We start from the raw sequence: 72,089 nt of genomic DNA on the forward strand, positions 1-72,089 counted from the left end.
CAGCAGCAGAACCAGTGGGCAAAACAAATCACACCTGATGTTTCCCATGGCAAAGCACCAGATTCTATGCCACTGCTACACCCCAAGGCAGCAGCCTGAAGACTGTTGAAGGTGTCCAAAAGTGTCTTCAGCTGTTTGTGAATTGCACCAGATCATCCTGCGTCCACCTCAGGGCATGCACACCTCCTACCCATTCTAGTATTACTAACTTAAGAATTATCTATAAAAGCAGACAGAGACAGCTAAATATTTAACTTGCTAGTCTCCTGGTTTGTCACGTGTGGCAGCTGGAGCCTGACTGAATTGTGAGCTACAGATGCTGGCCATCGAAAACAAACAAATTACAACTATGCTACATACTGTGCGAAGTTACACTTTTCTGTGTTACCTTCATTTTCAGCCACATGACCTGGGAGAAGACTTTTAGTGATTAAATTTTACTTTTATTTTTTTAGACATATTTTAGGAACTGTATTGGAAATGAAGAAGAAGTAAGTCAACAAAGGCTTCCGTAGATCTGCCACTAGTTTTGTAAACTCTGTTACTTAAAAAACACAGCCTTAAAGCATAAAATAAACGTGTACGTGTGTGTGTGTGTGTGTGTGTGTGTGTGTGTGTGTGTGTGTGTGTGTGTGTGTGTGTGTGAGAGAGAGAGAGAGAGAGAGAGAGAGAGAGAGAAATTGGAGAACAATGTAGGAGAGATACCAGTATCGCAGAAGAATGCTGAGGTTAGATGGGTTCATCATATAAATAATGAAGAGATACTGACTGAAACTAGGGAAAGGTAATTTATGCCGTAACGTGACTAAAAGAAGACACTGGTTGGTATCACACATCTTAAGCATCAATTTTGTAACGGAGGGAAGTGTCGGGGACAAAAATTGTAGATGGGAACCAAGGATTGAATATAGTAAGCAGGTTCGAATGATGTAGGTTGCAGCAATTATTCAGATATGAAGACAGACTAGACTAGTGGAGACCTGTGTAAAACCAGTCTTTGAGCTGAAGACCACAAGTACATCAGTTTCATGTGAAAAATGTAATGTGGTATTGTGCATTGAGCCGTGCTTCAAAATGTGGCACATGAAACACCTAATTACTGTCAGCACAGCATTATCAATACCAGACATTGGAAAATATGAAGATATTTCTATGCAAAACAGAACATCATTTGGAAGTCACAAAAATTGAACATAGGGATAAAATTTAGTATAACATTACTGAAGACATAATATGAGGAAAGGAGTAGCGGTTATATACACAAAAAGTGCACTGAAGGCCCAGGCCTTGACTGTCTATAGCCCTGCTTCCTGCCCAAAGGGGAAAGTTTTAAACATCATGAAGCAGTTAGAGGGGTGGAGGCACCCTTACAAGACTTAGCAGAAATAACTATGAGGAGATTGTACCTGGAGATTTCATCTCTGAGTTCTGATTAAGGGAACCTAAAGTTACTTATGTTCACCTTTGCCAAGACTTTACCCCTTCCCTCAGTAATATTCCCAACACCAATAGGACTTAGTGCAATATCAATTCATAATCTATTTCTAAATTAAATTGCCATTAATGAAATAAATGGTTTTTCTGACCATGATAGTCAAATGGCAACAATAAAGCATGTCCATTGGTCAGGTTTAACTTAGAAAGGAAAAGGAAAATTTCACAGAATTGTAAATACTGGCTCACAAATAATTATACTATTCAGAGGTAATTTATCAGACAAGAAATGCGAAGAAATTTACTAAGGACATAAAGTAGATGACAAATTTAACTCTCTACTAAAAGTATTCGCACACGATTATGAATACAGTTTTCCTCTGCAACAGGTCAAGCAATTCCCAGTGGAAGCAGAAAAAAAGAGGGTGATAAAAATTGGATAGTTGAAAATATACTAGGAAAAAAAGAGGGAGCTTTATTTAATGCAAAAGTACTAACTCTAATCACGATTTTAAAATGTGCTACAAACAGAATTGTAGAATACTCCAGCATGTCATCAAAATGCAAAAATCATGTACTATGCACACAAAAATTTCAAGAACAAGGCAAAGACAGGAGCATTATTAGGAATGAAACAATTGAAATCGGCTAGGCAAATTATATCGAACTCAGTGATGACATCAGCAGTGAGACAGATGTGAAATTCAAATCATAAGCAACCAAATTGAAAACATTCCTACTCACAGCAGCAGAAAACACGGTGACAAAAAGATGGTCAGCTGAAAGCAAATACAATAAACAAACAGGCAATGAATACTCCATCACCAGGTATCAGTTCTACCACATAAGCTGTTGGAGAAGCCACAAAAATTGTTAGGTCACTAAAAGTAACTCCTGTGGCCATGGATTGTGGTGTTTCAGACAAAGTACTAAACTGCTGTGCTGAATTGGTAGCACCGCCCTTGAGTTATCTTTGTAACCAATCGAGGTGTATTTCCCAATGGGCTGAAGTACGTGGCAGTAAGACCACTATACAGAAGTGGAGATAAGCAACTGATCTCTGATTAGAGACTGATATCCTTCCTTCCCATGTTCTCAAAAATATTTGAGAGTCATTTGCAACAATACTGAACCATCAATCTGAGATTAACTAACCTCTTAACAGTGATTTGTCCAGTTTCCACGAAGTCTACTCTACTGAAAAGGCAATACATATGAGGTAGTCAATTGAAAATCAGAAGATGGAGAAAAAGTTAGTAAACTGTATATTATTTCAAAAGTAATCACAAATATTACTGTATTTATCCCCTGTATGACAAGGTCGTCAATGCCTCTATGGAAAAATGTTTGCATTTGCCTACAGAACCATGATTGTGACTAGGTGTCAACCTCTTTGTCTGAAGCAAATCAGTGGCCACAAATGACACTATTCAGGGCTCCAAAAAAATATGGAAACTACACTGGGAGAGATTGGGACTATATGAGAATGTGTAAAGGCTTCCCAGTGAAACTTCTGCAGCGTACGTTAAACAACATTGCCAACATGTGGGTGGGCATTTTGTTGGAAGGTTGTTTTGACTATGCTGCAGAAAGTTTACTGGGAAGCTCTCACACATCCTCAATAGTCATGATCTCTCCCAGCATGATTTGTATATGTTTTGAGACCCAAAGAAAGACATTCATGGCCATCGATTTGCTTCAGACAATGAGCTGCACACATGGGTACAATCGTGATTCCATAGGCACCTGGAAGACGTGGACCATCTTGTGTCCCAGTGGTATAAATGTATTTCCAGTTATGGTGATTTTTTTAAATAACAAACTGTTTACTTTTTTGCATCTATCTCATTTTCATTTGATTGTCCCTTATATGATCTCTCATACGAGCATAACAGAACTAAACGATAAAAATTACACAGTTGACATCTTCTGTGATCTTGCCAAATATTAAATATGTACTCACATCTTAAAAATAAAAAACAAATGGTCGCATTACAAATGGTATGACAAAAATAAGATTAAATTTGCAATGGGAAGCAAATATGGTGTGGCGCAAGATTAAGTGCCTTGCTCAACCTTGTTTCTTGTCTACATAAGTCAATCCTTTCCAGCTCGAGCACCATGGGCAGGGTTCGGCTAACAGCTGACATGCGGGTAGTCAGGCATCCGAGCAGTAGAGCATGCAATTGCACTTCCCTAGCAGAGTGCACAAGGGGGTGGGGGTGGCCAAGTGGCACACATGCAGGACTGTCTGGGAGCTGACCCAGTCCAACTGCAGCTGTCCATGAAGTATGGGACAGCCTGAAGTAGTTTATTTGTTTCAGACATTGAAAGGATTTTCAGAACTCAAATGTTTACTGGTGACAAGTATATTGATAAAAGGCCCAAACACACCCATAGCAGGCACAGCTAGGAGAATAATGGAACAAGTTTACAACTGATCCACAGCCAAGAGTTTAATCCTTAATGTCATAAAAACCCATACTGTGCAATTCTGAAAATAACTGACTCACAGGCACAAGAAGTATAGATCAACAGGCATACACTGAACATGACATAATGAGTGAAGTTCCTAGGCAGCTAAATGGATAATAAAATGAGATAGCAACTGTCTGAGGACAAGTTAGCCAAAAAACTCAGTTCTGCATGCTTTGCACTCAGAAATGTGTGTGTGTTGATCTGCACATAGGACTGCTTGCGTTCTTTGACTCATTGCTGACATACGGCATCAACTTCTTCCTTTCTACTACCTATTTAGGCTATGAATATGCTGGTGCACTGACGTGAATGACATCCAATAGAATAGCTTTTGTGGATTTTTGATACAAGTATTGCTACTTGTATAGCCAGATTCCATCTTCAAGAGCACACTAAAATATAATGACTCTGAACTTTATATGTGAAAAATATTAAAGCTATCCAAATAAAACAAATGTTACTAACATTTTACATCTTTCTTCATGTCTACATATTTGCAATCTTCTGCCACTCGAGGGATCTGAATTTAAGCACCTTACATACCTATGCCATTGTGTGAGAAACGGCGTGCTGTAATCCAGTTTTGAATTCGAAGAGTTCATCTCCACGAATGGAGCACCCTCTTCTTCAGTTCAACATTGACAGACCACACAGTGCTGCAATATCTGCAACAATCCAACACCTAGGGTTCACTATGATTGGACATACTCCATACAGCCTTGACTTAGTTGTGATAGTGATGAAGGGGTGCCAGCAGAGGCGACATTATGGCTTGTAATACCATGACCCCTTGGGACCCTATACCCTATTCCAATCTCATCTCCACTCTCCTGAAGAGGGCATATATATAATACTAGTAATTTATAAATATAATAGAGGGAAACATTCCACATGGGAAAAATATATCTAAAAACAAATATGATGTAACTTACCAAACGAAAGCGTTGGTATGTTGATAAGACACACAAACAAACACACAAAATTCAAGCTTTCGCAACCAACGGTTGCTTCATCAGGAAAGACGAAATTTGGGCAAATTCTTTGCCTTTACACATGTCTGCTTGTGTCTGTATATATCTGTGTGTGTGTGTGTGTGTGTGTGTGTGTGTGTGTGTGTGGCACTGGTGCCCACTGGTAGAAGCACTGATGCTGCTTGCAGCACCTGAGCCTAATTACGGAATGTATGTAAGTTATGTTGGTGGAAGGACTATAATGAAAAACAGCATTTTATATAATCAATATATTTACGACACCATGCCACACTGCAATATAGTTCACACTTAACCTGTGAAAAGTGTTTTTATAACCATTTATGTCTGAAAAAACTTTGGTATCTACTATAAAGTGGAGTAAAAACAAAAAAACTGATATCAGTAGCTTTAGCAACACAAATACAATTTGGGTTCTTGCAATTCACATAAATTACTGGACAGGACACATTTTTTATTAATGTCCTGATGTCTGGAACATCTTCAGAGTATGGTAAACATATGTACATGAGTTATCTACAACAGAGACAAGGAACAATAAAGTCTGGCAAGAAGTGGGAACTAGGGCAGCTTCTTGATGTTACTGAAAATGAACCAGTCCAGAGATCTTCCAAAGAAACCTGTCCTTTCACTATGGTGTATGATAGTGAGCAAAAGTACATTACATCTTGTTGCAATCATATTTTAATTTTAAATGCATGAACTAAAGACAATGATCAAGTTTTGGAAATGATTTGTCTTAATTTTTTACACATGGAAAAATTTCACATTTGTTATTTAGAACATAACTATCAGCCTTATTATCAAACTTCATCTCAAAAACATCTTACATAAAAATGAAAACAAATGTTTATTTTTTTTAAATTTATAACAAAAGCCAGAAATCACATTTATTCTGAAGATGATATTTAATAAAATAATCCACATTCATTCTATTTCTTTACATATCAAGTACACAGATGAAATGACTTCCGTCCCAATCTCAAACTGACATCATGCACACATGAATGAACTTAAACACTAAAACACTTCAGAGGAAGTAGTCAGCTTGTGGTTTCTTTGATGGTATTCCTCTACTTTCCTGTGGTGCAGCCTCAAAAATTGTGAAGTCTCTTTGTAGATGCTCACTGAGTTCCAAAATTGCTGCAACATTCCCACATCTGAAAAAGCAATAATAATGTGAGACCTCTGCAAGTAAGGGAACACTTCTCCAAACAGTGACACAATCAGCAGCACAAGCCATGTTGCTGGTATTGACAAGAACTTTCTGACAGATACGATATAGGAAAAAACTGTTATGCTAACACCTACTGTTAATGTTAAGCAGTAATGTAATTGTATGGAAAAGTTATGTCAAATTAACTACAGTAGAACGAAAATAAATATTTTCTATGCATAAATTAAAAGGGAAAGTATAAAGGCATCCCAGTGCCAACTAGGCCACAACACATGACGAATGGGCCTAATTATGAAGAGAGTTTTGTGTTGTAACACAGTGTTTATAACTTCACAATGCAAGAACATTACCTTCACACAATATGCGTACCAACTGTGGGATATCTGATATACAAACATGAGAGGGAGGGGGGGAGAGAGAGAGAGAGGTGGGGGGGGGGGGGGGGGGGGAGAGAGGGAGAGAGAGAGAGAGAGAGAGAGAGAGAGAGAGAGAGAGAGAGTGAGTGTGTGTGTGTGTATCTCCGCACATCCGTTCGTCCATTCTGCTTGTTATGTTAATGATTACTGGAGTAAGCATGTGTTCAGAAAAGCGCATTTTCTGTATAAATTTCAACCATTCTGTCAGAAATGTGACCTATTCATTAATGAAGACAAATGCGTTTTGTCACAGTTACTCTCTTATTAGACATTGGTACTGTACTTATAGCTGCCATTTGTGTCAAGGTTTGCTCAGTGACTAAATAGAGAACGGTCAGGCTACAAATCAAAAGGTTTGGTTTTCTATTCCCTGTCCTAATATTTTTTTCCGTCACTTATCGTTTCTTTCACTTCTGACAACAATTTGCTAATATGAAAAATGCTGAGTTGTACCGCCATTTGGAGTCCCAAGCTAAAATCTAGGTTGCCCCCAGTGACTGGATGGGGAAGTTAACTGAAAGATCAGAATGAAATGGCATACCACCTACAACAAGAGTATGCTGAGTGTAGCACTACGCCGTTTAGTAACTCAAACAAATTTTAAAACACTTAATGCTTGTATGTGCACGCCAATGTGAGTGTCTTATGCCTTACTCTGCTATTTTCTTGTGGAGTAATTATTATTGCTATATACTGGGTGTCTCTCCTGAGAGTTGTCAGACATTTCTTTCTGGTGTTTTCACGAATACCTGCAATTTCGTTTTTGCAATGTATAGCTGGTGTCAGCCCAAACAAATACTGCTCATTGGATGTGCCCATACTGCTCATTGGATGTGCCCAGCACTAACAGAATACATCAGTCTGTTTCTCATTACACACACACACACACACACACACACACACACACACACACAAAGTTTTAAATTGGAATTTTGTGTGTCCATTTGATAAGAGCACTACCAGATTACTCTAGTGTGATATTCTTTTACTGATATATACTATCAGGAACAGCAAAACAAGAGAAATATCTGGTGCTTCAGCAGCAAATGAGCAGCAGGCTCCCGCATGGTGATGGAGTCCGCGCGGGCCAGGGCAGTGCTGTCACTGCTGGAGTACTCGTTATTCTTAGCGTACTACTGCCCCTATTAATACACACTGGTAAAATGAATATTGTACTAGACTGATTTGTGACTGCACTCTCGAATGAGCATGTAAAATTCCGGTTTAAAAGTAATTTTACTTCTAACAGGAAGCACACTGACACTTTCCATCAATGCTGGGTGTCGCATCCATGACATGATGGCCAGCATTTGTTTGTGCTGACTCCAGCTGCATGCCATAAATACAAAATTGCAAATATCTGTCAATACACCAGAGAATTTGCGCCTTATGACTCTGATGAGAGAGACTCCATATGAGATGCAGTCATGGAAAAAAAAGTAAGTACATTTTTTAAAAGCACACAAGCAACCAATGCTAATTAAGTACATTGTTTGTTATTTCAAAAGTAATTGCCACAACTGGTAATGCGTTTGTCCCACTGTGAGCCAAGATTGTTAAGCCTGCATGGAAAAATGTTTGCAGTTTCCTGCTGAACCACGATTGTACCCAGGCAGGCACCTATTTGTCCAAAACAAAGCAAATCAAATCAACGGCCACAAATGTCTTTCTTCAGGGCTCCAAAAATATGGAAATCACATGGGTAAAGATTGGGATTGTATGGAGGATTTGTAAGGGCTTTCCAGTGAAACTTTGGCAACAGAGTTTAAACAACCTTGGCAACATGGGGGCCTGCCCACATTTTTCCATGAAGGCACTGACCATCTTGCCTCACAGTGGGACAAGAGTATTAACATTTATGGTGATTACTTCTGAAATAATGGTGATTACTTCTGAAATAATGAACAGTTTATCTACTTCCCCCCCCCCCCCCTTATCTAATTTGACTGCCCCTTGTATTTGGGCATCACCAACCCCAGCCAGCAATGTGCTCCACTAGTGTAACTGTATTGAAACATGTAATTAGTTAAATACTCACTGCTTGTGAATTGAACATTCAGGTTCTTTTGTTTAATGGCAAAAAGTTTCTATTTCCTCAAGTGAATTCGACCTGTCATGTTGACACAACGTGTAAAATCCTAAGTTCATTTTGGGTGTCTCCTGCTACATCTTTTTGGTACCCACATCAACTCTGGAAGCACTCTCATTCACCATATATGAATATTCCTTACACCAGGTAACATAGATTCATTCAGTTTGACAAACTGAGTGTGAATTGCAATTGTGACACTGTATCTTATATATCCTGAATCCAAGAACATATTTTTAATAAAACTAAGTTGCCAATGTAGCTGAAACCCAATTTTGTGAGAATGTACACAGATTACGTCACTTCCAGGCAGCAAAGAAACACCGACAGATTGAATGGTGACAATTTTTGGTGCCAGGTACCTCACACTAAAGTACCTCTGAAAGCAATCGATATGAATTTATGACTTGTTACTGTGGTGCCAGTTTTTAGAATAGTGCTGAACATTGATGTGCAGTAGTTTGAGGAGCTCTGATGAACACTCGCCAGTCGATTGGCAGCAAGGGAAGTCAGATGGCACTGAGTGAAGACACGTGGGATGTCAAAATTTTATCAGTCGACTATTGAAGTATTTGTAATAAAGTTCCCGAATTTATTGCCCTCAGGGAAAGTTCTCACACTAAAATTATTCTTGGGACCGTGAGCTGGCTGACACCCAAAGTGGAAAGTTCTGAGATATTTAGCGTGTCGTGGTGGAATGCGTATCAGAAAGACAGATTAGAGGCCATATGGGGCGGGGGGGGGGGGGGGGGGGGGGGTGTTCATTGCAGTTCACAAAAATAGTCTCTCTATTGAGGTCAAAGTTGAGAGGGGCAGTGAAGTTACCTGGTTACATATAACAGGGGTAGGTGAATCCAAGTTAATTGTTGGATGTTTTTACTGGCCATACGATTCCCCTGCAATCGTTCTAGAGTCATTTGAAGAAAGAATATGGTCAATAGTGTGTAAACACCCAGATCAGCAATACTGGTGGGAGGAAAGTAACATACCGAGCATAGACTGCGATGTCTATGGATTCATTGTTGGGGAATACAGACAGACAGTCATGTGAAATACTTCTGACCACATTTTCTGAAAACTGTCTATAGCAGCTAGCTTGAATCCCACAAGCCATGTAAATATCTTAGACCTTTTAGCTATAAATAGGCTGGACCTTATTGAAAATGTCAGTATAAAGCAAAGACTAGTGATCATTATGTCATTATAGCCACAATGGTTATTTAGACAGTGAACTGACATCACTTAGTTTTAGTAAGATGGATGTAGAGGAATTATGGACAAAGTTCAAGTAGATTGTAAATCGTAGTCTAGAGTTATGTGCTTAGTACGTGTATAAAGGATGGAAAAGGGTCATCATGGTTTAGTTATGAAATTCGAGAGATGTTGAGGAAGCAGAAGCTGCTGAACTCTCGGTTCAAATGATAATGCACAAACAACAACAAGAAGCAAAGGTTAGTAGAGATTTATGCATCTGCAAAAAGATGTATGTGAGAAGCATACAACAGCTACCACCGTCACACCTTAGTAAAAGATCTGGCACAGTGCCCGAGAAAATTCTGGGCCTATGTAAAATTGCTATGTAGATATAAGTCTTCCACTGATTCCCTTGTTGATCAGTCTGGTGTGACACAAAGATAGCAAAACAAAGGCCAAAGTTTTAAATTTCATGTTCAAAAAGCCGTTCACACAGGAGAAATGTACAAACATACCATCAATTTACAATCAGATGGACTCCCATATGGGCAACATAATAATAAGCATCCATGGCATAGTGAACCAACTGAAAGATTTGAAAGCAACCAAATCTTCAGTCTGGGTGGAATCCCAATTTGATTTTACAATGAGTACTCTATGGCATTAGCTCCTTACCTAGCCTGACTATCATGAATATCTCGCCGAGCACAAGCGCAGGTGAGTATGTAAGAAGGGTGTAAGAACGGATCCACAAAATTACAGACCAATGTCCCCCAACTTTGGTTTGCTGCAGAATTCTTGAACATATTCTCAGTTCAAATATAATAAAGCTTCTTGAGACTAAGAAGCTTATGTCCAAGAATCGGCATGGTTTTAGAAATCACCGCTCATGCGAAACTCAACTTGTCCTTTTCTCATGATATGCTGTGAACTATGAATTAAGGGCAACAGACAGACACATATTTCTAGATTTCTGGAAGGCATTTGACACACAAGCTGCCAACAAAGGTATGAGCATATGGAATAAGTTCACGGATATGTGAGTGATTCGAAGACTTGTTAAGTAGCAGAACCCAGTATGTTTTCCTTGATACTGAGTGTTTGTCACAGACAAGGGTATCGTCAGGAGTGTCTCAGGGAAACGTGATAGGACCAATGTAGTACTCTATATACATACATGATTTGGCAGACAGGGTTGGCAACAATCTGCAGTTGCTTGCTGATGAAGCTATGATGTATGGTAAGGTGTCTAACTTGAGTCACTGTATGAGGATACAAGACAACTTAGACACAGTTTCTAGTTGGTGTGAGAAATGGCAGCTAGTTATAACTGTGGAAAAATTTAAGTTAATAAGGCTGAGTTGGAAGAACAAATTTGTAATGCTTGGATACATTATTACTGGTGTCCTGCTTGAGACAGTCAAGTTGCTTAAATATCTGAGTATAACGCTGCAAAGCAATATAAACTGGAACAAGCATGCGAGACCTATGGTAGGGAAGCTGAGCAGTCGACTCTGGTTTATTGACAGAATTTTAGGAAAGAGTGGTTCACATGTAAAGGAGACTGCATAAAGGACACTGGTGCAACCTATTCTTGAGTACCGCTCAAGTGTTTGGGATCCGTACCACGTCAGTCAGACCGGAGGAAGATATTAAAGAAATTCGCAGATGGGCTCCTAGATTTGCTACCGGTAGGTTCGAACAACACGTATTATGTAGATGCTTCAGCAACTCAAATGGGGAACCCCTGGAGGTGGTGCAGGGTACCCTCCACAACACACCATGTGACGGCCTGCGGAGTACCTGTGTGGATGGGTGTGAATGCATGTGGATTGCCACATGTGTAAGGGCCTATTCTAATATGATGAGGGGCTTGGGTTTGGTCCTGACCCTATTTATTTGTGTTTCTTCTCTCTTTTTGTGTAGTCTTATTCTACTTTTAATTTTGAGAATAGACAATAACTGTCATTATTACATTACTAACAAAATACATGACAAAGAGTTAAAATACAACTCTTATGATTTTTATGAGTGATACCCATCATAGAAACACTGGTAACAATGTTAACTGATATTTTCCGTCATCTGCAACACACTGTGTACTATCAGATCACATGGAATGAATAAATAAATAAATAAATAAATAAAACCATGAACAGTGTAAGGCTGACATCTTGTCACAGTGACAGGTTCCAGTATAACCAAATTCAGTGGTTTTCTCCCTTACTTTCCATCATATATGTCAACATAATTTGATACTCAACAAAAATTTAAAGAAATGAAATTATCGTATGACTTACACTGACCCCAAGTGTGCCAATCTAGCATCATACCCGCTCGGCTGTCTCAGCACCATGAAAACTGGTGCCATTTTAGTGGGTGGTAAGTAAATTCACCTCGTCCGATTTTTGAAGATATCTCCTGTATGATGACCCATTGTGGTTCCACACTTTAGTGTGAGGTAGGTGGTATGTCAACCTACATCACTATTCAGTATGGTCTCCAGTCCCGATTCCCAAACCTGTGCCTCCCCTTGTGAGAAAAAGTGTTCTGTCTTGAAATTTGTTAATAAGAGGTGCCAAAATAAAGGAGTTATCCTGAACAAACAAGACAGCAGATAAAGAAGGAAAGGAAATATTAGATTTTCATGAAAAAAAAGAAACATAAAAAAGTACCTAATGGTTTATTTAAACAAAATGTGGATTCATAAATATTGCATGGTGAATAAAAGCTAGGGAAGTTGTAGTGGCCGAGGAGTACTGTCAAACAAAAGCGCCTACACCTCTAACTTCTGTGCTATGCAGGGCACTGGCATACAGATGTGTAGCCTGTGATGGTGCTCCACTTGTAAAAGTACTGGAGTGTAGGCTATTACTACCTCCTCCTTTCTCGAGTGTAAACATGACAGTACTGCCAGCCTGACTGAAGTTCACTTGGCCTGTTTCTACTTGCATATAACAGTAGTGTACCATCTATCTACAACAGGTAACACCACTGTCTCCTCTAAGCCACACATTATTATCAAAAATTACACTCATAACCTTGCACAGGATTCTGCACTGATACTCAACAACATCTGTCCCTTCCCATTAATATTTTTCATCCATGAACAACTGAATCTTTCAGCACTGCACTCTATGAAAATTTACTGCATTTACAAAGATCTCTTTTCAAAGGCAACATTAGCAGTTTTGGGAAGTACTGTGTGTTCCTTTTTCTCACGGTAGTTAAACATATTAAAACAAATGGAGCCTTCCTGGAAATCATCCAAGGCTGTTACTTGCTTCGGTACTTTTTTCCAGGTGCCTACAGTTCTGTTGTGCCCCTCTCATCATAATCTACAGTGTATTGTTCTCTCCCATCACTACAACAGTATTTTTGCATAAGCATTGCACTCCTCTTTACAAACCAAGCAACAGGAAATTAAGAGCTCTCCCCCCCCCCCCCCCCCCCCCTCTCTATCTCTCTCTCTCTCTCTCTCTCTCTCTCTCTCTCTCTCTCTCTCTCTCTCTCTCTCACACACACACACACACACACACACACACACACACACAGCACTCCCCCACTCAAAAGACAAATTAGTACGCTTGGCTGATGTAAAACATTTTTTCCCTCTCCAATTCGCTTTGCATGTTGGGCTTGTCCCATCATCATGCTAGACATAGTTTGAGATTAAACACGAGACAAACACTACAAACATAAAAAATAAAAGTTACTATGAAGCACATTTCAAATTTACCAAAGCCGAATGAAAGACATATCTACAATCCGAAGGCCGCAAAACGGTGTGTGGCAGGGACTACTCCATGTACGACTGCCACTTCATCCATTTCCTGTACCAGTCACGAATGGTTTGTGGGAAGAACAATTGTTGATAAGCTTCCATATGAGCCTGAATCTCTCTTTTTTCACAGTCTGTTCACAACATAAGCAGTAGGAAGCAATATATTGGTTGCCTCTTCTGGAAACTTAGACTCTCAGAATTTTAACAGCAAACCTCACTGTGATGCAGAATGAATCTCCTAGTATCTGCCACTGGAGTTGGCTGAGCATTGCCATGATGCTTTTGTGCTTACTAAATGAACCTTTAATGAAACATGCTGATACTCTTCGGATCTCCACTATTTGCTTTATCAATTTATCTGGTACAGATCCCAGAGTGGCAAGCAATATTGAAGTATTGGTCGAGCAAGAGTTTTGTAAGCTACTTTCTTTCTGGGTGGACTATACTTCCTAAGGTTTCTTCCAGTGAATCTCTCTGGTATCTGCCTTACCCGCGATTAGATTTATGTGGTCGTTCCACTTCAAACCACGTATCTGCATACTCCTAGATATTTTATGGATGTGACTGTTTCCAGTGATTGTTCTGCAATTGTATAACCAATCCATAATGGGTCTTTTGCTGTATAATATATTACATTTGTGTATGTTGAGGGTCAACTGCAAATCCCTGTACCAAGCATTGATCCTCTGATGGTATGTCTACTTTTTGGTACAATTTTCTACTACTGCGACTTGCTTCTATAAAAATAATTTAACTATTCACACATTGTTATTCACAACTAAGGTAGGTTACAAAACGAAAAATAGGCAGATTACTCAAAAGGAAGCTATATTGCAATTACATTGAAGTTTTCCAGTAAAAGGTGTGCTTGCATCTGATGAGCAGTGCCTCTCTGATTCCATTTGGGGTAGTTTTAATCTCTTCCACCAATATACAATTAATGTTTCCAATTACTATTGGCTCACAGGTAATATATTTGGCTTCTAACTGTCAACTTAGAATTTAATTTTAAAATTTGAGTTGAAAAGTGTATCAGCATATGCAATGACACCATTTGCTTGCAATTTAATAAACCCTCAAGATATCCTTGTGATGCTTCACCAAGTAATGCTAGTGACAAACATACGGAGTAGAATTACTATCACTATTAAGTACCACTTACCTATAACAGTAGTTTGGAGCTGACCACACAGTCAGAACTGTCTCATTGAAATGCCACTTATACCCTTCCATGACAAGTTGATGCGCTCGACATATCATGTCAATGTTATTAGACGCATTGAACTGTGACACTACATCAGATCCAAACAGATATCCTGCACCTCGTGGGCTTACTCCCCATCCCTGCGTATCTGAAACAAATTGACTCATTTTTAAAATAGCAGTATTTCAGAATATTACAATGCCAGCTTTGCCAACTACATCAGCATAAAAATTACGGTAGTAAGCCAGAAGCAATTTCAGGTACTAATCACAGTAACACACTGTATCTAAGTGAAGTGCAGCAGGTGCACTGAGTTAATGTAACATTTTGACAACAGCTAATAAAAGGAGGATTGCTATGGCCACATTAATGAATTCAACTAACTGTAGATTCTTAATCTTGATTCTAGTCCTTTTTCCTTTGCTAACTGAACAATGTTCTGAAATACAAGAGTATGGAGCCCAGGGAGATACACTTTTCTGGAAGGAACTTCCTTGTTTATGTTCTGTGCAGATGACAACTCCCATGTGCTGGACTGCTTTATGTAAGTGTCCTTCCTTTATACACTACCTTCTCATCGCTGGAATCCAAATTGTCGTCACCAGCTGTTTAAGACAAGTTCAAGAATCACGAAAGACTGTTGTACAAGTGAAAAGAGCCTGGAGACACTCGACTGTTTCAAACGGATAATATAATTTTGAGGCAGAGATTTCAAAACCAGATATTAAACTTCAAAACACAATAATTTATTAGTTATGAATGGCAGATTTAATCTGAAAAAATCAGAGAAAGGTAGGAAAATGAAGAGGATGGGACGTGATAAATTCAAAGAACAAGAAATTGATAACAGTTCAAACAGAAGCATTGGGCAACTATCGACTATTTGGGAAAGAAATGTAACAGAAGACAAATGAGTAGCTTTGAGAAATGAAACACTGAAGCAGCAGAGTATCAAAATGCAAGAAGGCAACATCCAGTACAAATCCTTGGATAACATATGATAAATTAAATTTAGCTGATGAAAGGATAAAATATAAAAATGGGGTACAATAAAACATATAAAAGATAAAAAAAATCTACACAATGAGACTGACAGAATGTGCAAATTGCAAAGCACAAATGATTAGAGAACAAATTCGAGGTTGCAGATGGATCTATGACTATGGGAGAGAGCTATTACAACTCAGAAAACTAAAAAGACCTTTGGAGAAAAGAGAAATATCCACATGAATATCAAGAGCTCAGATGGAAAGGCAGTAGAAAGCAAAGAATGGAAAACTCAATATGGAACGAATATATTTAAAAAAATAAATACATAAAAATTAAAATGTAGAAAGGCTGCACAGTGGGAAATGAACTTTAAGATAATACTATAGAGGGAAGAAAAAATAAATGAACAAGAATCTGGCAGAGCACTGAAAGGTCTAAAGCACGGTTCCCACTGATGCGATACGATACTTGCAATACAACACGGAAGCGACCGTCATCAGTGGAGTGCTTAGAAACACAGTGCAATTGATTTAACTGGTTCACACTGGGACAACAACGATACAACACTGATACATATCTCTGTCATATTGCCCAGCGCATCACAAAGTGCTGACTGCTCGACGCAACTTCTGTTTTTCAATATACAAGGCAACAAATTTCAAATCATCAAATGTACCTAAAAAAATGTTTCATGTCGATGTAGCAAACCTATACCCATCCCTGTAATTAGTTTCTTATAAAAAACATTTATTTTTTGAGCAAAACATTACAAACTACTGTTTTGGGATTCACACATTTTCACTATGCAGTCTTTGACATTCGATTTCAAAGAAACTATTTGTTAACAAAGTAGATTTTTCTGCATTTTATACTCTGACATGACAATTTGATAATGAACTGGTTTTAATTTTGCTACTACCCACAGTCACTGTGATACTTCAAGATAAAGTAAAATGTTGCACATATTTTGAAAAGTTTGAAAAATGTGGTTGCTGGTCAGTTTATGTTTGGCGCATTTTAGAGCATACACTGCTGAGTACAAAGTATAGCTAACATTCTGAAATTGTTTTTAATGCTGGAAGGAGAGCCGTGACCCTCTCCAGGCTTGAGGAAGTATGCAATACATAGTGTACATTTTCCATGACATGCCAAATGTGAAGGTATTGCTGTTTGCTATGGCAGAGCTCTCTCATGTTTCTTTTTTGTATGTTGACAATACATACAGAAATAATTTCTTGTATACATGCTTTCAAGCTCGAAAGATGTCTTGACCTGTGCACTTCCTTCTGTGGATTGGTCAAAGGTGGTCATTTTTGTCCAGCTTGTTGAGAAAAAGACCTTATATACAGAATTACACAGTGAAATCCTATTCAAGGGCAGATGTGACCAGCTTAGCATGGACGAAGATAGCAATAGAAATGAAGGAAACAGGTAAGAAACTGCTGTGCAATCTGCACAATTGTTTTTAACTCCCTATTTTTGTTGTTGCACTTCCTTGTTCAGATAACAAATCTATGTTTTTGGTCTGTGACTGTGAAATGTTAATTGTATTCTAAAATTACTTCATTTGTAACTAATTGGTGAAGTCCACTTAAGGTTCTGGAAACATTAATTGTTGGTATACAAACTGAACAAGCCCCAGTTTCAGTACATTCAAACATGCAGCTTGCCTGTGGTTGATTCAATGAACAGTTGACGACACAGTTCAAGAGTAATTGTTGTATGCAATGATGGCATAAAAAAACAGAAAATTCTTTTCTCATCATTCAACATGCTTTTTGGAAACGTTCAGATTAGGTACTGAATTAAAGTGAAAGCAGTACAGGAACAGCTCATCATCTGAATCTCCTGGCACACAAGAAGGATCTGGGACATTCATTTTGCATACTTTTGACTGTCTATGAATAAAGAGTAGCAAAATACCATTCCACTGGCGTTCCCTCCAGGATCACCAACTCAATTGGTGTAAATCTGCCATTTGCATCAGCAACAGCCATCAGCACAGTTGAAAAATAACCTTTGTAATTTGTGTTTCAATTACCCACATGTATTTGCTGTCAATGACACAGACACAATTTGGCAGATTCCACAGCTCAGCTTATCAATGTGCAATAACTTCCTAAATATTTTTATCTGGGACAGGCATAAATAGGGGTTGCAGATGAGTCCAAGAAGCTTCACATGTTGGTCGAACGACGTTACTAATGGTACCTTTTCATTTACGTAACTGTAGGTCTAAGTACTGAAAGTTTCTCCCTGCAAGAATAGTTGATGGGACATTTCTAATGCAGCATTAGAAATTAAATATTTCAATAAAAAATACTGAAAAATGGTACATAATACCTACATCTTACATACAAATAAGTTATCATTTGTCTATAAAACTGTCAGGTGGTTTCGAAGCATAGAAACATAGTTTTAAACATATTGCTACTTCGTATATACTTTATCTTGCCTTCATTTTCACAACACATTTGCTGTGATCACTGGAAAGCATCTGCACTAGTTTTGAAAGATTTCTGAAACCTTCAAAATCAGGATTCGTAAAAGTCAACGAAACATGAAACATCATTTGCGCCCCCCCCCCCTCATTTCTTCGCCAATACATGAAGAGGTCTCCCTTTCTGGGAATGTCTCTCCACTCCGGGAAGAAAATGGGGACGGCACGGTAGCTTTAAGTGCAACACAGTCTATCACAGGCCTTCAGAATGTGGAGAGTTGTCAAATGTCAGGAGAAACACATGATATGATTGAATGTGACGTGGTACTACAACTGCCTTCCTCACACAGAAAAGCTGAAGCCAGCAAGTGTGATGCCAAAAAAGCATTTACCAACTGACTGGAAATGAACTTTTTAATGAAATGGAAAAAAAGTCAGGAGTCATCAGCTGATGATGCTGAATGTTTTTTTCCCCCGGTCTTTCAGTCCATGCTTCCAGAGTCCGAGAAATTTAGTAACAGGAATAGAAGAACTCTAAAAGGCAAAATTCCTGTTGCTTCTGAATGAACAGCAGGATGAAACGGAGGAGGAGATGGAATTTTCCTGATCATCACGAGCTTCTTACATTTCAAACCTTTTCGAACTCCACACAGCTACAACATCGATGGTGTCTCATATAACTTCAAATCCCTCAACATTTCTTGTGACTACCTCTGAAGCTGAATCATTAAGATACTACATTAAAATACTAATCAGCTCTACCTTTTAACTTTTAACTATTAACTGTATATGTACTTCACTGAATGAAGTATCACATTAGGTTGCTGTACTAAAACTTAATGATTCATGGCGGTATTCTAACACTTTCACAAACTTACCTTATTGTAAAGAGTAGTTTCTCATCAGGAGAAACAACAAGTCCTGCTTTGTCAGAGTAGCTGATACTAGATGCTCCAAAAAGCTAAAACTGTCTGGGTCAGGTGCAGCTCATGGTTTCCATACTGGGAAAGGCTGCAACATTATCGAAACTAACCTACACATCAGGCTGCGCTACAGATCAGTCTGTCACCACAACCAGGGTTTCAGGAGGGGGGAAATATCTCACTCTAGTCAATCATTTACATACTGTATCTTCTTTCCGCTTCATAATCAACTACTTAATAACATCAAAAGCTAACTCCAAGATAAAATCTATAAGTAGCTTATTTAACCCCCAATGTCGCATTTCCTGACAGTTTACCACAACAAATTATTGTAAAAGATGTGTGTTGGAGGGATCTTTATGTGGTGTATGTTACCTTCATTGCATGCTTATAGTTTTTGGTACTTTAGCTTCTAAACTTTAGACAATTAATGTTTTGTGCAATCAAACTGCAGTTTTTGAGTTCACATGATGAAACAGTGATGTTTCCATGATGTCCTGGATCTTGTGCTGTAATTAGCTGACATAAGTAACATGAGCAACCATCATGGAAGTGTACAGACCATATTTGTCATATTTTGACTTGTGTATTATACAAAAATATGCATTTTAAGTGATATAGGGCACACAACCCCTCAGCTGCACTGTACATCCAGGGTGCCACAAGTTTCCTCAAGTGAAATTCTCTGATATTTCCAGACAAGTTTTAGCATTTTTCCCTGACATATTTTGAGATCTCAAGGGTAAGTGAAGACATAAGTTGACAAAAAAAATTTAAGGACTTCTGTATTTCTAAATGTGTGAGTGCAACTCTAATACTAACATCAACATCTTTTGTAATGAACTCTTTAGATGGAGAAAGCAAGCCAAATGGTATACATGTTTCATTGAGACTAATGATGTATTTTTATTTCAATAAAATGAAATACATTATAATGGAAGGAAACATTCCACGTGGGAAAATTTATATATATACAGACACCTGTATGTGTGGATGGATATGTGCGTGTGTGCGAGTGTATACCTGTCCTTTTTTCCCCCTAAGGTAAGTCTTTCCGCTCCCGGGATTGGAATGAATCCTTACCCTCTCCCTTAAAACCCACTTCCTTTCGTCTTCCCCTCTCCTTCCCTCTTTCCTGATGAGGCAACAGTTTGTTGCGAAAGCTTGAATTTTGTGTGTATGTTTGTGTTTGTTTGTGTGTCTATCGACCTGCCAGCGCTTTTGTTCGGTAAGTCACCTCATCTTTGTTTTTATATATAAATGAAATACATTTGTTGACAAAAATATGCAATTCATTGGAGTCATAAGACAGATTTAAAATACCTTCACTGCTTTTAGAAATAACCTTACAAGAAAGTAGGCCTCATGAAAGAAGTGTATAAGGTGGGGAAGAGTTTAACACTATAGGTGACTGACAATAAAATGTTGGTTCTACTATGTTCGTTATTGTTGGTTATTACCCACTGTGTTACGTCTATTTTTTTTTTTACAGGTATTGTGTGATTTTTCTTTCAAGAAATACATGAGTACAAACTGCCACAATTTTCTTCTTATTGTCCATACTTTCTAATATATAAACTACTTTTGAAGTGCCAAAATGTACTGGAATAAATGTCTATAAAATGCCGCATTGTACAAAGCACTTTTGATGTGAGAGTTGCAATTCCTGAAATCCATAGCCCATGGTCTCTGACCTGCCGAGGAGCACCGCAGTCCTGGGTCCATGGATAAACCAAGAAAATCCGCCACATTACGCCACACACAAACATATCTGGCCTGCAGGCAGATCAGTGAGACTAGACCCGATGGGCAGGGCATGCACGTTAGTGGGACACGATGGGCTTCAGATTGGCAGGCTCTATCCGTTAGAGATACCTACAGAAATGGCCTGTGGTTTTGGCCTTTCATGGAAGTGGGTGGTTTTGGCTTGTCATGGAAGCCCACTCATTTGGCCAGTGATTCATGTGTAACAGACACCATGTTGATGAAATGAGACCATGGTGGATCAATCTATCCAACAGATAACTTGCATGAATACTCAGAATCAATACTAATGAGGATAGGTAGCAACTCACTGTAAAGACGATTGATGAGCCACAGGCAGGTAGGAAAGACAATCACACTCTCACAACTAAATTTTTGGCCATAGCATTTGTGACCAAACGAGAGTACACGCACATTCACACAATCACTCAGACACAACTCGTACATACGAGACCACTGTCTCCGGTCACTGTGTCAACATTCCCTGAGAATCAGATACAAACAAACTACTCCCCATGCCTCCCTGCCTCTCATTGGCAGCTGCTAGGCTAGAGGCAAAAAGAGATGGCAGCACTGACTGCAAGCTGAGGGGAGTGGTAGAAATAGGAGAAGCAGTAAGAATGAGGGAGTAGGGAAGTGGCGCACGTGCTCAGCTGTGACCAGTCAGTGATGATGCATGAAATCCCAGTAAACAAACCATTTCACCTACTGAGACAAACAAGATTTTTCCAGGATTCTTTTCAAATTTCCCTGACACATTTGAAATTCCCCGCTATTCCCCCATTTCCAGAACTTGTGACAACCCTGATATTGCTCTGTTACAATTGTCTGTATACCCTTACCTGGATTTACACTGTTTTTGTTCTTAATACATGTTTACACTGAATCTTAGTGCACCAGCTTACTTCATTTTCATCCTAACTGCAAGTTCCAAAATTTTACCTGATAAATTGCACAATGAATTCATATTGAGTTGTTCTTGAACTACTCATATGCTGCTGTTATTTGCAAGGAAGTAAAACTCACTAAACTCATGCATAATGAAGTCACAAAAAGAAACTTGCTAAAAACAAACATTACCCACAGTCAGCAAGCAAAGACAGTGGGACATATTTCTTGTAAGGGGTATATTTCATGCACTTTTTATTCTAATCCTCCATGAAACACTTGCTACGTGGTGACACTTATGTTACTGTACTCTAGTGCACTCTGGCTAGACATTTGCAAACTCATTCTAGTGGTGGGTCAAACAGCCAATGGCAGAAACAAGGAAAGTGTCTCTAACACTATCAAAACAATATAATAAACAATGATATGGTTATAATAGAGGGAAACATTCCACATAGGAAAAATATATCTAAAAACAAAGATGATGTGACTTACCAAATGAAAGTGCTGGCAGGTCGACAGACACACAAACAAACACGAACATACACACAAAATTCAAGCTTTCGCAACAAACTGTTGCCTCATCAGGGAAGAGGGAAGGAGAGGGAAAGATGAAAGGATGTGGGTTTTAAGGGAGAGGGTAAGGAGTCATTCCAATCCCGGGAGCGGAAGGACTTACCTTAGGGGGAAAAAAGGACGGGTATACACACGCACGCGCGCGCGCGCACACACGCACACACACACACACACACACACACACACACACACACACACACACACACACACACACACACATCCATCCACACATATAAAGACACAAGCAGACATATTAAAAGACAAAGAGTGGCGGCAACATGAAATTAGCGGAGATTGAGGCCTGGTGGATAACGGGAAGAGAGGATATATTGAAGTGCAAGTTCCCATCTCCAGAGTTCGGATAGGTTGGTGTTGGTGGAAAGTATCCAGATAACCCGGACGGTGTAACACTGTGCCAAGATGTGCTGGCCGTGCACCGAAGCATGTTTAGCCACAGGGTGATCCTCATTACCAACAAACACTGTCTGCCTGTGTCCATTCATGCGAATGGACAGTTTGTTACTGGTCATTCCCACATAGAATGCGTCACAGTGTAGGCAGGTCAGTTGGTAAATCACGTGGGTGCTTTCACACGTGGCTCTGCCTTTGATCGTGTACACCTTCCGGGTTACAGAACTGGTGTAGGTGGTGGTGGGAGGGTGCATGGGACAGGTTTTACACCGGGGGCGGTTACAAGGGTAGGAGCCAGAGGGTAGGGAAGGTGGTTTGGGGATTTCATAGGGATGAACTAAGAGGTTACGAAGGTTAGGTGGACGGCGGAAAGACCCCCTTGGTGGAGTGGGGAGGATTTCATGAAGGATGGATCTCATTTCAGGGCAGGATTTGAGGAAGTCGTATCCCTGCTGGAGAGCCACATTCAGAGTCTGGTCCAGTCCCAGAAAGTATCCTGTCACAAGTGGGGCACTTTTGTGGTTCTTCTGTGGGAGGTTCTGGGTTTGAGAGGATGAGGAAGTGGCTCTGGTTATTTGCTTCTGTACCAGGTCGGGAGGGTAGTTGCGGGATGCGAAAGCTGTTGTCAGGTTGTTGGTGTAATGCTTCAGGGATTCCGGACTGGAGCAGATTCGTTTGCCACGAAGACCTAGGCTGTAGGGAAGGGACCGTTTGATGTGGAATGGGTGGCAGCTGTCGTAATGGAGGTACTGTTGCTTGTTGGTGGGTTTGATGTGGACGGACGTGTGAAGCTGGCCATTGGACAGGTGGAGGTCAATATCAAGGAAAGTGGCATGGGATTTGGAGTAGGACCAGGTGAATCTGATGGAACCAAAGGAGTTGAGGTTGGAGAGGAAATTCTGGAGTTCTTCTTCACTGTGAGTCCAGATCATGAAGATGTCATCAATAAATCTGTACCAAACTTTGGGTTGGCAGGCCTGGGTAACCAAGAAGGCTTCCTCTAAGCGACCCATAAATAGGTTGGCGTACGAAGGGGCCATCCTGGTACCCATGGCTGTTCCCTTTAATTGTTGGTATGTCTGGTCTTCAAAAGTGAAGAAGTTGTGGATCAGGATGAAGCTGGCTAAGGTAATGAGGAAAGAGGTTTTAGGTAGGATGGCAGGTGATCGGCGTGAAAGGAAGTGCTCCATCGCAGCGAGGCCCTGGACGTGCGGGATATTTGTGTATAAGGAAGTGGCATCAATGGTTACAAGGATGGTTTCTGGGGGTAACGGATTGGGTAAGGATTCCAGGCGTTCGAGAAAGTGGTTGGTGTCTTTGATTAAGGATGGGAGACTACATGTAATGGGTTGAAGGTGTTGATCTACGTAGGCAGAGATACGTTCTGTGGGGGCTTGGTAACCAGCTACAATGGGGCGGCCGGGATGATTGGGGTTTGTGAATTTTAGGAAGAAGGTAGAAGGTAGGGGTGCGGGGTGTCGGTGGGGTCAGGAGGTTGATGGAGTCAGGTGAAAAGTTTTGTAGGGGGCCTAAGGTTCTGAGGATTCCTTGAAGCTCCGCCTGGACATCAGGAATGGGATTACCTTGCCAAACTTTGTATGTGGTGTTGTCTGAAAGCTGACGCAGTCCCTCAGCCACATACTCCCAACGATCAAGTACCACGGTCGTGGAACCCTTGTCCGCCGGAAGAATGACGATGGACCGGTCAGCCTTCAGATCACGGATAGCCTGGGCTTCAGCACTGGTGATGTTGAGAGTAGGATTAAGGTTTTTTAAGAAGGATTGAGAGGCAAGGCTGGAAGTAAGAAATTCCTGGAAGGTTTGGAGAGGGTGATTTTGAGGAAGAGGAGGTGGGTCCGGCTGTGACGGAGGACGGAACTGTTCCAGGCAGCGTTCAATTTGGATAGTGTCTTGGGGAGTTGGATCATTAGGGGTAGGATTAGGATCACTTTTCTTCGTGGCAAAGTGATACTTCCAGCAGAGAGTACGAGTGTAGGACAGTAAATCTTTGACGAGGGCTGTTTGGTTGAATCTGGGAGTGGGGCTGAAGGTGAGGCCTTTGGATAGGACAGAGGTTTCGGATTGGGAGAGAGATTTGGAGGAAAGGTTAACTACTGAATTAGGGTGTTGTGGTACCAGATTGTGTTGATTGGAATTTTGAGGTTTTGGAGGGAGTGGAGCTGGAAGTGGAAGATTGAGTAGATGGGAGAGACTGGGTTTGTGTGCAATGAGAGGAGGTTGAGGTTTGCTGGAAAGGTTGTGAAGGGTGAGTGAGTTGCCTTTCCGGAGGTGGGAAACCAGGAGATTGGATAGTTTTTTGAGGTGAAGGGTGGCATGCTGTTCTAATTTGCGGTTGGCCTGTAGGAGGATGCTTTGAATAGCCGGTGTGGATGTGGAAGAGGAAAGATTGAGGACTTTTATTAAGGATAGGAGTTGACGGGTGTGTTCATTGGCTAAGTTGATGTGTAGGTGAAGGATTAGGTGGGTGAGGGCAATGGATTGTTCAGTTTGCAACTGGTATAGGGACTGATGGAAAGAAGGGTTGCAGCCAGAGATGGGAACTTTAAGTGTGAGGCCTTTGGGGGTAATGCCAAATGTCAGACAAGCCTGAGAAAATAAAATATGCGAGCGTAATCTGGCTAGGGTGAAGGCATGTTTGCGGAGGGAATGGAAATAAAACTTAATGGGGTTCCGTAATACGTTACTGAGAAATTTATTTTAATATATATTTTAGGTTGGCTCTGCCTCAAAGCCTTTAATTATATGCTGTGCCTCGTTTGGACTCATACGGCGGAATTCGCGTTCATCCTGAGATGCACCACAGGAAACTACACCCATACATTGTTTGACATTAACAGCACTGTATAGGTGCACCCAATATTTCCTTTACTTTTTTTCAGTTTTTTGAGCTTTACATAATGATAAGTAAAAATAACAATAACAATAATAATGTCCTCTTCAGAACAGCTCATGATTGGACGTGAGGCAAAAAAGTGATTTATTTTGTCTTGTTGCTTGTCATATATTGAATCGCATCGTGTATCATATTGCATAATGTATCACCCCACCGGAAACACGATTGTCGAACAGATAAGTATCACACAGCATGACCTTTATTGCACTGTGTCTTATGGCATATTATACTGCCTCAGTGAGAACTGTACTGAGTTGAAACAAGGCCTCTGGAGTAGATGACGTTCATTTAGAATTACTGAGATTCCTGGGAGAGCTGGTCATGACAAAACTGCTCCACCTGACGGAGAAGTTGTCTGAAACTGGTGAAATACTAGCAAACTAAGACTGTGATAATTTCAATTCCAAAACAGGCAGGTGCTGACAGGTGTGAATAATATAAAACCACCAATTTAACAGCACTTGCTTGCCAAGTACCATCACAAACTCTTCACAGAAGATTGGAGACACTGTTAGACGTCAACCTTGGGGGAAAACGAGTTCTTGGGATTTTTAGGAAAATGTAATGCAATACTGACCTTACGACTTATTGTAGAAGACAGGTTAAAAAAGGACAAAGCTAAGTTTATAGTATTTGTAGATTTATGGAAACTTCTTGACAATTTTGAAACAAATTCTGAAGGCAGAATCGGTAAAATATAGGGAGTAAAATGTTATTTGCCACTTGTTCAGCAACCAGGTGTTATAATTCTAAGGTGAAGTTCTCCTTGTCCGAAAGAGTTCCAGTTCTACAACTAGTCTTTCCCACTGAATTTTTTTGTGACAGATGGTGATGGCTTGAGGCCTGGAGGTGGAGCTCAGTGTGTATATGTTTTCTACACTGAAGAGCCAAAGAAACTGGTACATCTGGCAAATATCATGTAGGGCCCCCACGAGCACGCAGAAGTGCCGCAACATGACGTGGCATGGACTCGACTAATGTCTGAATTAGTGCTGGAGGGAATTGACAACATGAATCTTGCAGAGCTGTCCATAAAACCGTAAGAGTACAAAGGGATAGAGATCTCTCCTGAACAACATGTTGCAAGGTTTCCCAAATATGCTCAATAATGTTCATGTCTAGTGAGTTTGTTGGCCACAGGAAGTGTTTACATTCAGAAGTGTGTTCCTCGAGCCACTCTAGCAATTCTGGACATGTGGGGTGTTGCACTGTCTTGATGGGATTGCCCAACTCCATTGGAATGTACTGATGTTTCGTCGAATGGTTCACACACTGACACTTGTCGATGGCCCAGCATTGAAATCTGCAGCAGCTGGCCACTGTGACTGAGCGGTGCTAGGCACTTCAGTCTGGAACCGCGCGACCTCTACGGTCACAGGTTCGAATCCTGCCTCGGGCATGGATGTGTGTGATGTACTTAGGTTCGTTAGGTTTAAGTAGTTCTAAGTTCTAGGGGACTGATGACCTCAGATGTTAAGTCCCATAATGATAGGAGCCATTTGAACTATTTTTGAAATCTGCAGCAATTTACGGAAGGGTTGCACTTCTGTCACACTGGATGGTTCTCTTCAGTCATCGTTGCTTCTGTTCTTGCAGGATCTTTTTCCAGCCGCAGCGAAGATGGAATCTGATGTTTTACCAGATTCCTGATATTCACAGTACACTCGTGAAACGGTCATATGCGAAAATCCCCACTTTATCACTATCTCGGAGATCCTGTGTCTCATCACTCATGCGCTGACTATAACACCACACTGAAACTCTGTTAAATCTTGATAACCTGTCATTTTAACAGCAGTAACCGATCTAACAACTGAGCCAGACACTTGTCATATATAGGCGCTGCCAACTGCAGTGCCGCATTCTGCCTATTTGTATTTGAATATGCATGCCTATACCATTTCTTCAGTGTACTGGCACTGTGATCCAGGAATCTGGCCGTTCATCTCTTAATAACATGTAAAGGTAAGATAGTTAGCCTTGTTTTTAAAGTTCTATCAGGAATTTTATATTACAATGGATAGATTTTAAATAGAAAATTCATGATGAAGCTTGAAATCCAATCTGATCAGTGAGTGGAAGTGCACATAGAAAACCTACACACATTTACCTATCTCCACACTTCTAGCCATCACTATCAGCCACAAAGGAATTCAGTGCTGAAGACCCTGGTTTGCAGAGCTAGAACACTTTCAAACAAGAAGAGCCCCACTAAAGAATTTCAACACTCAGGAATAGTGATCCAAAGAAATGGGTACTCAGACTGGCAAACTGGACAGGGGTTTCAGTCAAAAATCAAAAATGCCTGTGGAAGACAAGCCAAGAATTCCTTATCTACATTATGCTCGCCCAATATGCAAAAAGACTGTAACACACACACACACACACACACACACACACACACACACACACACACACACACACACACACGGCATCCAGTGTACTTCGCTCCCTTCAATAAAGATAACAAGTTTTCTTTGTGATGTTGAAGATAATTGACCTCTCCAAAAGCCAAGTGTATTGCATTCAATGCGAAAGTGGCATGTCTTAAATGGAATGGATTATCAAGGCAGTCAATGAGTTGCCAGGAACATCAGTGACACACCTGACTAATACAATTGAGCACATAAGCTGTTGTCAAGTACTGCTTACAATATAACCATGAAAAGAAATACCTTCAGATCACTGTCATGGTTCAAAGGCCAAGTTTCTGGGACAGCGTAATTAATGAGTTAATCAAAATAAAGATGTGGGGAAACCTAATAAACAGAGAATGAGGTTTCTCCGGAGAAAAGGGCTGATACTCCACGTATTACGCTGTCATCACATCCACCATAGCTGGAAAATGCTGAGAGAATGTATGTTTCATGGAATATCATTGCAAGCTCCAAAACACAGAAGAGCACCAAGGAGCGGGAGTTGAACTCAGCTAGGAATAGTGGCGTGAGACCTATGTTGTTGTTGTTGTCTTCAGTCCTGAGACTGGTTTGATGCAGCTCTCCATGCTACTCTATCCCGTGCAAGCTTCTTCATCTCCCAGTACCTACTGCAACCTACATCCTTCTGAATCTGTTTGGTGTATTCATCTCTTGGTCTCCCTCTACGATTTTTACCCTCCACGCTGCCCTCCAATACTAAATTGGTGATACCTTGATGCCTCAGAACATGTCCTACCAACCAATTCCTTCTTCTAGTCAAGTTGTGCCACGAACTTCTCTTCTCCCAATCCTATTCAACACCTCCTCATTAGTTATATGATCTAACCAACTAATCTTCAGCATTCTTCTGTAGCACCACATTTCCAAAGCTTCTATTCTTTTCTTGTCTAAACTATTTATCGTCCATGTTTCACTTCCATACATGGCTACACTCCATACAAATACTTTCAGAAATGACTTCCTGACACTTAAATCTATACCCGAGGGGGACTGATGACATTCGCTGTTTAGTCCCCCTTAAATATCCCACCAACCACCACCATCTATACTCGATGTTAACAAATTTCTCTTCTTCAGAAACGCTTTCCTTGCCATTGCCAGTCTATGTTTTATATCCTCTCTACTTCGACCATCATCAGTTATTTTGCTCCCCAAATAGCAAAACTCCTTTACTACTTTAAGTGTCTCATTTCCAAATCTAATACCCTCAACATCACCCGACTTAATTCGACTACATTCCATTATCCTCATTTTGCTTTTGTTGATGTTCATCTTATATCCTCCCTTCAAGACACTATCCATTCCGTTCAACTGCTCTTCCAAGTCCTTTGCTGTCTCTAACAGAATTACAGTGTCATCGGCGAACCTCAAAGTTTTTATTTCTTCTCCATGGATTTTAATACCTACTCCAAATCTTTCTTTTGGTTCCTTCACTGCTTGCTCAATACACAGATTGAATAACATCGGGGAGAGGCTACAACCCTGTCTCACTCCCTTCCCAACCACTGCTTCCCTTTCATAGCCCTCGACGCTTATAACTGCCATCTGGATTCTGTACAAATTGTAAATAGCCTTTCGCTCCCTGTATTTTACCCCTGCCACCTTTAGAATTTGAAAGAGAGTATTGCAGTCAACATTGTCAAAAGTTTTCTCCAAGTCTACAAATGCTAGAAACGTAGGTTTGCCTTTCCTTAATCTTACTTCTAAGATAAGTCGTAAGGTCAGTATTGCCTCACGTGTTCCAACATTTCTGCGGAATCCAAACTGATCTTCCCCGAGGTCGGCTTCTACTAGTTTTTCCATTCGTCTGTAAAGAATTCGTGTTAGTATTTTGCAGCTGTGACTTATTAAACTGATAGTTTGGTAATTTTCACATCTATCAACACCTGCTTTCTTTGGGATTGAAATTATTATATTCTTCTTGAAGTCTGAGGGTATTTCGCCTGTCTCATACATCTTCCTCACCAGATGGTAGAGTTTTGTCAGGACTGGCTCTCCCAAGGCTCTCAGTAGTTCTAATGGAATGTTGTCTACTCCCGAGGCCTTGTTTCGACTCAGGTCTTTCACTGCTCTGTCAAACTCTTCATGCAGTATCATATCTCCCATTTCATCTTCATCTACAACCTCTTCCATTTCCATAATATTGTCCTCAAGTGCATTGCCCTTGTATAGACCCTCTATATACTCCTTCCACCTTTCTGCCTTCCCTTCTTTGCTTAGAACTGGGATTCCATCTGAGCTCTTGATATTCATACAAGTGGTTCTCTTTTCTCCAAAGGTCTCTTTAATTTTCCTGCAGGCAGTATCTATCTTACCCCTAGTGAGATAAGCCTCTACATCCTTACACTTATCCTCTAGCCATCCCTGCTTAGCCATTTTGCACTTCCTTTCGATCTCATTTTTGAGACGTTTGTATTCCTTTTTGCCTGCTTCATTTACTGCATTTTTATATTTTCTCCTTTCATCAATTAAATTAAATATTTCTTCTGTTACCCAAGGATTTCTACTAGCCCTTGTCTTTTTACCTACTTGATCCTCTGCTGCCTTCACTACTTCATCCCTCAAAGCTACCCATTCTTCTTCTACTGTATTTCTTTCCCCCATTCCTGCCATTTGTTCCCTTACTCTCTCCCTGAAACTCTGTACAACCTCTGGTTTAGTCAGTTTATTCAGGTCCCATCTCCTTAAATTACCACCTTTTTGCAGTTTCTTCAGTTTTAATCTACAGTTCATAACCAATAGATTGTGGTCAGAGTCCTCATCTGCCCCTGGAAATGTCTTACAATTTAAAACCTGGTTCCTAAATCTCTGTCTTACCATTATATAATCTATCTGAAATCTGTCAGTATCTCCAGGCTTCTTCCATGTATACAACCTTCTTTTATGATTCTTGAACCAAGTGTTAGCTATGATTATGTTGTGCTCTGTGCAAAATTCTACCAGGCGGCTTCCTCTTTCATTTCTTCCCCCCAATCCATATTCTCCTACTATGTTTCCTTCTCTCCCATTTCCTACTACCGAATTCCAGCCACCCATGACTATTAAATTTTCGTCTCCCTTCACTATCTGAATAATTTCTTTTATTTCATCATACATTTCTTCAATTTCTTCGTAATCTGCAGAGCTAGTTGGCATATAAACTTGTACTACTGTAGTAGGCGTGGGCTTCGGTCTATCGTGGCCACAATAATGCGTTCACTATGCTGTTTGTAGTAACTTACCCGTACTCCTATTTTTTAATTCATTATTAAACCTACTCCTGCATTACCCCTATTTGACTTTGTATTTATAACCCAGTATTCGCCTGACCAAAAGTCTTGTTCCTCCTGCCACCGAACTTCACTAATTCCCACTATATCTAACTTTAACCTATCCGTTTCCCTTTCCAAATTTTCTAACCTACCTGCCCGATTAAGGGATCTGACATTCCAAGCTCCGATCCGTAGAACGCCAGTTTTCTTTCTCCTGATAACGTCCTCTTGAGTAGTCCCCGCCCGGAGATCCGAATGGGGGACTATTTTACCTCCGGAGTATTTTACCCAAGGGGACGCCATCATCATTAACCATACAGTAAAGCTGCATGCCCTCAGGAAAAATTACAGCTGTAGTTTCCCCTTGCTTTCAACCGATCGCAGTAACAGCACAACAAGACCATTTTGGTTAGTGTTACAAGGCCAGATCAGTCAATCATCCAGACTGTTGCCCCTGCAACTACTGAAAAGGCTGCTGCACCTCTTCAGGAACCACGTGTTTGCCTGGCCTCTCAACAGATACCCCTCCATTGTGGTTGCACCTACGGTACGGCTATCTGTATCGCTGAGGCACGCAAGCCTCCCCACCAACGGCAAGGTCCATGGTTCATGGTGAGACCTATATAGTTCATATTCTAATCGGAGTCCAAGAAGCAATGACATGTAACAGCAAAAATCAGCACCTGAAGAAGATGGTTGACCATCATTAAAATATTGTGCATTAAATGGGAACATTAACAGCATAGAACAACCGGAAGAATACCACAATTCCAAAATATTCTGTATCTGTGTGTAGAATTTATTTTGTCACCTTAGATTCTTCAGTGCTTTGAACCACAAGTCTGAGCACAGCATATCATTGGCAATATTGCTAACACTCTGTTTAACACATATAGCACACTGTTTGCACTCGTTTCATTGTGCTAAGAGGTTTTCATTGGCTTGAAAGTATATTAAGTGCACCTGACACCTGAACTGCCCAATTAGCAGCAACTAAATATGCTTCCTCCAGGTCATAATAGAGACAAATAGAGCAACAATTTGTTTTACAAAGTCGTAAACACCAGATGCAAATAAATCACAAGTTCAAACACACTTTGCTATCCTAGAGGCTTTGTAGTTTTCAAGCATGTTGAAGATCAAGAAGTTGAAAATTTAATTGGTTCTGAAAAGGAGGACTTTGAAGATGAAAATATTTTTGTGGAAAAAAAAAAAAAAAAAGAGTTTTGTGTGTGTTAATATGTATATTTTTAACAAGTCAGTCTTACAATAAAATGTACGGAAAACAGCAAGAACTAACATCTTACCTTCTGGGTCTGACCACAGCAAATCACACATAGGTCCATCATGAGGTACTTCTTGTTTCCTATCTATTGTCCTTATTTGGTCAAGGGTCTGTATTGATGGTGAAAGTCCTCCATGCACACAGAAAATCTAAACAAACATGAATGTAAATGATAAAAACCTATTTTCAACTTCTTGTAACATAAATGTCGGACGAGAGCCTCTGGTTCAATACAAAATATATAGGGGTATTTTTAATCATATTACATTTTATAGATAGCCATGAAAATAATCAATTTTTGAAAATGTAATATGATTGGGTAGATAAAAATAAATCTCTCACCAAGCAGGGTCAGGAGGAAACACACATAAAAATATTGAAATTTGTGATCTTTTGGAGCCAGTGGCTCCTTCTGACAGAAGGGAGGGAGGGAGGGAGGGAGGGAGAGGGGTAAAAGGGGACGGGGGGGAGGGGGAGAGAGAGAGAGAGAGAGAGAGAGAGAGAGAGAGAGAGAGAGAGAGAGAGAGAGTGTGTGTGAGTGTGTGAGTGTGTGTGTGTGTGTGTGTGTGTGTGTGTGTGTGTGTACACAACACACAGCTGAATGCTTGCAAGCACAGCAATGCACAAGGAAGTGATTTGGCATTTGCTGAGCTAAAATCACCATCAATTACAGCAGATGACACAGAAACGTAAGTAAGAAGTGGATTACTTTGCACCCAATGACTAGTCTTCACTACCTTAAGACACAGCTATTATCCGGGCACTAGAGGTAAACACAGGCAATTGTACACACTAGTTTCTCCATGATAATTAACAGCCAACTTCATTGTTTGAAGATCAGGCAGAGTCCTATTGAAATAGTGTGCAACGAGCTTTAGTACAACAAATTTTTCGCTCATCAGAGTTCACTGCACCAACAAAATAAACTTTTCACTAAAACTACAATCAGGTTCTGAATATCATGCAAAGGCAAAAATGAGAAACTGCTAACATAAATGACATAGTTTAAGAGCAGGATAGGTAACTATCTTTAAATTATATATAAAAACAAAGATGAGGTGACTTACCGAACAAAAGCGCTGGCAGGTCGATAGACACACAAACAAACACAAACATACACACAAAATTCAAGCTTTCGCAACAAACTGTTGCCTCATCAGGAAAGAGGGAAGGAGAGGGGAAGACGAAAGGAAGTGGGTTTTAAGGGAGAGGGTAAGGATTCATTCCAATCCCGGGAGCGGAAAGACTTACCTTAGGGGGAAAAAAGGACAGGTATACACTCGCACACACGCACATATCCATCCACACATACAGGTGTCTGTATGTGTGGATGGATATGTGCGTGTGTGCGAGTGTATACCTGTCCTTTTTTCCCCCTAAGGTAAGTCTTTCCGCTCCCGGGATTGGAATGAATCCTTACCCTCTCCCTTAAAACCCACTTCCTTTCGTCTTCCCCTCTCCTTCCCTCTTTCCTGATGAGGCAACAGTTTGTTGCGAAAGCTTGAATTTTGTGTGTATGTTTGTGTTTGTTTGTGTGTCTATCGACCTGCCAGCGCTTTTGTTCGGTAAGTCACCTCATCTTTGTTTTTATATATAATTTTTCCCACGTGGAATGTTTCCTTCCATTATATAACTATCTTTAAAGAAAGAAAGAAAGAAAGAAAGAAAAGGAAGGAAAAAAAGTGATGAAATGTTCCTCTGCTTTCCTTGTATGAATTCCACCCATTACTTTTTGGATTGTATCAATGGCCTATGACTGCATAATTGACTGAATTGATTGAATACAGTGTACTCCCTTGATTATTCGTGTGCAGATTATCTGTTCTGAGGATTATTCAAGCATAAGAATGAAAGATGTGCAATATTCTTCTCTACCAAATGGAAATAAACAATCCACTGAGTGACAGTAAATGGTATTTTCACTGTTAAAATGACCACTGTGTGACGACACATTACTTTTCATATTGTTAGTGGTCAGCCGGTCCTGCGTAAATTGAGAACAATCTCAGTTTACTGACGTTAATCGCCATGAAAGAGTCAAAGGAGCTAGTTAAAAGAAATTTTTAAGAGATATGATGAAGAAATGGAAGAAACATATGTCAACAATAAAACAAAAATTAGAATTAATTGAAAGATTTGACAAGGGGGAAATTGCTGTACAAGTGCTGATCGGAATGCAGACTGTGCAGGAGATTAAAAATAATAAGCAGGAACTATTTTGTCAGGAAATGCAATTTAGTTGTTGACCAACTTCACAAAAGAGCGTGAAGAGGCCTACATCTAACAAATTACATTCTGCTCTTTTGCAAATGGTTTCACCAAAAATGAGCAGAAGGTGTAACTGTTTTAGGCATGATGTGTGCTGAAAAAGATAAATTTATTCATGAAGCTCTAGGGTTTGAGGGAGAATTTAATGCCTTATCTCGACTGTTAACCAGTTTCAAAAAATGTCACGGGATTCAGAAACCTACAGTGCATGGAGAATGGCTAGGTCCAAATGTCATGGCAGCTGATTTCTTCTGAGAAGAGTTTCAAAAATGTATAGAAGAAGAAACTTGACCCTAGACTGAATTTATAGTGCAGATGAAAGTGGTCCGGCAACCAGAATCCTTGCTTTTAAGAGTGACCTGCTTGGTCCTGGATATAAGTTGACTAAAGAAAACATTGCAATTCTGTGCATAGCTAATGCTTCTGGGAGCCACGGAGTGAAGCTACTAATGTCCGGGAGGAAAAAAAAGGGCATTCAACGATATCACAACTAAGGATCTTCTTCTCCATTCTTACAACAAAAAATGAGCACAGATGGATAGCAAAATTTTAAAAAACTGGTTCACATCCATTTTGAACCATAAGTTCAGTGACCTCTAGACGAGAAAGGATTGTTACAGAAGGCTATTCTATTTGCCTGATACTGCCCCTTCACATATCAACGAGAGCATTCCCGTATCTGATGATAATCTCATCGTAGCTAAGTTTTTACCGCCTAACACGACTGCCATTATACAGCTAGTGGGGCACAGCATAATCACATCGGTGAAGCAGTACCACTGGATTGATCTTCTAAGAATGCTAGTTGATGAGGATGATCTGGTGGCGTTCTGGAAGTAGTTGGCAGTGCTAGATGCCATACACAAGATTTATGATGCCTGGCAGGAAGTCAAACCACATTCACTAGTTTGATCCTGTAGGAAAATACTTCCAGGTATAGAAGAAAATAATTTTCAGAGTTTCAGTGATGATGAAGTAACAACTGCACAAATAATACATTTGGCAAAGGGTTTAAACGGTTTTGAAGATGTTAATGAAGAAAACTTAATGAGCAGCTGCAGATCGATCCATGTGAACCGAGCTTCCAGTACACGAGTGATGCCAAAATTTTCAGCACTTCTTCACAACAAAACAAAGAGGACAGTAAATGTGAAAGTGGGGATCAAGACAGTGACCTTGTCAGTCACTGTAATGCATTGACACTCTTCTAGATCATACGGGCCAGAGGGGTGTTCAATACAATGACAAATTCAAAATGTTGTGAGAAAAAAATGTCAACTTCTCTCAGAAGCAGACCATCACTCTCTATATAAGAAAAACTGGCTTACAGTAACTATGCACAAAACTTGGATAAGCTTTTGAACAAAGAATACAGGTTTGAAGATCTGTTATTCATGTTTTTCGGTTATTTGTGCATCTTCTCCCAAAATTACCTGTAACAATTGGGAGTACACTGTATTTTAACAATACAATAAATTGCGTGTTATTGTCATGTACCTTCCCAAGTATGAAAACTAAGGATGATCTAGTCACTTCTAAAGTTATTCACTTAGTTTCTTCAACTGCAATAGTGTGCCTTTACCAAGACACACCATTTGCTCAGACGTTACAGAGCTTTGACGTGAGTCTTGACTCAGGTGGTTGTGCAAACAGTAACACACATTTCCAATATTGCATTTAAACTTCTACAGACATTCGTCTTTACTATGCTTCACAACTCGCTGCCTCAAAGCGTGATATATACGAATCAGAGCTACCACATCAGAGAACTTCAAGCATCTTATTACCGTGGGTTCTATGCACCAACATACGACTTTAATTTAGCCTGCTCTTAAGGTGCTCCACACGGTGCAAGCACCCCTCTGCTTGCTCTCTGACAGATGCAGCTAGTAGAGGCCACCCATCAGGTGGCCCTTCTGGAAGCATTCTGTGCATGCAGGAGCCACCTGGCCACCCTGCACTTGTCCAGTGCACTATGGTGGGATATGCTACAACCTCGTCACCTGATGACTGTGAGTTACTGTTCACCCATCCCTATGTCAATTGGCCCTTGGCTAGAACAGCCTGCTATCAATTACATTAATTTGTATGCATATTTACAGAACACTTATCAGGAAACACTTTAATACTAAAACCTGTGAACATTCTAAAGATGGATTCCGCAGCAAACTTTTCCTGCTTACCTTCCCATCAATAATAGCAGAAAGGCTTAAATAGTCAAATATTTCAGTGCAGTATCTCCAGACAGTCACACTTCCATATTTTCTTAAGCATTCGTCATAGAATCCATAAACTTGAGTGATCTGCCTCGATTCGTGATTACCTCGAATGAGGGTTATGCGATCAGGGTATCTAACCTGTAGTGAAATAGAAACAAGAATCATAAATGCATTAATCTGCTTATGACTAGGCAACTGTACTTTAACATTTATGCAGCTATATAAACATGACATAGTAACAAAAGATTTTGGGCCACAGATCCATTTTTCATATAGTTTACTACACTAAAAATACATGTCCTCTATATTTTCTCGTCTGTAGCAAACGTAGTTTGATTTGAATAGTATTCTTTGCCTCATTTATTGTCCATGGTTTTAATGTTGATTTGATTGATGTTTTATTGGCTTTTCTTTCATAAAAATGTTAAAATAGAGCACGTATATTTAAAAATGTGTAATCTTATTTGTAAATGTATATGCTTATTGTAGCTTTTGTGAATTATTAACAGAACTTTTGTGTGTGGATGCATATGAAGTACTATGTCCAGCAGGACAAAAATTGACATCTATGTAACTAAACAACAGTGGAGACAGTTCACGTGGGGTGGAAATATGGTGTAAGTAATGGAAATATGTTAATGGAGGATTGGCTTTAGTGTTGAGGTTACTGTAACAAGAAGAGAAAGTGGAGCGGTTTTGGGATACTTCCAGACACAAGAATTTTGTCAGAGGGGCTGAGCAATGGCATCTCGGCGGGATGTATTGGCGATATCTTAACTGAACATAAAGCATGCAAAATATTCTTTGGAGACAGCTCAAGAAGAGAAGAGGCATATCTATTGACAGGACAAGAAAAGAAGGAATTAATTTTTGGGTGAAGATTATCCATAAAGAAGAAGAGAGAAAGAACCACAATCATGTAGTGACAGAAAGTAGATGGAGTGTGGTTTTGAAAAAATTGAATAACTGACGAGATTAATATGAATCTGTCTATCAGAAGGTGAACAAACTGTGTTGCATGGAGAGTGGAGTTACGTGGACTCTATTCATGAGTTATATGAAAAGCTTACTTTGACTGTCCAGTGGAAGTCAAATGGTAACAAACCTACGAACTTTGCTTTCAGAATTCATGAATGTTATACACAATCATTACAGCACACAATTATCACTGCTTCAACTTACTGTAGGAGCAAGTGTATGGGTGTGAGGAACATTAAGCAAACTGCATGTCACTCGACCAAATAAATTTATTGTGCGAGTGCACCATTACTACATACAATGCTAGTTTTACTCACATGCTACATCTAAATCCAATTCCACAGTTTTTCATTAAAAGATGGAATGATTGAATACAGAGTCAACACCTGTTTTTCTGTTTATTTTGGTGAATGTAAGAACAGTCATTTAAGCCATTCAAGATATGTATATAAAGGAAACAGACTAGCAGAGATAAAGTATCAAAAGTTTTATCTGTTGACCATGTACCCGTTATTCCTGTAACAAGCAGCACCCGTTTAGACCATTTCAGCAGTCTTTGAATGAGAGGTACTTACTGAGTGGAATTTTATACTAATCAGAGCACAAGCTATACTAAAGGGCATTAAAATGGCACCAATACAAGAAACGTTTGAACACCTGGTTAGAAGTAACGATGCACAGGTGGAACAGCTGAATCAGAAACCTGGAGACCAGTAACAATACAATAAAGGCAGGTTTAAAGAATTATTTGTGCAAGCATAACTTATTAAACTTATGGTTTGGTAATATTCACACTTACATCTGCTGTCTATGGAACTGGAATGGTTACATTCTTTTTTTTACATCTAAGGGTGTTTTGCACCTCTCACATCTTGCTTACTAGGTGAAATAGTTTTCTCAGGGTTCGTTTTCCGAAGGGTCTCAATGGTTCCGAGGGACTACACGCGCCACATCAACTTACATCTTTCAGTGCTCTGTCGGAATCTTTTTGACTGCATCTGGACTTCTACTCATCCACTTTCTATGGAACGTTCCTTTCATTTGTCCTTTGAAGTTCCATATCATCACACAAATCTCAGTCGTGTCTGTGGCCAGAGTCCATGCACTCTGAACTATGTGCAATGCTCAAGACAACACCCAATGCACTACTCTGTAGATTTAATCATAAACATTTATTGGTGGAACCGAATGAATTCTGTGGAACCGAATGAATTCTCTGCAGACCTAGACTTGTAAAACTTGTATAACCGAGGGTCACCAGCACAACTAAATCACAAAATAGGATTAAACTTCTCCCTACTAGAATGGCAATAATTAAAATTCTGTAGCTGAGTTGTAACTACTCCCAGGAAGATTTCAAGATTTGACCTCTGGACTGGAAAATTTAACAGTGCTAATAGTTCATACACTGTCTCCAACTGGTTCCTAGGAACCTCCTCTTATTATCTCCACAACAAAACAGGAATTTGTTAAACATCGACACTTTTGAATTACCTCTATTTTCCATACTACAAGAAATAACTCTGTTGTTCACTTACTCCCAACTGAGAAATAAACTCTAAAACACCACCTTAGTCCGCGAGAACACACAACTTCTATACCCAAGGACAGTTGAGCTCACAGATACTGCAAGCTCTAAAACTGTTCCTCAAAACTGTTTTAACATTCCTGCCTTCATCCAATTTTCAAGAGTTTGTTTTCAATAGGTGATGGTGAAGACCTGTCGCCTTGGAGAAAATTGCTTACCCTTAAGCCAGCCTCTCAAGTCTCCTACACAACCTAATTAGCATGATTAGGGAAAGACAGGCCAACCAACTCTAGGCAGGAGAGAATTTCCTTCCCAGAATACTAACTCTGCTGTAGACAACAGCCACTAGAAAACTGCAAAGGTGCAGCTAGGAAATGATAATATTATGTTTAGCCTATGTTGTCTTTGAGTACCTTTTCTTTGCACTGACTTTGTGTATATTCATTCTACCTTACAGCTGTCTTTCCTTTTCAGAGTACTGACTTGCCATTTGCACTCTTATGTTCATGATTCTCTTTTCTGCAAAAGTACGCTTAATTTTTCTGTATGCAGTATTCATATTTCGCACAGTCAGGCTTCTCCAGATCTGCATTTCTCCTCATCCAAGTACTGGTTTATAACTTTAAATTTTCTGTCAATCTCATTTTTTGATCCCTGTATTCCCTTTTGCCTGGTCCAGTTTTATTATTTTCTCTTTTGTTGAGTAGCTTGTATATTTCAAGTGTTACCCAATGATTTCTACTGGGTCTTGTGTTGGTCTTCTGCAGCCACTACTTGGTATCTAGAAGATTTCTATAGTTTCTTCAGCTTTTGTCTATATTTCATGTAACACAATCTGGTCAGAGTCCGCATCTGCTCCTGGAAATATTTTGCAGTTTAAGATTTTGTTTTTAAACCTCTGTCTTACCCTTAGACAATCTAATTTAAACCCTCTATTGTCTCCATGTTACTTACACGCACACAACTTCCTTTTAGGATCCTTAAACCATATCTTAGCAAGTTTAGCTACAATTAGCAAATCCTGTCAATAATATCAGAGATTGAAGTATTAGTCAAACTGAGCTATGGATCACCCTGTTATTCAGGTGTAACTGAAGTAAGAAACTCTTCCACAGACTGTCGCAACTGAATTAAATGCTGACTGTAAATGCCTATGAAGAATGTGTACAAGTTCCTTTACAGAAATGAGAAATTAATACATTCAAGAAGACAAGTCTACAATCTAAGGCAATGCCATAATTTGCTGTATGTAAATAATGACTGACACCGCACATTTCCTACTACTGAAAGCAAAATTTTGAGTGCACAACAAATGTTTGTACACACAACTCTCGTGTTGTGTAGATTCACTGAAAACTCAGAGCATCTGTTTACAATAATTACCGAATCACTCTATAGAGTGATCCTAAAATGGCCCTAAATTCATAAGATGTACCATAGATGGATCAATAATGACCTTAATATCACTTTTGAATAATTTCTTTGAACTGCAGTCCACAGTCTGTAAACAATTGTAAAGTGATATTTTTCTCTATAAAAGAAAAATGACATCAATTAAAAACCTTTATTCTACTGACAGCTACAGCCATATACTAATAATACTAATAATAATAATAATAATAATAATAATAAATGTGAGAAGGCATGTAAGCACACAGTGTTATAGTCTGTCTGTAAACTGAAGAGAGAGCAGGTGATTTCCCTTACTCTGCCTACCTAGCTACATGACAAGGAGCATCTACTAACTTCTAAAGCATTATAACAACCATTCTGCAGTGCACAGCTCAGGCAATGTCTATTTTCACTATATGTGTGAACACTTCATTGAGGGGGAAAAAAAAAGGTAACTAATAAACTAAAGCACAAAATGTTCATGAACAGGAGCTATGTAAATCACAGCACGCTGCACTGTACTGCTAGACAGCAAATTAGATCTTAGTCTTACTGTACGGCAGTTTAAGCATTCTTCTGGGAATATCTTCCCCATCACAAATGCTGTTTGTACTTCAGTTTACTGACAGATTACAGAACTGCTTCCGCCTGGACACAAGATGTATCACCCTGTCTGACCATCCACATCCAGTGTAAAAATATTTTTTCTGCAAACTGCAGTCTGTTAGTAGTAAAGTAACAAATTTAACAAACTTAATCTGTCAAACAAGGTCTTTCTGGTAAGGTCATCAAACAATTACATCGGCAGCAATTTTTTTGTTTATATGAAACAATGTATAAATAGTTTACCTTCAATGCCAAAAGCAATAAGAATGTCTCCACACTGTAGAAACCTCTATCAACAAAGTCACCCATAAAAAGATAATTTGTTTCAGGAACATCACCACCAACTTTAAATAGTTCTTTCAGATCGTAAAACTGTCCATGTATATCACCACATACCTGTGACAAAGAAACGAAAATAGAAAGTACAATTTACAACAAGAGCTCATGGAGCCTACAAATTATACTCAATACAAAGAATAATCTTATATCTCACGCACACTGTAAAAATTAGACTGCTCAACTTCCACAGGCTAAAAAAAAAAAAAATTAGAAATTTCTTAATGTGAATTTTCTTACTGTTACTGGGGAATCAACTCTCTGAACATTGCTTTCTTCCACCAAGATTTCTCGGGCTTTGGCACAAAGTGCTTTCACTTCCGATTCTTTTATTATTTCACATTTCTTAAGTTGCTCTATCTGACGATCCAAATCACTGGACTCCGACATGTCTCCAACAGAGTTATCTGTAAGAAAATAAAGGAGTAACAATGAAATCTAACTTTCCTGTGTTCATGAAGCATACAGATAATGTTCTGTTGGTGTTAATGAAGCACTTAATGTAATCTCAAGTAATCATGTAATCAATATCCTCTACAACAGTCTTATATATGTGTGTCCACACTTCAAGCTCTTATTTCTTGAACAGCATATCCGAAGGCAAACATGCACAAACAGATTTCTGAATAACAATCTTGACCTGATGACTCTGCTGGTACATGATCAGCATAATGATTATAATACTGATGCATAAGATAAGAATGATGCCAGTATCTGACACTTAGAAGCACTCAGATCATAGGCACTGACTCTTGTGGCTCTGGCAGATTTGTGCGCCACTGGTAGCAACATGCACGACAAAATATGAATATTCCGATTGAAGTTAAAGACTTTAGGAACTCTAGTAATTGCTTCAAGAAGTGAAAAAGGCCCAGTTACTTTTGTACCCTTACCCTGGCAACAGAAAGTAACGTAAACAGGCAATAAGATGGACTTTAGAAACCCAGTTTCTTCAGCTATTATCTGATCAAAATGAATATCACCAATGGAGAAAAAGACAGATTGCTACTTACCCTAAAGAAGACACATTAAGTTGCAGACGGGCACAATTAAAATACGCTTACATAAAGCTTTCAGCCACAGCCTTCATCAGAAAGAGAAACACACACCATTCGTACACAGTCAAACACATCTCATGCACATATAGTGTACGGGTGGGGAGATTGACGAATGTTTTCTGGTAGAGTCTGTAGGGCCTAGAATGCCAACAGGTGCAGCGTCAGGAGGTTGTAGGGCAGGGAGTTGGGAGACAAAAGGAGCAAAAAAGAGACGAGCAGCAAAAGATTGGTGCGTGCATTGGCACAGGGTGGCAAATAAACAGAATCAGACATACGGCACAGAACGTGTTGAAACTGTTGGGTAAAGGGTGTGGGGACAGCATGTTACCATACGTTCAGGCTGAGATAATTACAGGAGCAGAGAATGCATTGTAAAGGTAACTCCAATCTGCGCCGTTCAAAAAAGCTGATGGTGGAGGGAAGGATACAGATGGCCTGGGTGGTCAAGCAGTCACTGAAATCAAGTGTGGTATGTTCAGCTGCATGTTGTGCCACAAGGGTTGTCTACTTTGCTTTGAGCCACAGTTTGGCGGTGGCTGTTCATCCTGGTGGACAGCTGGTTGGTAGTCATACCATATATAAAAAGCTGTGTAATTACTGCAGCAGAGCTGGTAAATGACTTGGCTGCTTTCACAGGTGGCTTGGCCCCTGAAGGGGTGGGATAAACCTGTGGCAGGACTGGAATAGGAAGTGCTGGATGGATTGGGCAGGTTTTGCACCTGGGCCTTCCACAGTGATACGATGCTTATGGCAAGGGGCTGGGATTGCGAGTGGCATAAGGGTGAATAGGATATTGAAAAGGTTGGATGGGTGATGCAACACAACTTTAGGAAGTGTGGAAAGTTTCTCGGGTACGATGTCCCTCATTTCAGGACAAGATGATAGGTACACAAAGCCCTGGTGAAGGATGTAGTTCAGTTGTTCAACTTCGGCTCGTACTGCATGATGAAGGGGACACTCCTCTGTGGCTGGTCCTTGGGGGTGATGGGATGATTTGGGGTGTGAGGGGAAATAGTATGAGAGATCTGTTTGTGGACTAGGTCTGGGGGTAGGTCTGTGAAGACCTTGGTGAGACCCCTCAGCATACCAAGAAGGGCATTCTTGTCACTGCAGATCTGCCATCCTCAGGTGTCCAGGCTGTGTCGCAGGGATTTTCTGGTGTGAAAAAGACGACAGTTGTCGAAATGCAGATACTGTTGAGGGCTGGTGGATTTAATGTTGACAGAGGTGTAGATGGAACCATCAGAGAGGAAGGTTGTGGCCAAAAGCTTTATGTAAGTGCCTTAATTGAGCCTGTCTGCAACTTACTGCATCTTCTTTACGGTAGGCAGCAATCTATCTTTTCCTACATTGCTGATATTCCTGCCTGAAGTTTCCAGTGTTTGATTTTACTCAAAAGGAAAGAAGATTATGGTTTAATGTCCCACTGGCAATAGGTAATTACAGATGGAGCACAACAAAAGATATACCACTCTCTGAAGATCAGGTCCTAACTTGCTACAATATAAAAGTAGTGTGGGTGTGGTTGATGATATAATAGCCACAAGAACACACAGAGGTGACAAAATTTTAGCACTATAATAGAGAACACTTAAATACACAAAACATGTTAGCATGACACTGTGTGTGTGTGTGTGTGTGTGTGTGTGTGTGTGTGTGTGTGTGTGTGTGTGTGTGTGTGTGTGTGTGTGTGTGTTTAGGAGGGGGGGGGGGGGGGGGAGGGCAATATCTCATCGACACGATCACTGGAGGTAGAGAAGGTCAGATTGAGTGCAAAGAGTGGGAAGAAGACATCACATCTCTTTTTCAAGCAACAATTGCCATGACTGGTGTTTGTAATGTAGTGAAAGTTTATGTAAATAGCCATAGTGTGATGTGAACCTCCATCTCTCAAATGCAAATGACATGACATACCCATGGCAAAGTGACTCATTTCTACTAATATTTCATGTACCGTATGTGACAAATGCCGAATTGCACAGACTAATTGAAAAAATAATATACACACAAAAACTGAAACTTCCTGGCAGATTAAAACTGTGTGCCAGACCGAGACTCCAACTCGGGAGCTTTGTCTTTCGTGAGTAAGTGCTCTATCAATATAACACAAAAACTGATCAGTTTTCTGTTATTTTTCCATTTGAGTGTGTATGGGAAAACAAACACACAACATCATCATCGTGTCACAGGACAAAGTCAATATCTGGTATTTCACACTGTTTCAGAGGACATAACAAAGTTCATGCAAAACTGGCCAAATAAAATTGCTATTGGTAATGCAATATCACATTCTCTAGTACCATGCCACTTATTTACTTTGATCCTTCAGTACATTAGCCAATTATTAAATCCAGATGGAGTGGTAAGCAGGAGTTACCAAAAAATGCCCATAACCTTGCGAGAGCTTTTACAAACATGGATAATATCCTACCAAGCTAGTCCCGATATAGGTTTCCTGTTCTTATGGTGCCAACAAACACATCACCATTGGAAATCAGTAATTAAACAGTTCACTTAAAATCCAATACTATCCAGACCTTGGAAACTCAGTTTCTCAACTGTCTCTCCTCATTGTTCTAGACACATCAGTTGTCATCACACAAAATATCATTCCATCACCCACCTAACTCATGAAATATCCTAGCCCACCCCTACCCAATCCCTGCTCACAATCAAACAAGAACTATCAGTCTCTTCTGTTCACAGGATAAAATGGTTTACATAATCATTACATAATAAAAGAAATGAAATAAATTCAATTATGTGCAGTGTAAAGGATTCGTTTACACTGATCTGAAGAGGATAATTAAGCACTTTTTACTGTATAATCTGAATCACTAACGAAAACCTGTTGAATTTAATATCTCCCCTTTCCAGCATCATGATGTGCAATTGGCCATTTCATACATAGGCAGTTATAAAGGAGTTCTACGGCTATGACAATTATCTACCTGTATGAACCGTCATTATCAACCTGTAACTAACTGCAAACTCTATTATGCAGTTCCCAAACACCTAAACACTCACTCACTTACTCACTCTCTCTCTCTCTTCCCCCCCCCCCCCCCCCCTTCTATTTTGAGCACTTCCTTGTACACCAGCTCCTCTAAACTATGCAGATATGAGCTTTCCCTTCAGAATATCCTGTTAACATCTCTGCATAGCTTCTGAAACCCATGTATACTTGATCAAGGTTGCCACAAGTTTCCCCAAGTGAAATTCACTGATTTCGAGACAAATTTTAGCATAAATTTTGAGATGTCAAGGGTAAGTAAACATATGAGTTAACAAAGTAAGGGCTTCTGTAATGAACTGTTTTTAGATGGAGAAAGCAAACCAAATGGTATATATATTTCATTAAGACCACTGTTGTAATTTTATTTCAATGTAAGGAAACAAAAAGAGGCATTTCCTTGGAGTTGCAAGACAGGTTTAAAATATGTTCACTGATTTCAGAAATAACTTCAGAAATAACCTCAGAAAAAAGTAGGCCTCTTGAAAGAAGTCGGGGAAGAGTTGTGTAAACCAAAACTATATGTGATCACCAATAAAATGTTACCACTGTGTTGTGTCTATTATTTTACGAGTACTGTGTGAATTTTCTTTTGAGAAATATGGGAGTACATAGCCTACAAACTTCCAATGATGGCCACAATTTTGTTCTTGTTATCATCCATACTTCCTAATAAATATATAAATTATTTTCGTAGTGCCAAAATTTACGAGAATAAATAAAATGTTTATAAAAGATCACACTATACAATGTATTTGCAGCAAGACAGTCGCAATACCTAAAAACAATCGTCCTTGGCCTCTGGCCTGCTGAGGAACATTGCAGTTCTGGGTCCATGGATAAAAGACGAAAATTTTCCACATTACACTACACACAAACAGACCCGACCTGCGGGCAGATCAGTGACACAAGATTAAATGGGAAGAGGCTTCAGATCGGCAGGCCTGATCCGTTAGATACCTGCAGAAATGGCCTACGGTTTCGGTCTGTCATGGGAAGTCCACTCATGTATTCATGTATCACAGACACCATGTTGACGAAATGAGACAGCAGTGATCAAGCCATGCAACAGATAACTTGTGCAAATGTTCTGAGAATCAATATTAATGAGGATAGATAGAAACTCAATGTACAGATGATCACTGAGCCACAGACAAGCATGTAGAAAAGGCAACGACATTCTCACGTGTGTGTGTGTGTGTGTGTGTGTGTGTGTGTGTGTGTGTGTGTGTGTTTTGGGGCTTATGAGCACTCAACGTCGATGTCATCAGCGCCCTGACATACATTAAAAGAAACGAATGTGGACAAATTTAGTAAAATGGAAGCATACCTGCAAAGAAAGTGGGAAAAGATGCAAAATGCTGTATAAGAAAATAAAACTTAAGGAAAACAAGAAAGGAATGTCAAGGACGCCACAGGGAATTGTCACTGGCTGGCCATTTACATAAAACATGGGCGGCAAGTCAGCCACGGACCACTGGTCAGACTGTTAAGTCCCATAGTGCTCAGAGCCATTTAGCCAACCACTGGTCAGAAAATAAAACACAATCCAATAAAAGGTGGCGCACAGTGACCTGGAACAAATTTTCGGCCACAGCTTTTGCCAGAAAATGAGAGCGCGCACGCACACGCACGCACAAAATCACTCAGACACAACTCGTGCACACATGACCAGCATCCCCAGCTGCTGCATCAACAATATCCGAGAATCAGATCCAAACAAATGATTCCTCACGCTTCCCTGCCTCTCGCCAGCAACTGCTAGGCTAGTGGCAAGAAGTGGTGGCAGCACTGCCTGCAAGCTACGGGGAGTGGTAGAGGGGAGAAGTAATAAGAATGAAGGTGTAGGAAGCGGCGCTTGTACTCAGCTATGCCCAGCCAGCGATGATGCACGACATCTCAGTAAACAGACCATTTCATAAAAACAAGATTTTTCCGGAGCTTTTTTTCCCAAATTTCCCTGACATGTTTGATATTCCCTGATATTTACCTGATTTTCAGAACTTGTGGCAACCCTGTTGATACTGCTTACTGCAGTCAACCTATGGTCTCCTCTACAACTTATATATACCACACAGTTCCCTCCATGCTGAATGAACTATTCTCTAATATTTTAGAGTGTGTCCAACCTCTCCCTTCTTTTGGCCAAGTATGTTATATCATAAAGCTATTTCTCTCCAAATCAGTGCAGTATCCCTTCATTAGTTACTTGATCTTCTCATGTCATTTTCAGCATTTTTCTCTAACACCACATGAGACTTTTAGACACTCATTAAAAACACACACTAAGAAAGTAAAAACAATTTTAAATGTGTATAAATCATATATAAATACCACACACACACACACACACACACACACACACACACACACACACACACACACACAGTCTGGTGTGCTAGCAGAACATAATATTGTAAATTATGGAAAAGTAATCAGGTGAAATTTAAACATACATCAACAAATCATTGTAAAACTTTAATAAAGCATTTTGTAGAAAAATGAAGCAATGGGTGAAAGCAAACGTACACGTTCTCCATCCTCGTAATACATGCATCAATAACTTCAGAAATTCAGTTATTGTAGACCAGTGATGAGTCAAGCAAAAAGAAAATGAATCTCGCAAAATTATATGATTTTAGACAACCTACGAACAAAAGCACCTAGTAATAAACTTTCTTCAACTCGGAACTCTAAAAACTTGTTGCGGCCATCGTACTAACTATTTAGAGTAGACTATATGTGGTAGACAAGAAAATCTCAATGTGCATTTCAAATAACTCTTACTTTGGCGTTTTGTGTACATTCTTGAGACGTATTTTGATCTGGCACAAATAATAACACGAAACAATTTAGGTCTCAACTTTACTCGATTTCATTACCAATTACTAAGGTTTAATATGTATTTTAATATACTGTAGCTATCTAAATACGAACATAGGCAGAAATCGGACAAATTACTGCGCTTCCGCTTAGAAAATCATTCCTGAAAGTTTTCTCGTTGTCCAGTGTACAATTTAAACGAATAATTGTGTCATCAACTGTTTAACTATAACCAGACACTGTAGGTTGTACACACACGCACGCGCCAACACCAATGTAAACAATACCAGGTAGTTTAAATATTAGCGAGAAAGGGTGTGTGTTGTTCCATGATGATATTAATTACTTACCGAACTTTAATATGGAAAGGCATCTTTTTAAAGTTTCAGAACATAAGAAAAGTGAACACAAATCGTTAAATAGTGTTAATTTCATACCATAACCTGTCTTTTCGCATTAGTGTCAATTTCACTACTTGGAAAACACGAACCACATAACGGTGTGGTAAACCTCTGTATTCACACAAAGAAGTTAATGATATTTATACAATTACCTCGTTCTGGACTCAGTATGACAGAACTCCCTCCTCACTCTCTCGAACTACCATAAATTCCCCAACTTCCTATGATTAACGATGCTTTGGTGATTGGCTGTTACGGGAAACTTACTACCAAGCTCCGAAGTCACAGCCTACTATATTGTTACGTTCCGAGTGAGTGCCACTACACATCTCGCAATTGATTATAACTTTTATGGTAGGAAGAAACATTGTTGTGCGAATTTTTAGAAAAGATTAATGCTCAAAACAATCACGGCTTTGTTATTTATATTTAGTTAATAAGGACCGAACAGAAGACTGCGACCAAACGATCGATATAGGTTTGCTTCTAATGTTCGAGCGTTGCATGACGGGTAAGCATCACTGCGGGTAAGGCTGCGCGGATCTGTCAGCGTTGTTATTTTTCGCGTAAAGTGGAATGTGTAGCTGGTTTGCCGTGCAACTGTAGTGCTCGAGACATCGTTATATAGTTCGTCAAGTGAAGTGTTCATTGGATTATCACAGAAATGGGAAACATTTACACCGTGGGACCAAACGAAGCCCTCATTGTATCAGGTAGGCGTAACTCATGTCTTAATTTTCCCTCCCTAAAGTGCGACAGTAGGTTTTTAAGTGTTTTCGCCAAGTCTCACTTCGACAGAAGCTTTATACGGAACTGAGCAACTGTTCAATGTTAGTTACATAAAGCCTCTTTCGTTATTACTCCTGGGGAACGAAAATGCTAAACATTACTTGGGCGGCTTAAATGCAGAAGACAGTCGCCTCCAGAAAAAGCGAACATATTTTACGGGCATAGAAACAAGAGCAGTACTCATATTCTCTGTTTGCTGTTCTCAGCAATGAGTTTACTTGTTTGTGTTCTGCATTTATGACAAGCGCGGAGAAGCGGCCGCGAAATATTTGCAGAGATTGTATCCCGGCGAACTGTAGCGTGTCTGAAGTTAGAAATTACATTGTGGTCGTTGTTAGATACAGAGGTCACTTACCAAAGCGCACTCTGAAAGACTAGTTTATGATAAACTTTAATTAGCTTCAGCGCGCCGTACCAGCGGCAAGACTTAAAAGCTGGGTTGTGTTCTTCTGTTGGAAGACTGGTTTCATGCAGCTCGCCACGTTAGTCTATTTTGTCTACTGCAACCTATTTCCAATTGAATCTACTTGCTTAGCGGAGTCTTACCTTTTTAAGTCCTGTATGTTTTACTTCATCTAGACGTAGCCCTACACATTTTCAGATATGCTGCCCAACGTAGTAAAACTTCATGTGTAGTGCTACATGAATAAAAACTTAATACAAACGTGACACAGCATTCTCGTATATGCTGATGCAGTTAAGTATTGTATGTGTGATTCCCCTTCCAATCATGCACTGGCGAGTGTCAAAGTCAGTGTTAATGTCCTGGACTTGCATTCGGGAAGACGGGAGTTATACCCAGTCCGACCGTCCTGACTTGGGTTTTCCATGGATTCCTCAAGTTGCTAATGTGAATGCTGGGATGGTTTCTTTGGTGACGCCATGGCCGTCTTTCTGTCCTACCCTCACATAATCCTATAGTGTTTTGAAGTGTTTTTTTTATATGTGTGTTTTATTTCTGTAGTGTATCTGATATGTCCGTTACTATTGTACTAAATGGTCTATGGACGAATAAATAAATAAAATATGTACGAAGTGAAATGAAATTGTCTAACAATTGTAACTAAAATTGACATTTTGTTTTATAGCCTGCTGCTTTCGTTATATTTCTTCCTTTTCTTGTTCGCGACTATCTTATTTGGAACAGTAGTGAGAACAACTTTTCTCGCGGGTCTTCCTTGGTTGTACTGACGAATGTTGTGACAAGTTACTACTTAAGGTGACTGTTTTTGTTCCACTCTTTTGAAGTTATAGCAAGTGGGTGATCTGTAGTCATTCTTGTTGTTGATAGAAAGTTCGCCAAATTCGCAAGAAACACTTTTCGTGGCGCGTTAATTCAGTAAGTCTATAACATCATTTCGCATCCTGTGGCATACTTAATAATAGAGAATTAAAGTGATCCGTGCACAATTTGTGTCTTCTAATCGGTTATGCAAATAGAGCGTGGTGGCACGGTGGTCAGCACAGTGGACTCGCATTCGGGAGGCCGACAGTTCAAATCTCCTTCCGGCCGCCCGTAGTTACGTGGTCGTGTTTTCCCTAAATCGCTCCAGGCATATGGCGAGATGGTTTCCATGAAAGGGACACGGCCGATTTCCTTCCCTCTCTTTTCGTAATTCGATCTTGGCTTCGTCTGTAATGATCCTACTGTCGACTTGACATTAAACTTCAATCTTCCTCCCTTCCTCCGACTACGCGAAGTATGCAGATGAATGGACGTGAAATAATTAAAACATTATAGTTTCAGCTTTTTAGTGATTGTACTGATCGAAATTTATGTGTAGACCCTATGTTCTACCACATAAACATCGTAGGAAGATTTTTTTTTCATTTCATCGTAAACAGTTTGAAGTGTTACACTTCAGCATATTTCCTGTCATATTATAAAATTATAATGGAAGATTTTTTTGGGCCCAGCAGTTAATGAATCGAAAAAGCGAGCAGGTTGTAAATAGAAGCAAGCAGACTCACCATCCTATAGAAACGACAGCGGTGTAAACGGCAGCTCGGTTAATCTAGTAGAAAATAATAGTTTTATTTACATAGACATCATTTCTCTGCCTCTAAAGAAACTAAGCTATCAAAGGCAGTCAACAGTGTTTTACGCATTAAAAAAAATTAAACTTGCGTCAAAATTTCATGTTACCGAAATATTTTGTTCCTCCTCCATTCCGTAGTTTCAGTTATGACTCCTTTACCTCTGTTCTGCTTTTAGCGCAGTTCTCTTATAATACGAACGCTTATAATATGTATAAGTTCTTTTTGTTTGAGATTACAAACAATTGTTGTAGTAAGTGAAAGAGTTTGCCAAGAGACTTACGGCGTCTGCAGATGTGCTGACAGTCTGCTGATGCATTCCAGATTCCAGATTGGTCTGCAGGAACAAAGGAGCTCTCGTCAATGCCCATCACAGACCGACCCTCCTGCATGGAACCTAGTCATTCTTGGTCTATCACCGGCATATCTTTATTTATTCCTTTTAGTTTTTGTTTTAGCCAACAGCTGTAACTGGTGTGACACTCCCCTTCATCTCTTCTTGTCACGTACGCATGTGTCTCATCTCCCACTATGCTCAACGCTTTCAGTTTTATCTCACTGTTGATCCCTCTGTTACACGACGTAGCATTTGTGCCAGAAATCTATCCCTCCTGTTTAGTGCTTCCCCTACACCCGCCTAATCTTGCTGCCACTTTTCATTGCTCGCTTTATCTGTTCGCTTTAGGCTGCTACTCTTGCGCCATATAATGAAAAAAAACCATTTTTAACATTTTCTCAGTCAACGCTTTACTTGCTTACAGCATTATTTTTACATTGCTACGTTAAAAAAGGTGTATGTTAATTTTTTATTGTATTGTCTACGTTTGAAGTACTAGAAGTATTTCATTTGTGTTATAGTAGTTCTCGTCGCCATGCACGCGAAACAACTTTGTATATCAACGTCACGACGTCGATAAAACTCACTAGACAGTCGCAAAGACTCCTTCTCAGGCGTAGCACACGAATACAAGTCTAATTTAGCTCCATTTCACCGAAAAGGTAGTACACGTATTTTTTCCAGATGTGTCCTGTACTTAGCACTTTTAAAAGTTCAGTACAGTATCACTTAACTAAGAACAGAACAGACAAACATTAGAAGTGGACGTAAAAAGTATCACATCAGAGGAAATCAACTTTTTAAGGAGGTGAAGGCGTTCGCGGGAAACCAACAGGTTCCTGTTGAATTGTTCATGGAGCTCAGTCCCGCTACTACTAGTACATCTGGCACGCTACAATCGGGTTTATCTTATAAACTGTTTCGCAAACAAGGATTCGATGTTTTTGTGGGAGGTTTGGAGTGAGGTATTAGCAATAGTGTAGATGTCAGTAAGAAATAGCAGGTTTGTCCTGACTGTAGCCAATTATGGCGCAGAAGACTGCGAATCGAGCGCTGCGGTGCAGGACTTGCAGTGGGATGGAGCGACGTTCAAATCCGGTCACAATATTTTGTAAGGCATCTCTGATTTGTATTAAAAGTTGCTTCTGAGTGTTGGATCCTTTTAGATGCTGTAATTTTGTGTGGCTTCGGACTAGTTGTTAATTTTAGAGCACTGGCGGGTAGCCTTACTCTCAAGTAAACATATCGCAGCAGTGCAGTTGTTAAACGCTCCTATTCGTCCTCGCGATCATAACGGCAAAAAATTACGAGAAATGGTTTCTTGAAATCGCGAACAATTTGTGTGAAAGGCATCGTTTCTTGTGAGACTTTGTAGGCTTTCCTGGCTTGATAAGTCTTGAAAGTCTCCTCGGTTTTGCTGCTGGATTCGGAAAAAAACGTGATTCAGTATCCGCCTGTTCGTCATCTTCAGCAGAACGCTGCTGCTGCTGCTGAAGAACTTTCTTCAAAACTGATGCCAAGGCTGCAATTGGTCGTCCAACGCAGACTTCCGTACCGTATACGGCGCATGAGCCGGCCGTCACGTGACTGGGTTGGCGGAACACCGGCGGCAACGATATATCGCGCTTAAAGGCTATTTCCAAACACTCGGGCTGGCAGCACCGAAGAACGTTCTGTCTTGATGGGAGATAGTACAGGATATCGCGTCCTGCTAAGAGGAAAACCATTCTCTCTAGCAATCAGCTTGTCTGCCAAACTAATTTCAGTTGCCTCTTTATAAACACTGTTCCAAAAAACCGGAAATGTTTGCAACTATCACAGTGTCGTCAGATTTCATTCCCTGTCCCTGGTTTAGGCAATGTTCTGCTATCGCCGATTCGTCCGGCTTTGTAACCTTGTGTGACGCCGATGTTCCACGCACTTGTCCTGAACTGAGTGAATCGATCGACTGTTGTATGGCTTCCGACAGTGAGAAGGATTTTTATGTATACCAGACTTCCCAAGCCCCAAATCTTTTTCACAGAGCCGAGTAGTGCCCCGATCTTGGAAGGTGGAAGGAATTTGCTCTTAATGTTAAAACTACTTAAAATTCTTCCAGTCTAAAACGATAAGCTCCTAGTGTAAGGAATGAAGACCGCAAATATATGCTCCTCTTCATGCACCTCCGGGAATGGTCCAAACTGCGTAACCCGACGAATCTGCTTCACAGAGTATCCATTTTCCTTAAAAACAGCCATCAAATGAGCAAGATCTTGGGTTAAACTGTCCGCGTCGGAAATGGTATATGTTCTGCGTACCAGACGCCGTTGCGTTCGTACTTTGGATGGCAACTCCTAGCGTGCAGATAACGATCGATGTATGTCGGCTTTCTGCGAAAACTATGTCTTAGAGTACTGGTATTTTGTTTGTTTTAAACGACAACGTCCAAAAATGGAAGCCTCCCATTACTTTCGACCTGGGATGAAGACAGTTGAAGTGGCCCAACGGCCCAACAATCTGTCGAGAGTATCACGTCCACGAGGCCAGACGAAGGAGATGTTACCTTCGTATCTCCAGAAGCACGTTGGCTACAAAGCTGAAATCCTCAGTGCCGCATCCTCGCAGTCCTCCGTAAATAAATTGGCTAATATGGGCCAAAAAGACTCCCCAAAGCCACTCCGTCATTCTGTTAAGTGTTGCCATTAAACGAAAAATACGTGGATCTCAGCACATGACGACAAAGCTTAACTAACTCTTCTTTTAGTTTTTCAGTAATCAAGTTCAGGGACTCTCCCTTTAAGTGCGATATATCGTTGCCACCAGCCCGGTCTTGGAGGGCAGCAGCTGCGATGGCGGCGCATGCGCTGTCTACACTACCAAGGGCTATGTAGGACGATGAATTGCAACCTCGGTACGAGTTTTCAGCGGGAGTCAGCAACAGCAGCGTTCTCCTGAAGATGATGAACAGGTGGATCGCCGGAATATTGAATGACGTTGGTCTGAGGATCCGGCAGCAAACCCGGGGAGACATTAAAGACTAAATTAAATTTCTTGTATGTAGAGAAAATTTCCCTACGATGTCCATTGTCCGTGCACACCGCAGTAGCATTCACACGATTTCACAGACGCCTCTAGATTTAGCCATTGCTTTCAGTTTCATTACGGTCGTCGTAAAATACTGTGTGCTTTCTCATTTCATACGAAAACGCAGGTAAGTCAGTGGTTAGTAATCTTCGTGCATTTTTCCGCATTCCGAAATCATGACTGATAACGCTTCTCTCGCGTCAGACTCACACAGCTGACAAACACCGAAACCAGCTTAAGACATTACACATTGTCCGGTGGATACACGGACATCACGGTAAGTGTAAATGGGGGATGCTTTCCATACTCGGATGCGATCTCTCGGAGGCACGCTCTGACCACATTGACTCCTCGCTCGCCAGTCACTGAGCGCAATGATCGTAAGCTCTACGTTTTGTCCTGAAGTGACGCGGCGAGAAGTCCGACAATATTTTATACATATTTCAGTAGCATGTGTGAAGTACATTTCTTTCTCTCTTTGCGCCTTGTCCCGCGCCAACGCGGGGTCGGCCCTGTTACTACGGATTTGGCAGTATTACGTGCAGAGGGTGGCCGCATGCCCTTCCTGCCGCCATCCCGAACCCCCCAGGAGGTAAGTAGTGTACCCTAGCTGTCTGCCTGTAGTGTAAGCCCTGAAATAGTGCGGACGTGTTCAGGTGTCTACAAGTCGTGTAACTGAGGTGGAACGTGGGGACCAGCCCGGTATTCACCTAGCAGGATGTGGAAAACCGCCTAAAAACCACACCCAGGCTGGCCGGCATACCGGCCCTCGTCGTTAATCCGCCGGGCGGATTCGATCAGGGGCCGGCGCGCCTGCCCGAGTCCAGGAATCAGCGCATTAGCGCTTTCGGCTAACATGGCGGGTATGTGCGAAATACATCTTTTATGTCATTAATGTAAATGTGACTGCCGACTTCCTGATTCAACGATCTGAAAGTACTTCCTCATATGGTTATATCCAACGTATGCAAGGAGCTACGCAGTAAATCTAAAAATAAACCCCAAAGAATGTAATATAGTAAAGATAAACTGAATGTATAATTAGGAAGCCACCACGGGTGTTATTTGCCCACGGCCAAACGTGCTCAACAAGTGCTGTACGGGGAAGCGATAGAGAACAGACTAATGACAATATTCCGGCACCGCTCTGTTGCAGGCGCGCGTGGCAGCTCTGAAAGTTCCCTTGCGCCCCACCACGCGACCTCAAACGATCGTCGCACCTGCTCGAACTCTTTGCAGTAGTAATAGATCGATAATAGCAGCGATACTAAGTACATAGAAGAATGTCAACAACGTTCTAGAAGAACCATGGAGGTAAGAATAAGGGGAGATGGCGCTACGTATCCCAGCCGTACTACGTTTTGAAGCCATGGGGGCGTGGCTCGCTGCCATGACACTCTGACCAAAACATTGCCAGTGTGCTATAGCGTGTATTACGGTCGCTAATTGCACCATATACGCATGTAACGTCATCAGATTGGTTGTTTCCAAGTTTTTGTTTAAAATAAAATCTCGTAAAGGCGAAATTCCGTGTTTCTTCTGATTAAAAATGGTTTTTAATGTAATATTACGAATAGCTAACCTTCAATGTAAACGATACAATTGTGTTGATTCAGTAATAAACGTGTATCACAAACTAAATAATAGAAACTGAAAACTAAGTTAGCTATACCCTCCCTCCAAAGCCCCATAAATACACCTTGTTCGTAATACGTACTGGGACATTTCAGTTACGTTACACTACTGGGAAACACTGTTCATTACCACCAATATTTACTGAAATTCCGTACATAGAATGGCAAATCTACACAGTGTCCTGTTTAGGCCTATACTTTACGCCAGTTAATGTAGTGTTAGCTTTTAATTTGGTACATGATGAAGACAAAGTGAGTTACTCAACACTTCGATTATCGACGATACGTACGTATTATACTGAAACGTGAACTTGAAAACTAAGAATTTAATTCTTTGAATTAACATACCTTTTGCAAATGTTTTGGGTGTGTAGGGAAAACTGATGGTACAGCATTTTCTCGGAGCCTTACTGTTCGGTCTATGTCCTCTTCTCGGAAATGCTGAGAACATATAGTGCTCCATTTAGACGCACGCCAATTCTTCCTCCTCACGGCATTCTCCCACAGAGCTTTCCAACTTTCATTTTTAGGAAATCTAAAATCATACAGGAGAAAAACACGCTGTAGTACAAGTACCGATGTAGCACACGTTCATTCACAATGAAGTTGTAAAATCACACTTAACGAGACAACTTACACACGAAATGTTATTCCCTTCGATTTCGCATCACAATCAGAACGATTCGTACATCCGAACACCACACAAGTCACCATAATAGCGCAAAATCCTTCCAAAAGCGAGCGACAAGCCTATGCAACAAGCTTACAGCAGCAATGTTTTGGTCGGACTGAGATGGCTACCCTCGGCTTCACATAGCTTCACAGCTGTGACGTCACGGCGTCTCCCTCTATTCTTACCTCCATGAGAAGAACGATTATTTTGACGGTTCGTCGATGTTGCGGTCTCGAAGGCCCTTCTACCCTTCCACCCGGAACATGTTTTCAGGTCTATGGTGACAGTGGCGGTAAACACATCTCGTAGTGCATTCGCAAGCTCTGTAACGCTATTTCTCATAGTGTAGTCGCGTCTTCTGCGATATTAGCTGTCGCAGACTTTCCGCATCGTTCGCCGCGTGATATCTAGCGACGATGGTGATACATTTATGTGCGGCGTTGCACTTCCAGCACTGAAAACCTTAAGCAAACGAGCAGAGGGCTAATCGTTGTTGGGAGCGGAGAACGTACCGCAGAAGAAATGGCAGGAATAACTACCTACCGGAGCTGAGTATGTAAAAACTGGCTGGTTTACATTAACTTCAGTAGGATGTCATCCTCCCGCTTTGGTCTGGCGAATACGACAGCATAATCTGTTTCAAAGAAAAACACCGATTTCAAGAAATCAGTTCTAATGAATCAAATACTAGCTGTTACCCTCAATTCGTTTTTACGGGAGATTGTATGTTCACTTCAAATTTCTAAACAAACAATGCCACAAATAACATCTAAAGTTTGCGAAGCACTGTTCGAAAGCCTGAACAATAATACAAGATAACAGAATGAAATAAAGTCGTTAAAATACAGATTTTATCGATTTTTTATTTAAAATTTACAGCGCTGCTGACACAATCGTGTAGTATAACTTCTTTCACTTTCGCCTCTACCTATATTGCTTGTAGTGAATATGGCACGGGTTTATGTGCTCCTTTATGCCCCTGCCACACAGACACACTGAAGAATCCATATTTTTTAAAAGTTCAATTCCGTTTCATAGAGGGTCTTATTTATTTTTGGTTTCCACCTTCTGCAATGTATTTAATCCTAGCGTTTCAGAGGCAAAAAGATAAGAGTTGGGCAGTTTTTTTTTGCGTGGTCCATTCCATTTTACTGCATACGACCAACGATCACTAAACCTAAACGGCAGCAGAACTCGAAATATAGACGTAAGCTACAGCCATACAATAGCAGTACACAGAAGCTGATTTGTGGGGACATTGCCATGTTATATCCGCGTTTCCACACATGTTTGCGGCATTATGCAAACATCGGCCGCCCGGTAGTTGCCGGAAATATTTTTGAAAACAATTTCCAAATTCATTGTTTTGGTGACAGAACACTGGCCCACGTGAATATGGCGGAGGAAAGAAATCAGACGTCGTCTGATTGAAGCAACCATTCCGGTATTCGCCTCATGTGAGTTAGTGAAACAGAGGAAAACACTACTCAGAGGGGTCTGAGCGGAAATTCGAACTCTCACCTCTCACATATGAATTCAGTATGTTGTTCAACGCCGGCCAGTGTGGCCGAGTTGTTCTAGGCGCTTCAGTCTGAAACCGCGCGACCGCTACGGTCGCAGATTCGAATCCTGCCTCGGGCATGGATGTGTGTGATGTCCTTAGGTTAGTTAGGTTTAAGTAGTTCTAAGTTCTAGGGGACTGATGACCTCAGATATTAAGTCCCATAGTGCTCAGAGCCATTTGAACCATTTTGTTGTTCATCAATGCATCACTTCGCTCGTTACTACTGCTTGAAACACGCGTGACCTATTCGGATGGGTGCTCTCCACTGTCTATTTATCGGACCTGGTCAAATATAGACTTATCAAAGCGGTTGTCGTACAAGTTTGTTTTTTATATTGACTTTCGGGCCGTGCCCACTCAGCCATCTCACTAGTGTAGTATCACGTACGACGATACGACCCTAAGGCCAACAAAACACCCACTCCCCGAACAGAGAAAATTTCCAGCCCAGCCGGGAATCGAACTGGGGCCCCTTTGCTCCGCAGTCCGCCCTGCTGACAGCCCATCTACCGAGACAGACTTCGTAAATATTTGTAACAACAATGGAACAAAATCTGGGGTGTGTAAAACTTCCGGTAGTAACAAGGCTACTTCAGGGCAAAAATTTGCTCCTATTGTAGCACAGAAAGGACGAATATTTCCTCGGAGCAGAGTTACGGGTGTAAAAGAAGGGAACCAGCTTTTCGACTTACGTGGCAGCTGCTAAGAAATATTAAGACAAAACTACTTGACATATTTACGCTCTTTTATTTGTTGGTATTATTACCCATGTCATGTAATATAATGCATCCTTTCAAATAAAGTTATAAATCATGTTATGTCGTGTAACATGACACATGCCATCATGTCATCCAACATACCATTTGTCACACCGTGCAGTATGAAATTTGGGATGCATGCGTCCCCACTGTGGGATACTTCCTATTATAGATGCATTCCCACTCTCGGATACTTCTTATTGTATATGTATCCCACTATCTAGAAGCACATAAATTTCTGCCTGTTTGTTCTTACACACCTCACCACATATATGACAAGGGCTGGGTTTAAGATATCTCGCTGCGCAGCAGTAGCAAATTCGTAAAAAAAGCACGAATATGTGAAGATGTATTGATTTAAATGTCTTCGAAACAGCCAGACAAGTCGAAAAGCTAATTCCGTTCCTTTACATCCCTTACTCTGCCCAGGACATACTGCCTTGTTTTGTGCCAGGCTAGGAGCATTTTTCATTCTGGTTCCCAACTTTTACTCTACCATAATGTTAATATTATACCTTTGAAAGCGAAGTTTCAATTTTATCGTAAGAATGCGTATTTTGTTTTTAAACAGTTTTCCCGCGTTCAGTTCATATAAGAACGAATTTTAGGTGCTAAGTTTATCTCGATTTTAACCATCGTATCTCGACAACTGATAAAGTTTACTGGATAAAAGAAATCGTTTTGAGTTCATCCATTTACCTACCTTCGTGCAAAGTTTGAACAGATTCGTACAAGTTTATAAGAAGAGAAGTGGCGCACTTCAGAAACCTCCAAGAAAAACGTGTTTCTTGCACGTAAAATATAAACGAAAGCAAGATTTTTTCGAGTGGTTAAAACTTATCTTAGGCCAAGGTCCGATACACCCGAGGATCGAATTTGAGCCATCAGCCTCGTTCCAGTTCGGAATTATTTAAGGTGATCGTTTTCGCACGTAAAATCCGAGCGGTTCACATACATATAATTCCATTAGCTGAGCATTAATTTCAGCCCAATCAACATCTTTTGCGAAAGGAATTAATCGATTTGCGCAAATTAACTGGGCGCCAGCTTTAGTTCGTTATTCACACTTTGCTTAATATGCTGTGAATTAACTATAGCAAGACAGATACTCGAATGACTATACAAATGGCCACTACTCCAGGTTAAATCAAAAATTTTTCACCCAATGTTCCTAGCTCAAATAGGAACCTAGCAAGACGCCCTGAACCGCGATTCTGCGAACAGCCTTTTCTTACATGTTTGTTATAGCGCTCCCACGCAGTAACTATTGTACATGTGCCGTCCTATCAACACATGGTCACCCTGTCGTACGACTAAAGTGGCGTGCTTCGTCGTACTGACAGAAGTTGGCATTACGCAAGAATTTTTCCAGACCTGTTTATGGATTCATATTTCAGGCCAAGTTCACTAAAAATCCACTTGAATGAAAGGGACGATTCTACAAGCCATGGCAATTATCAGACAGCTACAAATTGTTGTCAAATGCTACTGGAAACGTCCAAAATATTACGTCCATCTGCTTTCCGTGTTGCATATGCGTGTGGATCGCAAGGGATTATCCAGCGAGGGACAGGGAAAACCAACTACCGGCCTCCTCATGCCCCGCCTGTCCCAATCCACGGGAAAAATTGTCATCTTCGTAAACCGAATTCGCATAGTTTTTCGCCACACAGACTTGTCAACTCAGTATCGGTTTGAGGAAAGCCACAACATGTAACGGATGCTGACCGGTATCAAACTTCCCGAGGATCGTTTCTCCTGTGCTCTCTAAAGTCTTGGCAACAGAAAATGTCATATAACTCTGCATTCTCAAATCGTCTGGAAGCCTTGTATCTTCAAATTGCGGTGTTATTTCTCTTGCTACCAGCCAATGTCTTAGAATTATGCAACATGTTTTACGCTCAAAAATTATGACGTTCTTGGGGAAGGAAAATCTCCTCTACAAATATCGACACGGATTACTGCGGACCTCAGCTTGCTCTGTTCCTCCATGAGATCCACAGCGCCGTAGACATTGGTGGTCAGGTTGATATCGTGTTTCTTGACTTCAGCAAGTCATTTGACACCGTCCCGCACTGCCGTTTACTGAACAAAAAAAGCGAACCTACCGAGTATCGGAGCAGATTTGCGACTGGATTCAAGACTTCATTGCAGACAGAAGTCAACACGTCGCTCTTAACGGAGCAAAATCGACAGACGTGAAGGTAATTTCCGGAGTGCCCAAAGAAGCGTGGTACATGTTTATAACATACACACATCAAAAAAAGTTTGCATCACCCGGTTACGAGAGTCCAGGAACCTGTACAGAAATCTGGAATAGAGACCAACATAAACATCGTTTCCGCCGTTTTTATTGCTCATGAAAACCACACATTGCATCTCGTACTGTGAGACATTCACAGGTGGTGGTCAAGATTGTTGTACACACAGGTACCTCTGATACCCAGTAGCACGTCCTCTTGCATTGATGCAAGCCTATATTCGTCGTGACATGCTATCCACAAGTTCATCAAGGCACAGTTGGTCCAGATTGTCCCACTCCTCAACGGCGATTCGGCGTAGATCCGTCAGAGTGGTTGGTGAGTCATGTCGTCCATAAACAGCAGTTTTCAGTCTATCCCAGGCATGTTCGATAGGGTTCATGTCTGGAGAACATGTTGGCCACTCTAGCCGAACGATGCCGTTATCCTAAAGAAAGTCATTCACAAGATGTGCACGATGGGGGGCGCGAATTGTCGTCCATGAAGACGAATGCCTGGCCGATATGGTTGCACTATCGGTCGGAGGATGGCATTCACGTGAAGTACAGCCGTTACGGTGCCTTACTTGACCACCAGCGGCGTACTTAGACCCCACATAATGGCACCCCAAAACAAAGGGGAAGCTCCACCTGGCTGTGGCTGCACTCGCTGGACAGTGTGGCTAAGGCGTGGAGCCTGACCGGATTGCCTCCAGACACGTCTCCGACGATTGTCTGGTTGAAGGCATATGCGGGACGCATCGGTGAAGAGAACGTGATGCTAATCCTGAGCGGTCCGACTGTACCGCGCTGCAAGGTGTCGTTGCAAAGATGGACCTCGCCATGGACATCGGGAGTGAAGTTGAACGTCAGGCAGCCTATTGCGCACAGTTTGAGTCGTAACACGACGTCCTGTGGCTGCATTAAAAGCATTATTCAACATGGTGGCGCTGTTGTCAGGTTTCCTCCGAGCCATAATGCGTAGACAGCGGTCATCCACTGCAGTAGTAGGCCTCGGGCGGCCCGAGCGAGGCATGTCATCGACAGTTCCTGTCTCTGTATCTCCTTCACGTCCGAACACCATCGCTTTGCTTCAGTCCGAGACGCCTGGACACTTCCCTTGTTGAGAGCCCTTCCTTGCGCAAAGTAACAGTGCGGACGCGATCGAACCGCGGTATTGACCGTTTACGCATGGTTGAACTACAGACAACACGAGCCGTGTACCGCCTTCCTGGTGGGATGACTGGAACTGATCGGCTGTCGGACACCCTCCGTCTAATAGGCGCTGCTCATGTATGGCTGTTTACACCTTTGCGCGGGTTTAGTGACATCTCTGAACAGTGAAAGGGACTGTATCTATGATACAATAACCACAGTCAACGTCTATCTTCAGGAGTTTTGGGAACCGGGGTGATGCAAAATGTTTTTTGATGTGTGTATATAAATTACCAAGTGGAATGCGTCGGTAGCGGCTTTAAGACTGTTCGCAGATGATGCGGTTGTCCATACCAAAGTAACAACGCCAGAAGATGGTAATGATTTGCAGAATGACCTCCAGAGAATGGGTGAACGGTGCAGGGTCTGGCAGTTGACACTGAACGTAAATAAATGTAACATATTGTGCATACATTAGAAAAGAAATCCACTACTGTATAGTTAAAATACCAATGAAAAACTCCTGGCAACAGGAGGCCTGTTTGTTGTAAAATGCCAGAGCGGCCTTAAGTGGAATGATCACATAAAACAACTAGTAGGAAAAGCAGATTTCAGTCTCAGATTCATAGGAAGAATCTGAAGGAAATGTAGCTCATCCACAAAAGAAGGGGCTTGTTCGCTTGTTCGCCCGATTCTTGAATACATTCCATCAATCTGTGACCCCTTCCAGGTAGGACAGATGCAAGAGATAGATACATTCCAACAAAGAGAGAGACGTTTCGTCACGGGAATCTTTTAGTCGACACGAGAGCGTTACGGAGATGCTGAGCAAACTCAATTGGCAGACGCTACAAGAGGCATCACTGAGAAATTTGGTATTGAAACCTCGAAAGAGCACATTCCAAGTAGAGTCGGACAACACATTACTTCCCCCAAAAAGTCTTGCGTAATGACCATGAGGAGAAAATACGAGAAATTAGAGGCAGTACAGAGTCTTACCGACAGTCATTCTTCTCACGCGCTGTTCGAAAGTGGAACAGAGTCGAAGGGCTCAGTTACAGGCACAAAAAGTTCCCTCCGCCACACGCCATTAGGTGGCTTGCGCATTATGACGTACAAGCCAAAATCAGCTAAAAATTTGAATGTAACAAGTACTCGCATATGTATGAACATTACCTGTCTGACAACAAAACAATACGTAACGAATCTCGCACTAACTATACAGCCTATTCTGTGCATTGTACTGTAGTAGCAGGGCCGGTTTAAGGCACACGCCACGCAAGCCGCTGCTTGGGGCGCCAATACACGAGTAGTGTTTCCGAGCACAAATGTTTTAGTTGTGGATTTTCCGACCGTCAAAGGAAGCCGGAACTGGTGGGGAGGCCCTGCCGACTGTTTTATGATAAGAACGCCCCTTCGCATTTTACCTGGGCTTAGGAGTGGCTATGCACATAGTACAAAGGCCCCTTTAAATGCTCTTTTTATATTTTTGCTTTCTTTTTGTCTTTTTTCTTTCTGCACCATTACTTTCGCAAATAATTAAACTTCTTATTTTATGACTTTTAATTTCTCACTCAATTTTATGAAAGAAAACCAGAGATGTGAAACATATCCTTAAATCACCCAAGTCTTTACATATTATGCCTTTTTAACCTTTTGTCAAGAACGATGTTTAATTTTGTTATTTTTCAAGGGGAATGGGGAATGGAATCTTTCTTAATATCAAACATAGCATTTATTGGTTCGACCTTATTCTTAATTATCAGAAAGAATACGTTCGGGTGTTTTTGGTTTAACGACGAGTTTAGTTTTCTATGCCGACCCTCATCAAACATTCGTGGTCCTGTGCCGCTGGTTTTTACGTTCCACATTTCAGTTGGTATACTAAGTTGTTCCATCCATTGATTGACCGTATAGTCTGCAAATTTCATGACTTTCCTCCACTGAGCATGTCCTGCAGTATTTCCATCCACTTTTCATCAACATTGTTTGGTGGATGATATACCACTGCTGGCAAATACGGCGAAACAGTAGGACTTCAGGTCTGTCCCTGTGTTCCTCCGTTTATCCTAGTTCTTTTTATTTCTTCCACAGCCATTGGTTGAAGTGAAAATTGCAGCAAGGTAGGGAAGTTTCGAACACTGTTTTCATTGTAGATATTTCAAAGCGAATTCTCGGTGACCACATAAGCATATTATTTTTCAGTCGTGAGGAAAGTGTTTGGCGTGTATTTTAACTTTCGCCTGGGAGGAAAATAAATAAAACAGGAAATATCTTCGTTTCTTCGTCTGTGTAGCAATGTCAGTGGTGCACAGGTGTCCGAATTGTTTCAAACAACTGTCAAATGTCCCATGCATAAGAACAGTTTTTTTCACACTGGATTATCTCCGCTTCTTCACAACTGAACACCAGGATTCTTGTTTCAGAAAAAGACCCATCGTCAATAGTAACAAAAATAGCGTTACCTTAAGCTAATTTCAAAATGTTTCAGCTCCTGTGAATCTCCGAACAAGTGCCAGCGTTTCGGGTCCCTCTGTAGCATCCTCACTTGCTTTATACAGTGCAGTTGTGAAGTCCTCTTAATTTGGCGAATATGTGACGACGTCTAAACCTTTATCTTTCAGCTCTTGAAACGGTTCCTTAAAAGTTTGGGAAAACAAGCACTGTCTTTTCTTCGTGGACTCTTTTCGCTGCAGTTATCATACTGACGTATTTTTCGAGGTGGTAAGGTTTTTCCCCCAACAGCTATTGAATTCGCCAACGTATACTATATTTTCAAATTATTTATGTAAACAGCGTCATACAGAATCCTCCATTGACCATCCTAAACTGGCGTATTAAAATGGTTTTATTTTTAAAAAAACTACTTGAAAAATCGACTCTGTGGTGTGACACGCACGTAAATAGTGCACACTAACGGCGTGTGGCTGCTTCATGAAGCTCTGTCAACATCTGAATACACAATATTGTCAAACCATCAGTGCTTGAACTCACACGTTCAGTGTGTATTGACAATACTGTGAATGGCAGAATCATGGCTGCATAGCAACATTTTTTCCCACCTAATGAAGCAGATATGCAGATTAAGAAACAACTGATACTGTGTGAGTAATTAAATTTTCAATTATTTGGTTTAAACAGGATGCTACTCGCTTTTTATTAGCAGAACACGAGAAACTGCACAGTTACATTCCAATTTAGTCACAAATAATTTCATTCTTCAACAGAGTAATGAAGTGCGTATTTCTGTTATTACTATCACACTGTTGTCAACTACATGTCCAAATAAGCATACATTAACCTGATGCCGACTGAGGCAGACAACATATGTCCTCCGAGGCTGCCGAACCAGCTCTGCTCTTACAGCCGAACCACTTCGCCAGCCATCCAAGTTAGGCGCGATCCGAAGATCACCGAAGTGCTTCGTCTGCCATTGCGTTTAGAAGCTGTTTATTATTCTGCTGGTTATTATGCTCGTTAAATAAAGAAATGGTGGCACGCTTCTGAGAAATGCTGTAATATGAAATGAAAGTAAATAGGTTATTTAGTTTTCCTAATGTTAACAATAGAAGATTATCGTTTTGGCGCGCAGCTTCCGAACGCAGCATCAGTCGTGGAGAAGGACCACAATTTAGGCAGTCCTTCTCGCGATGCCCGTATCGAACGAACCAGCTGTCATGGGTACCTCACACCATGTTACGCCATCTTGCCACTGTTGCCTTCTCATCTGCTCTAAGAGGAGCTTCTAGTAGCTGAATATGATGGCTACAAAGCCAGAAATATTACACTACCACCTCTCAGGCTTCCACCCTCCACTTCAGAACGGAATTTATCCCTTAATTTGGCTCCACATCATTGAACAATAAACATTAATTTTATACCACTAAGAAATTATTGTTAATGATCGCGATTTTTCCATCCCCAGCAACGCGGATACTGCTGTACAATAACTTGCGAGTCCGTGAATTTTTTTCCCCTCTAATTTTCCTTCGTTGACTGGACTAATTATCTTGCACTGAATATTGGAATGACAGAGATGTCTTTCTTGACACTTTGTGCCTTGTATTTTGCGACGATTACATTGGTTTCAAGGTATATGTGGTACAGAACAACCATTGATTCTAAGCGTGAACCCACAAAAGTCTGCTGGACTCTTTTTATGTAGAAAATGCTCTTCTAAGAGTGAGTTATATTTCCGTTAAACTAAATCTGTGGTTCTGTAGCAATATTAAAAACATTCGGCCGAAGTTGCTGATGCTTCCAGAGTGATTCGCGGGTGGGGTCAAAGTGGAGAAACATCTCGTAGGCAAGGCGGAAATTAAACGGCTTACTAATAAGGCAGTGAGTCACACGAGAAGTCATGAGGAAGGCTGAGAGTCAGAAGCCTGATAGCGGTTCGTACGTGGGCGGAGCGTCACGTAGTAGTCAAGCACGTGACTGACACTAGAATACCAGTCGCGAGGGAAATGCCAGAGGCCGTAACGAAGATCTTACTTCCACCGACTTACTCCCATCTCCCTGAAATCGCACCAGATGTCGCCAGTGTAACGATGTAGCGTGTTCGTAGCCCACACGACAGTGGTTCATACGCTAGCAATGAACTGCAGTAGGGAAGCATTAGCGGAGAAGGCGTTGACGAGGTGCTCGCTAGGTCTGTCTTCTTCCTGTCTCACGCACTTATGTGCTATGACGGTTCCTTCTGCAACGGTTGATTGGACGTGAAACCGTAATCTGCTTTAATGTTGATGTTAAACTAGGAAGGACGTAGACATCATGCCTAATATTCATTCCTTCGTCTTGTTATTCTTCATTTTCTTCTTCTTCTTCTTCTTCTTCTTCTTTCGTTCCTATTAGACTAAAGCCTGTTTGCTTCATTACCCTTTAGTCTACCCTGAGGTTGTAGATCCATCTTCTCCTTGGACGGCCAATATGATTCCTTTGTGGCCTCGTGTATTTGCCCAAGGACCGGGTGTCCGTGTTGTCCTCATCATTTCATCATCATTCGTGAAAGTGGCGAGATCTGACTAAAGATTGGGAATTTGTACGGGCGTTGATAACCGCGCAGTTGAGCGCCCCACAAACCTGTCATCATCATCATCATTATCAGCATCATCACCATCATATTTGCTCAACTGAAAGAGGTCCTTCGTCGGTTACAGCTGTCTTTTAGAATCGTTAACCTTCAAGAAGTAGCCCTGCCGGATTTTGTACGCGCAGTACATGATTAATTTCAGAATATTGTCCTTTTCCGACACGTTACCATCAAACAGTGTGTAACTATGTATATCTTATAATCCGAGAGCCACTACACAGTGTATGGGGGAGGGTACTTAATATCAAAGTCAGAGATATTCTGTGTTATTCCCTTCGCATACTGAGCGACGGGGAAGACGTCTGTGCGCAGCAGTAAGCGTTTCGGCGCCTACGACACCTCCGCCGCTTCCGAGTGAACGCGACTCATTAGACGCCCTTCTGCCGCTTACGTCGCAAGCCTTGCAACCGCGTGACTCGTACATCACTGGGACACAGTTGCGCAACGCATGATAATGTTTTCCGTTTCTGGTACCGCTTCTGCGTTTCCGCTGCTCCTTGAGCAGGCTGATCGTCTTTCAAGCAATGTCTGTGTCTTTCCCATTTCTCCCAAGTTTCGGCACGCCTGCGGTCTTTTCTTCAGTACGAAACTTGCACTTGAATTGTACGGTTAATGTTCAGTGAAATATTCTTTCGTTACGTCCCCAATTACCCTTTCGCTCATCATGCGGTAAAATACCAGAAAGTAACATAACAACAATAAATAAAATAGCCGCTCGCTGCTAGAATGAGTTTATAGCTCTCTTATATTCAGATGTCCGTGTACACACAGTACAATTTTTTCCAAAAATTGCATACGTCAGTACATATGCAATATAACAGAATTTGTCGTAAAATATGTGTTAAGGTATCCAGTCTTGTGGCCGTAAGGTTAAAGTACGAGTTATTGTACTCAAATCATAATATGTAGGGATTATGAGTCATAGTAATTATCAGCTGTTAAGTAAATAAAATTTTCTACCTTAAATGTTAATGTCATTACACATTGTCGTTAATTTCCAATCGAACTTAACCGGTTTATAGTGGCATTGCATTATGGCTCTGTAAACCCAGAAAATGTTTACGACACTAACAACCTCTGTACTGAAAAAGAATAAATACTAATTTAAGAGGTACATTGAGATATAAAGAAAACTGTATTATGCCCTTAGGCTATATAATTGGAAAGTGAAAGTAGGTTAATATTCATCTCTGTGGTCGTCATATGATAGATTAGAAGCTGCTAAAATCACGATAATTAGCTAGTTTGAACCTTAATATGATTCACTGTTGAACTAAAAATATTAACGCAAAAGCATTTTCTGCCGTACATATTCAACATTATCATGTAATGTTGACATCCACCTTTTCGTTTAATAGTAAGGAACCTTTACAGGGCAAACATAAACCATTCACACAATTGAAACCAATACGACAAATCCGGAAAGAGGACCATGACACAATGGAGCACTAATCTGTATCACCTGGGCAGCGTAATCATGTCCTCAGAGTTACGTAATTTTGAGACTGCCAGAGGTACACCAATAGTTACCAGAATCACAAGGAACTATTAACACTAAACAGTACACTTAAATCATACCACTTATTGAATCAAGTCTATCGCAGGTGGATGTGCTCTTGGGTAAACGTGAGTCAGAAACGAACCTTTACATTACGCCACTGAGTCGACGTCATGGTGGGTTTCCGGCTACATTGATAACGACACTATTGTCTCAAAGTGGAAAGATCGGAATTTCGAAAGCAATCAGCGCAAATGTCCATAGATCTGTACATACACTGTGTGATCAAAAGTATCCGGATACCCCCTAAAACATACGTTTTTCATATTAGGTGCGTTGTGCTGCCACCTACTGCCAGGTACTCCATATCAGCGACCTCAGTAGTCATTAGACATCGAGAGAGAGCAGAACGGGGCGCTCCGTAGAACTGACGGGCTTCGAACGTGGTCACGTGATTGGGTGGCACTCGTGTCATACGTCTGTACGCGAGATTTCCACACTGCTAAACATCCCTAGGTCCACTGATTCCGATGTGATACTGAAGTGGAAACGTGAACGGACACGTACAGCGCAAAACCGTACAGGCCGACCTCGTCTGTTGACTGACAGAGACCGCCGACAGTTGGAGAGGGTCGTAATGTGTAATAGGCAGACATCTATCCAGACGAACACACACGAACTCCAAACTGCATCAGGATCCCTGTAAGTACTATGACAGTTAGGCGGGAGGTGAGAAAACTTGGATTTCATGGTCGAGCGGCTGCTCATAAGCCACACATCACGCCGGTAAATGCCAAATGACGCCTCGCTTGGTGTAAGGAGCGTGGACATTGGACGATTGAACAGTGGAAAAACGTTGTGTGGAGTGACGAATCATGGAACACAATGTGGCGATCCGATGTGGGTATGCGAGTGCTCGGTGAACGTCATCTGCCAGCGCGTGTAGTGCCAACAGTAATTCGGAGGCGGTGGTATTATGGTGTGGTCGTGTTTTTCATGGAGGGGGCTTTCACCCCTTGTTGTTCTGCGTGGCACTATCACAGCACAGGCCTACATTGATGATGTTTCAAGCACCTTCATGCTTCGTACTGTTGAAGAGCAATTCAGGGATGACGATTGCATCTTTCAACACGATCGAGCAGCTTTTAATTATGCACGGCCTGTGGCGGAGTGTTTACACTACAATAACATCCCTGTTGTGGACTGACCTGCTCAGAGTCCTGACTTGAATCCTATAGAACGCCTTCGGGATGTTATGAAACGCCGACTTCGTGCCAGGCCTCATCGACCGACATTGATAACTCTCCCCCCAGTGCAGCACTCCGTGAAGAATGGGCTGCCATTGCCCAAGGAAACTTCCAGCACCTGATTGAACGTACGCATTTGCCTGCGAGAGTGGAAGCTGTCATCAAGGCTAAGGGTGGGCAAACACCGTGTTGAATTCCGCATTACCGATGGAGGGCGCCACGGACTTGTCATTTCAAGCCAAGTGTCCGGATACTTTTGATCACGTAGTGTACTTATACCACACCTGTCTCATGACCTACTCTATTTGGTACAGGTACTAGGCAGTGGTGGAGGAGAAGGAGGAGGAGTAGGAGGAGGAAGAAATATTTTCTGTTGTTATATTGTTAGAGGTTCACTCTCCTATCAGCATATGAAGTTAAACACCTAAAATAGTGCGAATTCACCTGTAGATGGCAAATGTTTATGGGAGCAATGGTATTATCTAAAATACGGATCATCTGTTATGGACGGCTGTCTGTTAGCCATGCACGCAAATGTAATGCCACACAAAGTAATGGGGCCATATACAAAGTTGGTATTCTACGGAGAATTTATACAACCCAAAATAGTTATGTAAAGGATAAATGCCCAAAACCAGTTTCTTGTTGTCATGGGTCTCCCTCTATTGGCCAGCACTCCTGTAAACATGCCGTTCACTGTGTACTGTGGATAGTAAAAAATACATGGAGAGTGGCA

General features: G+C 40.9%; 1 protein-coding gene across 1 annotated transcript; it reads right to left on the minus strand.

Annotated features, from left to right (window-relative positions):
* Positions 1-5,732: 5,732 nt before the first annotated feature.
* LOC126418548 (serine/threonine-protein phosphatase 4 catalytic subunit) lies at positions 5,733-49,575 on the minus strand. The gene is made up of 7 exons (XM_050085364.1): positions 49,420-49,575; positions 42,213-42,379; positions 41,880-42,032; positions 37,097-37,270; positions 32,668-32,794; positions 14,724-14,913; positions 5,733-6,061 (listed from the first exon to the last, which is right to left on the minus strand). The coding sequence occupies exons 2-7, from the start codon at positions 42,360-42,362 to the stop codon at positions 5,932-5,934; spliced, it is 924 nt and encodes a 307-aa protein (XP_049941321.1). The 5' UTR covers positions 42,363-42,379; positions 49,420-49,575; the 3' UTR covers positions 5,733-5,931.
* Positions 49,576-72,089: the final 22,514 nt, after the last annotated feature.

Source organism: Schistocerca serialis, chromosome 9 (assembly GCF_023864345.2).
Source record: "Schistocerca serialis cubense isolate TAMUIC-IGC-003099 chromosome 9, iqSchSeri2.2, whole genome shotgun sequence".
In the NCBI taxonomy this organism is placed as follows: Eukaryota; Metazoa; Arthropoda; class Insecta; order Orthoptera; family Acrididae; genus Schistocerca; species Schistocerca serialis.

What these genes read in the sequence shown, in the direction of transcription:
- LOC126418548 (XM_050085364.1), bottom strand. Translation starts at nt 42,362, where the DNA reads ATGTCGGAGTCCAGTGATTTGGATCGTCAGATAGAGCAACTTAAGAAA. An exon ending in TATTGCTTTTGGCATTGAAG is followed by an intron (nt 37,271 to 41,879) that starts GTAAACTATTTA and finishes ATTTCACTACAG; the next exon opens with GTTAGATACCCTGATCGCAT. An exon ending in GCTGTGGTCAGACCCAGAAG is followed by an intron (nt 14,914 to 32,667) that starts GTAAGATGTTAG and finishes AATTTGTTTCAG; the next exon opens with ATACGCAGGGATGGGGAGTA.